Source organism: Schistocerca serialis, chromosome 4, assembly GCF_023864345.2.
Source record: "Schistocerca serialis cubense isolate TAMUIC-IGC-003099 chromosome 4, iqSchSeri2.2, whole genome shotgun sequence".
NCBI lineage: Eukaryota > Metazoa > Arthropoda > Insecta > Orthoptera > Acrididae > Schistocerca > Schistocerca serialis.
In genome coordinates, this window is record NC_064641.1 from 910,326,172 (window position 1) to 910,398,260 (window position 72,089).

Here is a 72,089-nt window from a genome sequence, read left to right on the forward strand (position 1 = left end):
GCAGTAGTTGCCCATGGGCGGCCTGAGCGATGCATGCCATTGACAGTTCCTGTCTCTCTGTTTCTCCTCCAAGTCCGAACAAAATCGCTTTAGTTCACTCCGAAACAACTGGACACTTCCGTTGTTGAGAGCCCTTCCTGGCACAAAGTAACAATGAGGACGGGATTGAACCGTCTAAGCATGGTTGAATTACAGACAACACGAGCCGTGTATCTCTTTTCTTGTGAAATGACTGGAACTGATCGGCTATCGCATCCCCTCCGTCTAATAGGCGTCGTTCACACATGGTTGTTTAAATCTTTGGGCGGGTTTAGTGACATCTTTGAACAGTCAAAGGGACTGTACCTGTGATACAATATCCACAGTCAACATCTGTCTGTAGGAGTTTTGGGAACCGGGATGATGCAAAACGTCTTTGATGTGTGTGTACTAAGACAAGGAGTTCGTCAAAATGCTTACTCATTAGTAAAAGAGCTTTCGAGGAGAAGCAGAGTAGCACGGCCAGCAGTTTGACCGATGAATCAAAAAATGAATAGGAAAAAAAGAAATAAGTCGCTAGTGAAAACTGACGAGCTTACTACAAAGGCTTTAAGAAGACTGCCAACAGACGATAACTTAAAATTATTTCTGGCTTGTGTGACCTATGCACAGAAATTGCAGATAGACAACGTCACAACCTTTCGAAATTGTATGATTACTGAAAAGACCTTTAATGCGAGTCATACTCATCGGCAATTTTGTAAATAATTTTAATGGGGACGAAATGACACTACCTCCTCGTGGTTTTCTTTGAACACAACTCAAAGTCAGCAAAATGTCTCTTGCTATTTGAGGAATATTCGCTAATGAAGACCAACGAAACTATTCCGAAGGCCTCGCCTGTTCTGGGGAATCATCGCGGAATTCCCCTTGAGAGCTTCTATGAATAAAAATCTGAATGGGTGGGTATCGAACGCAATACCATTGTAGCGGAAACGCAGGAAAATGACACGGAACGACAGCCATCCATTCTTCGGCAATCTGTGCTACGCTGCTAGGCTTCTTAATTGCCTCTACCTGTGAATAGCTGCAGCCCTAGATTCCGTACAAATGTAACTGCACTGTAGAAGTGTCACACCGTACAAGTGTTCAACTCCGTCGACTGTGGCGTCAGTGGGTGTACAGCTATGGTTGCGGGTGGGTCATTGATCAAGAAACTGCTAATACGTGCCTAAACGAAATGTACTGTGCATTCTACAAGAGGTAGCTCAAACCTCACAAAGAAAAAACCTTATTGTAGTTCGGTGACATGCAGACACATCAAAGCAATCAAACAGCAAGCGTATCACATGTGATAAGGTAATTCTGGTTTTGGTCGTCAAGTGTAAATGAAAATGTCGATGGCAGTCCACAAGTTTTCAAATCGTGGTGGAACGGTTGGAGAGTGAGGGGGGGGGGGGAGATATTGACTTGGTTACCTCATCCGACTCCTTCTCTACTACAGTTTAGTCACTAGGAAACGGCGAAGAGTAGCTTGCCCGTAATTATCGCCCTTAGAATGTGATCTACGGTACCTTTACGATCTCTCTCGCCTATCTTAATTTTCCCAGTCTGCAACATTTAAAGGACGTAAAATCGTTGCTTTAATTACGCTGCATTTTTCACGCTCACGTTACACGATACGATGCTCATAGTACTTAATCGTGGAGGTATTTATCTGAATTCTCGGCAATGACATGCCACTACCTCTTTTTTCTGTTGTTTAAATTGTAGTGTTCAGAACCTGGATGCTTATTGAATGACCAAGTTTCTTAACTATTACTATTTCACATACTGCCCTTGTTCTTCTCTCATCCGGACGCCAGGATAGGTGACTTCCGATATCCTGATCAGAGATATACTTGCTGTCAATACTTCGGTATATAGCTTGTCTCTAAGCTCTTTACGTAGCTTTCCTCTATGAATCCGGTTCCACATCCTTAATTACAAGTCACCTGTGCCACTGAAATATTTTCCAGGGTAAACATGAAATCCACCGTCAAAATTTCAGAGTTCGTTGAGGCATATTTTAGTAATATTTTGCTATACTCTCTAGTATATCCTCTGGTCATATATAACACACGCCTACAAATTATATTTGTTCACAAAGTGGACCGTGTTTCGTATGAATGTCGGCTGTACATTGTTCAATACAGTCTGCGCCGGCCGCTGTGGCCGAGCGCTTCTAGGCGCTTCAGTCTGGAACCGCGCAACCGCTACGGCCGCAGGTTCGAATCCTGCCTCGGGCATGGGAATGTGTGATGTCCTTAGGTTAGTTAGGTTTAAGTAGTTCCTTGTTCCAGGGGACTGATGACCTCAGATGTTAAGTCCCATAGTGCTCAGAGCCATTTGAACAGTCTGCAGTACGACCATGTCAGATGCCTGAAATTCCCAGAATAATTGCTGTGCGTCCGGAGAAACCATTAACAATGTCCTCAAGCAGTTCAGATGGTTTCACGAATGAAATGTTAATATCATTGAGCTAGCTTTACTGATTTGTACAGCAGTGCTAAAATAATTCTCTGGTTTAGATTCTAAAAAAATTCAAAGAAGTGATTGTGACTTTAGTTTTTGTAAACTGTGTATTATACAGAGCGGGCACACACCAAGGATCAAACAGTGCATCTGTTTCCCTCCTCCTCACTTTCGCACCCACGAGATGGACCATAGCCGACGAAATAGCTTCTTGGCCGCCGCCATCGCACACTGCTCCACCTGCTCCGCCCTCCTCAGCATCCGACGCTAAAGGAAGGCCACAAGTATCGCTTAGCGCCGCGTGACATTGTCTTTTACAGCGTGTGGCGTGGCGGCGGTATACCAGGTCGATTCTCGATCGTTGGGCCTCCAAGTGGTGTTTCCATCTCCGTTGCGGGGCGCCTCCTGTCGGCGGGTGGCGCCGTCTCTGCCCGGTAAGTTTGGGCGTGTGCGACGCGAGGATTGCCTTTTGCGTCGGATGGTGGTTCCCTCCACGCTGTCGCTGGCCGGTGCTGGTGTTGCTTGCTGCTGCCCGGGTCGGTGGTTGGAGTCGTCGCCTGCTTACCAGCTTTCCTGCCCTGTCTGGCTGCGCCTTACTGAGGCCCGCGTGACGATACTCGTGCTGGATCATCTTTCTCGCGGTGATTTCCCTGGACCGCGCCTTGCCAGGAGCTTGCGGCTGTGCTGCTCCCGGATACAGTTTACAGGGGAGTACTTCTCCGTCCTCGGAAGTTTGGTGGTGTTTGTGTGTTTGAGCGTGCTATGGCCGGATGAAGAAGATTATCTTCGTTGTTGTGATTGTGTCGGAAACTTGGGCAAACCCCAGAGTTCGTGTTTCTCGGCTTTCTGTCAGGTGATGTACCTTACTTAGTGTGTTTTTCTTGGCGTTCTATTGGGTCGTTGTAGTACTTTGTTTAATCTTTTCCCTCCTTACTCTTCTACAGAGTGCCTTTGGATCCTGTGGCCTGTAATTCCGCTTGTGCCAAGATCCGGAGTTTTGGGGGATAATTGATTAAATTATGTTTTGGAACTTATGGAATTCTGTGTGTTTGTCTGGGGTTTTTGCTGGCCTGTGCCCATACGATTTCCCGTTTCCTCGCCCGGGCGTCGTACGTAAAGTATAAGATGAGTGAAATTTGGCAGTTCCCGTCCAGTGGTTTGGTGTCCCGCGTGACGAATTTTTTTTTTTTTTTTTTTCTTTTTTGTACCCTGCCTGTCCTATCTCTCTGTCTTACGGTTGACTCCTCTGCGCCCGTGCGTGAGTGTGCATGTGGGCAACGGTGGTCGTTTCCCGACCTGTTTACCGTTTCTTGCCGACTTCTCTGCATAGACTGCCGAATCTGTAATTTGGTCTATGCCATGTTATAGTTGCTTCAAGTTGGTTCCCATACTCCCCTTGGTAATGACATCTGCGCACCTATGAGATTAGATACTGTTTTGAACTATTGTAAGCTAGCGGTTGTCGCCGTGTGTGTTAAATTTTAACTTGTATTTGAGTTTTGGTGTAATTGTGTTTCGTTAGCTGAGCTAATTTTATCTTGCCTACTGCTGCGATGTCAGGAAAAAAAAAATTTAACAATCATAAATTTAATCTCACTTGTGAGCCATATTTGTGGAGACTTGTTATTTAAATTTCATTGTCTTCCCAGTTTGCCCTTTGCTACTGTATTAAAAGTGTTTGTTATTTTGACTAATCGCAGCTGCTTGTCTTAAAGAACTGAAGCTGATCTGAAAGATTGAGAATTAATGTAACTGTTCACTCCAATAAAGCCACCCTGTTAAAAGACAAATTTTGGTGCTACCATGTTTCCCCCTTGTTCCCCTACCACGGCTCACAGTAGACGGTCGGCGCTTGCATCTATCGTATTTCAAATCCAGATGGCTTCCAGCGTCGACATCAAAATCAACTTCGCCTCTGTAATGTGCACGATGACCTTTCAGTGTCTCTTCCCCCAGATTCACAGATACAAAGGACAGCGCGGCCACAGCATCCGCCAAAGAATGTCATTATAACACTGCGGGGCGACCCAATGGAGACGGAGCCTTCGCCTCCTCCGCCTGCTCGCGCCCTACCAATGGAGATGGACCCGCCCACACAGCAACAATCGCCACCTTCTTCATCTGGTTCATGGTAGCAGGAGGTGGACGCGAAACCTTCTGGTTGTGTTCCGGGGAACGTTTCCGCCAGAGCGAAAGCCGGATGGCGGGGTTCGGCCGGAAGCTTGACGTCCCTGCAGCCACGGCTTCCGATCTCGCGAGGCGCCCACACTCCTTCCTCCCCCGCCGTGGTCACACTGCCTACACGACGACGGTCCGTCACTTTGGAGAGGAAGAAAGTTCCGAGGTAACGAAAGGGCTGGCACGAAGATGAAGAACGCAGGAGCAGAGAAGGCTGTGAGACGACGTGAGCCAATAGTTGGCTGACTGGGACCTCACCACGGCAGGAGAGGCCTCTAGCCGGAGAGAATATAAGCGCCGCCCCTGCCAGCTTCGGTGGATAGTAGCAGACCGGCACTAGCAGGCAGGGACAGCAGAGGACGCACACTACAACATTCGGACTAGAAGAGTGCACTACGGCAGCCGTTATTACCGATCCATATGAACTGTGTGACAAATTTTCATGGACATTGTATGTAGTGAAGGACACTGATGTCGCCCATCACTTGCGACACCATTCTACACCGAAGATACGACTGTCAATTTACTTTATTGTAATAAAAACCATTAATGTGATTTGCTTGAATTGTTGTATAGCTATCCGAGAAAGCAACATCCCTCTGGCACCCCATTAAGAGATGAGTGGGCAAGACCCCACAGTAGCATCTTCCATTTATTACTACAGACTTTTAGTAATTTATCTTTTGTCCTCTTCATTTTTCATCACTTTCCATTTAATTCTATGTTATATTCATGTGCTTTCTTTCAAATATGTTGTCCATTTTTTGTTGTCCTCTCCCTCTCCCTCTCCCTCTCCCTCTCCTTCTCCCTCTCCCTCTCCCTCTCCCTCTCCCCCTCCACCTCCTCTTCTCTTAACATTTTAATTTTTTTATTTTTTATTGTTCAATTTTTTCTGTATAAGTAAAAATGTGTCCATGAATAGTACTACTGAATATCTGTTAAGTGAACTTAACAATCATAGTAATGGTTGTTCAGAAGTGTTCAGTAAATTACCAGAACTTTAAAACCATATATCATATGTAATTTCAAAAGCTGAACTTTTACCTACTAAATTTGGAGATAGAATTTTATTACTATGAGATGAAAGAAATCAAATTACTCTTTCCGATCATTATGCCAAAATCTTTAAAAATTACGATGATAAGTTAGATAAACTTGTAAATTTACATTTTTATCGAGGTAAAATGGTAAGTAAAGATCGACCTATTCGTATTGTAGATTTTGAATAAATTTTAAAAATTTTGTATTTTTCTTTTATTTAAATTAAGATTTCCTTTGCTATAATTTTCTAAGTTTTTTAAATAACTCAGCTGCGTTCATCAGTTTAGTTTCCATTGTATTTTTGAAAGATTTGTTTTTTTTAATTGCGAAATGAGATTTTTTGATTGGGCAAAACTGCGAAATTGGATTCTTGGCCGGCATCCTGGAAATTTGACTCAGAATTGCACTTTGCGTCAGAATCGGTGTGACATAACTACTTGTATAGTTCTAATTGTCATTCTTCGTTTAATGGCCGATAACTCACGTCGTGGGGAATCACTTGAGTACAAATGACAGCTCCACCAATCCAGTGCCCTTTATACCTCCTGGATGCAAGGCTATAGTCATCTGTATACGTGCATATCGCTACTCCATGACTCGTCACCTCAGTATAATGGGCGGAGACAAACATGAAACAAAAGAAAAAATCTTAAAAATTTACTTGCAGAATCACTGGAGTGAAATAAATTGGACTTGACTGGTTCTGGCGATGTACGACTAATCAGTGTTGTTCGAAATTATTTTGAACGTTCTGGAAAATTCCAATGAATGACTTTGCCACCCTGGTCGCCCGATATGAATCCCATCAAACATTCATGGGACGATATCGCGAGGTTACACAAAATCCTGCAATTATTATGGATGGCTACAGAGGCAGTATTTCTCAATATTTCTGCAGTGGACTTCCAGTGCCTTTTTGAATCCGTGCAACGTCGAGTTCCTGCACTATGCGGGGCAAAATGATGCCTGACGCGATATTAGGAGGTATCCGATGGCCTCAGCTATCCCAGTGTATAGCTGCAGTGTAATGATTAATTTCTTCTTCTTCCGTTCTAGATGTATGCGGACTTAGGATTGCGCCTACAACAACTGCTCGACTACTGGAGAATGATGTACTTTCACTCCTGCCTTGTTCCTCAATGATGTATTTGATGTGCTTGTAAACATCACCACAATTCATTATGTCATCGTCGCCGCGGTATATGCTGTTAACACCAACTATTTCTCTAAGGCAGCAATGCCTCGAACCATTTTGCAATCGTCATGGACCTTCACGGCATCGGAAATCGCTTCGACATCACTATGGGCCACGTAGCAGCGGTGTGCTCTGTTGTGAATCACCAAGTAAGCTCTGCAGCCGCATTGGACTACTCTGTGGTTGCAGGGCTTCTTGGGACAGGAACTTACAAACCCAAATTCACAGTACAAATGCGGGCAACCGAAATCCTGCTGCTTTCTCGGTGCCTGTCAAGGTGTTTTGATGGAAGTGCTCCTCAAAACTTTCAATGAACATAGGTATCGGGCCATTAATTCTAAACACCTCTATACTGTGAGGTGACACGCCATGCGAAAGAAGGCAGTGATGATTGTGAGGTAAAAACCATCGCTCAGATTTGGGGAAGAACTGCCGTGATATCACAGGGCGATTTAATCGAAGACTGTTACGGAACTTGTGTTGAGAGTGTCATACTCACCCATTTTCCTGACATGCAGGAATGAGGGTCGGGTAAGGCACTCATATGTGTACTCCATCTTGATGTACACTAGCATTCCTACGATCCTCATAATAGTGGGTCCAGTTTCGTGCCTTTCCTTAACGTCATTGCTGCTAGAAAGGTATGATGTCCAGAATGAAGGTGAATTTTACTTTGAATGATCACTTCTGGCTAGCGGTAGGAATTGCTCCACAAATGCAGTGTTTCCGAGTTCTTACATAATATATAATGTCCACGAGCGTTAGAATTTCAATGCTACTCATTCCCAGTTATACTACAGGTCCTACCAGAATCTGAGAGGCAGAACCCTGATTATTCGATTCATTTATACACCTCGGATGTTGGTGATGGATTGCCAGAAGATAAAGAGGATGACCGTGAGCACACTGTGCAGAACAAATAAGTCAAGCGTGAGGTAGTTGGACCCATATACGTTTCAAAATTAGCCAGGCAGCGCCCCAGACGTGTAGGTTCGTTACTGTTCTCCAAGAGCAAAAGGCAACACTTTCCACCGAAATCAGTACTGAATAATATGCAAGGTATTTTTGCCATAGATGCCTCAACTCTTTTACAAAGATGAAACAGTATGCAGGGTGAACATTAATAAAATCGACAAACAGCAGGGACGGATTCCTGACTGGAAAGGGAGGAAAAAGGGTCATCTGAACATGAGTTTGGAAAAGCACGGTTGCCACAGTAGAAGGCATTGACAAATGGAACTTCCTCTCATCACGTGCCATATCTGTCAGGTGTGTTGTAGGCTGTGATCGATATATCATACTGAAAGCAGCAGAATTGTCATACATTCATGTCTGGAACAAGCCACGATGGTGATTATGTACGGTCAAGCTGATAAAAGCGGTCGAGAGGCAGCATGGCTACACCAAAACAAGTATCCTCACTGACACCAACCACGTCTCACAACATTTCAGGCTCTTTTTGGGCGTTTGTGTGATCAAGGGTCCTTTCAGACAAACTAAAGTGCAGGGAGGTGCAGGACTATTAGTACTCCAGATTTGCACGACTGGGTTCTCCAGAATATTGAGACAAATGCTAGTACGAGCTCCAGACAAGTGGCCCGACAACATAGTGTCACCCAACGTACGATTATGTGTATCCTGCACGACAACCGCAACTATCCTTATCATTTGCAACTATTGCGACGCTTAACATCAGCGGATTTCTCTCTTTGGGAAAGATTTTGTCGATAGTTTTAGCAGAACTCCATCATAGTTACGGGATTTCTGTCACCAGTCCCCTTTACCAACAAAGCAATCTTTACCAGAACTGCCGGCTGTTGTGGGCGAGCGGTTCTAGGCGCTTCAGTCAGGAACCGCGCTGCTGCTGCGGTCGCAGGTTCGAATCCTGCCTCGGACATGGACGTGTGTGATGCCCTTGGGTTAGTTAGGTTTCAGTAGTTCTAAGTTCGAGGGGAGTGATGACCTCAGATGTTAAGCCCCGTAGTGCTTAGAGCCACTTTTTTTTACCAAAACTGTCATCATCTATCTGCCTAATCGTCATCTGTGGGCTACAGGCAATCTTCGGGGAATGGTTGAGGCGTCTCATGGGCACAGGTTCTGCATCAATGTGAGGGAGGACAGGGTTTCTGGGTGACCATATATGTGGGCCTATTATAGTCCACAATGCCTTGACGGAGGAACGTACCTCGACTGCCTGCAGAACAGTGTGCCGTGGCCATTTGAAGATGTGCCTTTGACAATACACCCTCCGTCCCCCGGTTACGTGGTTTCAGCATGACAGAGCACCGTCCCACTTTCTCATTACAGTTCGCTAACACGTCAATGTCACCATCCCCGTGCGGTTGATAGGACACAGAGGCCCTGTAACAAAGTGTGCTAGTTCAGTGGATTTAAACCACCAGGATTTTTACCTCAGGGTGCATCTGAAAAGCGTTGTTTGTGCTAGTTCCTAAGGTACAGACCCTTCAACAATGTGTTCACGACGACTGTGATGCTATTCCGGCAGTGGCCGGAAAGTGAAAAAAGGTTGCGGCAGTTGTGACGTGTATGCAATGCAACTCTGTGCTGTGCTCTGGAACGATTTGTTGTCGTTGCATGTACGCCATTCATTTCCAGACACGTGGTCATAGGACCCTTTTTTCATCGATTTTCAGTGAGGAATTCATTCATGCTGTTTGTCGACATTATTATGTTCACCCTTTACCTTGAAATGCCAACCCAGGATAAATTAGTCTCAAAATTTAAGAAAGCCCAGTAGGGCAGCAATGTCTTTTCATCATGTACGCAGACTTCAAGTGCCTTTTAGCTGCTGTGGCACGTTGTGAGGTCGATTCCACTGCTTCTCACACTACCCTCACAGAATGGCATGTACCGTATGTGGTGCTGTATCAAGTTGTATTCTCGTATGACTGCACTCACAAAGAATTCGGATCATATGTTGGGGACGATCCTGTGAAATGGGTGCTCGTTGATGTCGAAATTGCTGGGAACCATCGCAACAACGTTCACATGGCTGATTCACATGAGAATGGTGATTGTAGGCAATCGACTGTCATATATACAGAATGCCATCGGATAGCGTTGTGTAAACTCCACGTAGAGACCATTGTCATCAAGTGTAAACTCCATGTAGAGACCATTGTTCAAAGAAAGGCTGCACGTTTTGTATTATCGCGAAATATGGGAGAGAGTGTAATAGAAATGATACAGGATTTGGAATCGACATCATTAAAAGAAAGGCGTTTTTCGTTCCGACGGGATCTTCTCACGAAATTCCAATCACCAACTTTCTCCTACGAATGCGAAAATATTTTGTTGACAGCGACTTACATAGGGAGCAACGATGACAAAGATGAAATTAAGGGAAATCAAACCTCGTACGGAAAGATATAGATGTTCATTCTTCCCGCGCGCAATACGGGATTGGAATAATAGAGAATTGCGGAGATGGTTCGATGAACAATGTGCCAGGCACTTCAATGTGATTTGCAGAGTATCCATATAGATGTAGACGTACATTGTCATCTAATGGAAAAGTTCTGCGTTGCAACTCACAATGCATTCAACGCGAAGTACCAGTTGCCATGACACTTACCTGCTATCTTTCACAATCTGAGATGCCAACGTTCTTGTTCAGCAATTGGGTAATACCAGTTTGAAGCGTCACAATGTCATTGTCATTGCTTTTACCATGGAAAAGTACATTTCTTTTTCCAACTAAATCACACCAAAAGTAGCTCCTTGCTTCCAGGATTCCCTTTACTTCACGCACATGCCCCTTCAGACACTTGTTAAGACGATGCCAGTGGAGGACATGCATTTCACCAAAGCTGCTTATCCCAATGCCGTAAAATTTCAGCTTCTGACGAATGAGGCAGTCTTTCCATATGAATTCCTGGACTTGGTGGAGAGACTCCATGAAATGACATTGCCGAACATAACCATATTCTTCATTAAACTAACAGGCAGTAACATAACAGATGTTGAGCATTAACCCACGCTGAATGTTAGCCATCTGTTCGACGTCTCTGATGTAGGAGAATTTATTATACACTAACAATGATGTGTACCTGTTCTTGGACGTTTTGGAAAAATTATGGAGTGTATGCATGGGCACACACTCTTTGGATCCTACCTTCTATTACACCTTGCCAGGGGTTTCGTGGGACACCGTGTTATGTGAAACTTCTGTTGTCATTGAGCTGCTGAGCGATGCTGACATTTAGCTCTTCTTCGAACTCGAGATTAGTGAGGAAGTTTGCCAGTGCATGTACGGGTACGCCTATTCAAATGATCCTTGAATGAGTGACAGGGTATGCAGACCGTACGACGACTTAAGTTAGTTCCTTTACCTAAATGTAAGTAACCTATATCGGTACCCCACGCAACAATGTCTATCGTTTCGAGAGTCCAAAGTGGCAATCCTCAAGGAAAATATCTACGATCCGGCTTTGCATTCTGGTCAGGGATATGTTCTGGATGTAGAACTGGCAAATCCCACTAAGACAGGCACAGTGCCACGCTGTTTTGTCCAAAGCGCCTAATGCCACGAAATAGTACCATTCCGAAGCTGCTGATAATGCTGGGCAATAAGCAGCGAAATATTCGGCAATAGCATTGTCTCAGGCTAGGATCGGAACTTGTTAGAAGCACCCGTGCCACCTCCATCAAGCAGCGTTGCTGGTTGAAGAGTACAATGATGCTAATACTGAACAGGAGGATCTCATGACAAGTAGCTTTGAAAAGTAATTTTAGAAATTAATGAACAATTAAGTTTCCGAATAGACAACAGAAAGTTTTAGAGAATGTCTTGAAATTTATTTAGGTTACCGGTGGGACTTCGTTTTGACTCAGGAGATTACACTGCCAGACCAAATTTCAAATGAGTCACTATTTCCAATGAGGGACTAGTCACTGTGGAGATAGCCAAGGTTTCAGTACAGTTAACGAAACATGTGTATATTTCTATGTGTGTTCTGGACCTTGTAACAACAGCGACGTTATACTATTGTACATATAAGTAATTTTTTCTTCTGATTTTCGACAAATTAGTGAAATCGATGTTCTGATTTCATTTCTTCTATGTTACATGCCATTATGTTAAAGAAACTGTAAACAATTTTCGATGTGAATATTAATGTATATGTCAAATTTCAAGCAATATTTTAATAGAATTGAAGTGTAACAAATGTCGAGACTGACGTAAGATGTTAAAGTTGTAATTGTGCGTCTGGTCCATACGTAGGCAATGTATTAGGATATGTAGGATGCAAAACCTCTGGTGAATGCCCTGTCTGTAAGGGAGCGGTAAAAGGTGGATGGCAGGCGAGGCGGGAAAATGCACACGGGCGCTGCACGGCATAACGGGCTCAGCAGTAGTAGTCGGAGTTGGGCACTGGTCTGAACAACACGTTTTGGGTCGAGGAGGCTCTCCTGGATGACGTAGTTTCATTGAGCCTCGGATATGCCATTCCGACGCCTATACAGCATGGCAAAATTCCATAGGCACTAAATGGAAAATATTGCGACGCTAAGAAGAAGTAAAGTGCCGATACATCAAGAGTCATAGCTATGATTGTATGTGTGCTCTGTGCCTCGCCATCTCGCCACTCGCCAACCGCCACATCGATACAAACAGGTTGAAACTTTTAGTACTGTATTCGTGTGGACCAGTGTTACTTTTGTTCCATACTGTTCAATAACAACTTAAATTTTACTAGAACTGTCCTATCATTTAATTATCCTCACTACTAACCTAGACAGGGTCCTTTCCACATGTTGTGCAATCCGAGTGTCCCGAGATGAAAAATTAAAGTTTGTGTTAATAATAATTACCTGCAGACCTAGCTATGTTAGAATGATGTTTAAAGAACTTTTTTTGTTAATGAACTAATAGACGAATAACAAAGGTCTGACAAAGTTGGAAGATAATTTTGATGTCGATTTAGAAATGAAGTTTAATTATTTTGAGGCAGATATAATGGTATTTAAATGACCAGGAAATAAGATAAAAAGAGTAGTAACTCATATATTGGAAATCTTGAGTGCATAATGTTTTCAGTAATTAATTGTTTTAATACAGTGATCATAACAGTTTCAAGGTTCCCCCCCCCCCTCTTCTTTATTCATTTGAATTCTGAAGTGTTCTAAACTGATTTGACTAGCAAAGTCAAAGCCAAAATAGAAACCAAAATTTATCAGTGTTTTACCTTTATCAAAATTGACATTGTGTGTGTGTTTCGAAAGTGCTATTTCTAGGGTAACCTATGCCCGGTTTTAATCAGATCAATAGACAGTACGAAGTTTTGTAGTAAACATTATAGTGTAATGTTGTGTATTTATGGTTTATCAATATTAGTACAGAAAGTGAAATTATCAGTTCAGTAGGTTTTCTGGTTCTAAAATTTACCATATTATGCAGTGTTATTACGTGTTATTTTGCATGCATGTACACCAAATTGTAAAGGAAAGAAACTCAGTTAATGCCTAATTAGGCTGGCGACCGTATTATTAACAAATTGGTAGCATCTTCTGTGTTGTTTCTTGTCCGTCCTGACGTGTAGTTGCATTTCGGACTTGCTCGACGTATCATTGTTATTACAGAGTGGGTGTAAGTCTAATTTGCCTCCATTCAGGTACACGCGGTCGATATCTATACAAAAATCCTTTCTCATAAAGTGAAGCCCGTCAACTTACCATAGTACAGGCTTTATAGAGTATCGTGTGCACAAGCACAGCATTACAACCTCTCCGAACTCCACTTGCACCAATTCCACTTTGAGCCTGCAAAGCCATACTTCGCCAATCCCAAGTTTCTTCACTTGGATATAGACAGTTTTATTTAATGGGTGAAAGACTATGATCCCTATCAAGTAGTGAGATTCAAGTACGTAGAATTCGACAGGTCTGAATATATGTGGACGATAATCCTTGTGGAATAATACCACCAAGCGATATGGCTATTGGTCTGATAAAAGACAATGTGAATGGTTCACAGACTGTGAAGTTTATGGGGTACAGATCGAAAATGTATGCATATTGCAATGATGCAGGTGAAACTCAGATATGGGCTAACGGCGTTCACTGTGCGTCCTGAGATGATCTAGCTGTCAATTACTGCAAGAGGTGCCTGCTCGAGCGCGTTGGCGATGCTCCATATATGGTGCACAAGGGAATTTTTGGATCGCCAGACAATCGAGTACGTACTTGAAAGTAAGCTGAAAGTAAGGCTGTCGCCTAATGATGACAAACGATTCACCCATAGTGATGGGATTGGTACCCCCCTGTGTGTGTATTGTGTGTATTTAATCGGGGACCTGGAAACGATGAAGAGGCTTCGTACCGCCGTAGCCCTCAGTGGTTCACAACCTCACAACAGGCCACAACAGCTGACCCATCCCACCGCCCCCCCCCCTCCCCCCACGAATATAACCCCAAATATTTGCGTGGTAATTATGGTGTACACGCACGTGGAGACAGTGTTTGCGCAGCAATCGCCGACATAGCGTAACTGAGGCGGAATAAAGGCAACTAGCCCACTCTCGACGAGGCAGATGGAAAACCACCTTAAAAACCATCCACAGTCTGGCCGGCAAACCGTACCTCGACACTAATCCACCGGGCAGGATTCCTGCCGTGGACCGGCACTCCTTCCCGCTAGGGAAGCAGCGCGTAGACCGCGCGCCTAGCCGGACCGGCTGGTACCTTCCTGTACTCACTACGCACTGGAGGAATGAGGGTATGGCTGCATGTTTATTTATTTGTGTGTGTACGTGCGTGTGCCCGCATAAGTGTGTGGTTTTTCTTCACTTGATGCTGCTAGGCCTCGTTTCCCATCTATTGAATAATTCAAAGACGTGATTAAAATGTAAATACTTTATGTAGAATGAGTATAATTTAAATACTGATACCGGACAATTAAAATGTAAATACAGTGTGTAGAATGACGATAAAAGAAGTACAAATATAGTATAAAGAAACAAGAATGATAAACGTAGTATTTAAGTTCTGCTTTACACTGCCCTTAGTTTCAAGAAAGATACAAGATAGTATCAGTACTACAGGTCTTCTGAAAAAAAATAAGAACAATGTATACACACTGACGCAAAAGAACTAAACATCAAAAAATAATTATTGTAGACTAAGGAACGTCTAGGTAACGTATTTAAATGGTTAACATTTCAAGATCATAGGGTAATGTATGCACAGGATAAGCCATAGCAAATGGGAAATGATGGTATATTAATAACAGGTGTAAACGCCACAATGTTGAATGCAAGCATGCTAACTTGTGTGCTCTACAGGTGGCAGTTGCCATTGTGTGAAATGGCGTTCCATTATTGTTGCACTTTCTCAGTCAACAGAGTAACAATCCTGTTTGTGGACGCTGTAATTGTCATCCAATGAAGAGCCATACGTGCTCGACTGGAGATAGATCTGGTGGTGGAGCAGACCAAGACAACATGTCTACATTCTGTAGAGCATGTAGGATTACAACTACAGCGGTATATGGGAGAGCGTTATGCTGTTGGGAAACATCCTGTAACACCATAGCTCTAATGCTCTACTGATTTATTTTGCTTTTGTTTCATTTAATGTTACAACGTTGAGCTTCTGTAAATGTGTTTGATTGAATGGATATTGTATACTGCTTTCTTTGTACAAACTTTGATGTCATGCTTTGGTTCCATGCTAAGTAGTGTATCTGTCATTTAAATTCTTTGTCCCATTTGGAGAGAACAAAACTTACTGTATATAAGTGTAATTTCTGTGTGAATAATTTTTTGTAGAAATGTCAATATGTGCAAACGTTCTGTTTTATTGAATGAATTTGGTTGCTGTTATGTAAACTGCTGATCCTCACTTAGGATTCTTAATTAGTTCGTATGTAAAAGGTGTAGTGGTTCCCCTCGGGAACGGAACTGTGTAGCGCGCGGAAATTGTGGTTGGCCTACGTAGAAAAGGTGCAGCAACAGTTAGTCGGGGACAAGCTACGAGTCGGGAACGAGCTACCAAACTGTGCACTGCCATGTAAAAGATGCATATTGTGCTGGTTCCGAGAGAGGGTTTTTCGGCTACTTTCCAATGCCTCGAATGGATGGATAAATAGCTGGAACTATTCTGTAATTTGTATCTATCATCGCCACCAAGAAATGACAGAGTCCAGCAATTCTACCTGCAATTCCACCTACCAACATGCAGTTGCCACCACATTGCGCAATCATTGCATCGGAATACTACAATGATGTTCAGTGAAGGATCAGCTTAATGGATGTGTTAGTGTGATCAAATATAAGGTAATTTATATCTGAATTTATGTACCTACCTTGATTTTTCTCCTCATCATAACACCTCTCAGGTTCCTCTCCGTTTGAGCTAAAGTGATATCCGAGTGTCCTTACTGAATGAACGTTAAAGCCCAGTGTTTTGGTAATTGATACCTCTTGAACATAGTAAAAAGAAAATTAAAGTTAATGTGGCTTGATGAAAATAATTTTCCCAGTAAAAATGTTTATTAATGTGTTGTTGCCAACTTCAAAATTGAAAGTTCTTAAGATTGAGGAATATAAAGTTTTGCTTAGTGAATGATCACATTACTGCCTGTTGTAAATCGCAGAAGGTGAGTCAGTATCTTACATATAGGTTAATTCTGTGTCTCACTGTAGTAAAAGTGGAAAACTGCAGTTGTTAAACGTTATATACTCATGTTTACTAAGTGTTTGTCTCTCTTGTGTATTAGAAATACATATAAACAGTATAACAGGATCCACAGTTTGTCTAGTGTGTCAGTGTTCGGTAACAAGTAACGGAGAGACCACTAATTATGAAAACCATAATTTCTTTATTCAAATGATAGTGAGAAGCAACCTGTTAGTGGATTCCAATTAACTTTCACTTTTAAATAGTAAAGTATTTAACTGAGAGAGACTTAACCTATGTCCAATTTATGATCCTGCAGTGAATGTTAATAGTAATGTTATAAAGACCGTTCAGTTTGAACAAGCCCTGAAGGTAATAGTGTGTTTCGGTATCTGTCATATTTTGCAAATAGTTTGTGCTGCTCCAGTTGTTAGCTTCAATCTTAACGTAAACATATGTATGTGTCAGAGTTCACTGCACTCGCGTGTGGCCTAGTATAGGTTGTGTTTATCCATTAAAGTTACTAATAACTATTTTCTTTAACGAGAATGTTAATCATTCTCTTGCCTAGTTAGGCTGGCGACCGTTTTCTTTATCAGTTAAATAGTGCAGATAGGCAAAATTTTGTTTGTTACTGTTCAAATATTTACGTAATTCTGACTTTCATTTACGATAAACAACCTCCGTTAGGTACAACACGATCAACATAACAAAATCCCTCTCAGAGGGTAACACTGCTCTGTTGCTTTATACCATAGTTGCTTTAACAAGATAGTTTTATTTCACGACCTGCTTCCCACTTTAAGGTTATGGTATAGCAGTAGCAGACAGAAGTGTTATAATCTTGCTTTCATGATTGCTAGCACAAAAGGGTGAATCACCAGACTGACGCACAAATTTGCAGTCATGGTGCATGAAAGTTCTCTTGCCATCATACGAAATTACATCCTAGTTTTTAACTTCAGATGTAGGTCCACTGTGCAGCACATGGACAGGTTGGTTACAGGTCCTCAAGCGCTCTTCTAACCAACGTATGACGATCACGAGCACTGAGACAGAACCAGATTTCATCAGAAAACACGTGACGTCCGCCCTGCCTTCCACTGAGCTGTCAGCTGACAGCACTGAAGTCAAAAATGGAGGTGGTTTGGCTCGGGACTGTCCTTGAAGTAACCCATGTGAAACAATTCGTTATGACAGATCTAGGTGTTCTTGCGAAAGTACATTCTCCCGACCACAGCAAACAGCAGTCATGTACAGTGACTATATCACTGACAAGTCTTTCCACAAGCTTGCAGAAGGAATACGCAACTTCTGGTAGTCGAATTACACGACCTCCATCAAGTTGTGTAAGATGTTAATAATTGCGTCTTTGTCGCTCAATCTCAACGGTAACTATCCCAGACGACCATTACAGTGTGTATTTAAAGCAAACCTTATTTGCATCCTCATAGTGGTGATAAGAAAAAGACTGCTGTGTGAATACACCAAAAAAGTACAAAAAAAGATTTCCAAATTATTGTATGTGGGCAAAAAATAGGTTTGCAAATGAAAAAAAAGAACTGTTCATAAACATCAACAAAAATATTTTCAAAAATTTATCGCACAAGAATAAACTATTAGTAAGAAACTGTCAGGTAATTTGTTGTATGACCGTTATTACTTACAAAACCTTCCGTTATAGAATTATTGTTTACAAGAAACCTGAACATCTCCACGTCATGGACAGATATCGAATGAAGAGTTCCACACAGCTGAACTTATTATAGAGGTGTTAAGAAGGAAGGGTTCTAGAATATTGTTGGTAAATGATGGAGGAGGGGGGGGGGGGGAGGGTTCCATCATTCTATGTGGTATCTTTGGTAAAGGAATTCCCAGCCAATTTTATATCATGTGATTGATATCGAGTTACGTTATGACTTGCCTAAGGTGCGTGGAGGGTATTACGTGACCAGCATTGAGTTAACTCCAGAACAAGAATATAACTCGCACAACCGTATGAGTACTCTTTATCGGTTGCCAGTTGTTCCCTGGGGAGTGGGGGAGGGAGTGTGAGCAGGACCTTGAATATAATTTATCTAGGTTTCTAACCAGACACCAGAAGTCCTTATTAGTGACCGTAAGATAAGATCGTTATCAGCCCTTCATTACCTACTGGTAACTATTACAGTGACGTAATGCTGAACTGTATGGCACAGTGAAGACAGGTGGACCTGTCATCAAGGTTCTGCTCACCCATATCTGTCCACCACAGGAGACGATCGCTCTACTGTGCATCAAGCACAACGTATTAATTCAGATCTATGTCCGCTTTCTGAGAGCAAATAGTGGACTTCTTGGGACATTCTGTGTCGTCCAGTCCCACTGGTCATAGACTTGCAGCAGTCAGATAACAGAATAACCGTCACATGCGTCGTCTTCTGCTAACACCAGAACACGAACGGCTGTGTTTTGAGTTTGAAGATCACTTCGTGTGTTTTCCTTCAATTATTCGAAAACTATGGCCTCTAGTGAAAGGTATCCTTGTATAAGATTTGACGTCTTTAAATTCTCTACAAAAAACTCTGTTCTTTTCTTGTCTTTTTTTTGTGCGGCAAACGATTCGCATGCAGCGGGAGAGGGAATATGGAAATCTTGTACGTGCTATTTGCAGGTGTCGCTGGTTGCATAAAACCTTTTTGTAGGGGCAGCTTAATTACCGTGTACATTGTGTCAAGGCATGAGAAGTGTTCCTTTTCTCAAGCCGTGAGCAGCAGCCTGCTTTGGGTTGAACAGTGATTTAATTTCTATATATGACTTTATGTACTAATATAGACGAATAGGTAGCTAAGACAGGTCACCTCAGATATATTCAGCACGAATAAATACATCGAGGTACTTTTTCGCCAAGCAACAGCGGATAGTATGGCAAAGTGCCTGACGTTAACGAGTATTTTTTATCGCTTATAGTCGCCGAATTACGACAATGAGATTTTGTAGTTATTGTATATGCTTTTTTCTTGAGCATTTGAAAGAAGCTCCTACGAGAACTTCAAGAAATGAACATGTATGGGGCTTGATCAAGTACTATCAAGATAACAGCATAGCAAACCGATGTTCGTCATGATAAAGGGTTTAATAAATTTCTGGACTATTGTAGCAAACAGAAGCAAACTCGTAACTTAGATATGGTTCGTTTCTTTGTAACCACAGTTGTCATACCATGCTCTCAAACTGTTTACTTGGGGCATTCCTACACGCTATAAAGTGATACTGGAGAAACAATAGTACTCGTGGAATAGTCACCTGGAGCTAACAGCAGTACAGGCCCGTCTTATAAGGCACTCATGCCTTCGGGAGTCTTCGGTGTTTCTTAACAGACTTCTTGCTTCGATTTCGCCATGTAGGCGTGTTAAGTTTGGTGAGTGTACAGACCGTTTTTCTCTCCCTGAACGACCATTCCAGTGCTCTCCAAATATTCTGTTAAGAGGGTCTGCTATTACATGCGCAAAATGGAAGGGCCACTCGTCACGATCTCACACACGCTCGAAAACCAGACCGTTGTCGTTTTATAGCTGATAAAATATGATTAGACATCTTGCTTAAAGGAAAACGTCTACCTCTTTTAATAATGTCATCAGATAATCGTATTCGATGTATTCCTTGAGCACACAATCGCAGTAACGGGAAGCCGCAGCAATACCTTGCGTCTCTCCCTACACTTCGACATTGTTCAGCGACGGCACATTTTTTTTTTTTTTATTTTTTTTTGGTCTGGAGCAAACCTGTATGATGGTGATGTCCAGCACATCGGTCACGAACTGTAGGAATAATCTGTCCAGTATAAGCCTTTCTCAGTGACGGGGAATTTTATATACTCTAGGTTTCCTAAAACCCAAATAATCTTTAACAGACCCAAGAAAGCTTCAGCCAAAGGCAAAATAACACTATTAATATAGTATTTCAGTATTTTAAACATAGCTGCACAACAGCAACGGTTCCACGTAATAAAATTATAAACAGCCGACCAGTTGCAATGGATAAAGAATTCTTTACCTAGGTTTCAACAAATTTAAATTTGTCTTCTTCAGAAGGTGGCAATGTTACATTAGTATGGACTGATGTATCATCGCCGTTTTTACAAATGTCTGCATAGATAGCCCTAAAAATAGGGTTTGTCAGGTAAATATAAATTAGTACATGGATGTTGCAGAGCTCACAACCGACTGAAGTCGCTTATCCAGGTGGTGTGAAGAAACAAATAAGAAAATAAAAATGTATTTTGTCTGGATCATTCATGGTGACAACACCAGAAATGTCAATAGTCGTTGTATGAACATGATCAAGAGATAAAAGAACTTGGCTGGTTCCTACCGTTACTCTTATCTCGATTTACTGTTATTTTCCTAGCACCATCATCACTTCTGCATGTAAACTATGTACGACACATAAACTGCTACAAGACTTTCGGGGAGCGTTGAGACCAGAACAACTCCAGACTGGCCGGTGATAAAATTAATCTGAAAGCTTTCGCAGATACTGTCACGCATCACAGACACACTCCATTCAGCGTAGTACAATATCCACTGGGTTGGGAAAGCACGTTCAGAACCGGAGAGCGACAGTTAAGGCATTGAGAGCTCCCAGAGACTGATGTTATCGGGATTCACATGCTTACCAAACGGCGCTCGTCAAGACCTAAAAGTTACTTCAATATGTAAAAGACACCCAACTACCGTAGCGAAATAAGACAGGTACTCCAGTTTCACCGATGAATGATTTCAAGCGAGACAGAGATCTCGTCTGCACTCTAAAAGCTAAGCACATTACAAGATTAAAACAAAATTTGATACTATTTTAAATATTTGTATTTATGTAGTGTAACTAAACATGGTATGAACATCAGAAATAACTCAGAAGACAGCTAGGAATGTTACCCACAATATGAACCCAACACTGCCTCGTAACAACTGTAGCAAGGCTGCAGCAGCACTCTTCAATTGACGCGCGAATCGGTCTTTGTTAAGCCGTTTGCGAGTGGAAGCTGGACACCAGAAGCACAATGTTACACGTGTTACACACGGATGGAAAAAATCGCAACACCAAAAAATAATTAACGTAGAATAATGAAATTTCGGGTATACATCTGTCCAGGTAATATATTTAAGAAATAAACATTGCGATATAACAGGTTAATGTAACAACGAGATAAGTCATTGCAAATGTGAAATGTTGGTACATTAACAATCGGCGTCAAGACCAGAATGTTGAATGTAAGCATGCAACTGTGCATGCGTTGTGTTGTACAGATGCTGTATGTCGGTTTTTGTGACGGAGTTCCATTTCTGTTGCACTTGATCAATAGAGGGCCCGTTAATATTGATTGTGGGTGAAGCTGGAGCTCCCGTCCGATGATATTCCATATGTGCTCCATTGGAGCCGTGTTGCCAAAGCAATCTTTCTACACATCTTGGGTTACAATAGCGGTATGTGGGCTAGCGTTATACCGCTGGGAAACAACCCCTGGCAGCCACAGCAGGTCGAATCAAAAGACTGGCATACAGGTTTGCAGTGAGGGTACTTGGGATAGCCACGAGAGCGCTCCTGCTGTCATATAAAATCCCACCCCACAACCATTACCCCAGGTGCAGATCCGGTGTACAAAGCATGCAGACAGACAGGTTGCACGCCATCAGCTGGCCTCCTTTCAACCACCACACGGCCACTGAGGCGGAGCAGCTACAGCAATAAAACACAACAGATGTCCACACTATCCTCCAGTGAACATCCCCTTGCTAACACTGAAGTCGTAAATGGTGGTGGTTAGGGATCAGTGGAATGCACGCTTCAGGGCGTCTGGTACTCAGCTCTCCTAGAAGTACTCGTAACACATCTGTGACGGTTCGTTGTGTCACTGTGGTGCCACCTGCTGCTCAAATTGCTGCTGCAGATGCAGACCGCAGCGACAGAGGCATACGCCGAACAAGATGGTCTTGCCCCTCTAAAGTTCCACGTGGTCGTCCGGATCCTGGTCTTCTGGCGACCGTACATTCATCACCGCTGCCACTAAAAATGTACAAAGGACAGTGGCTACATTCCTGCCAAGTATTTTCTGCAGTGTCGCAGAAGGAATATCCAGCTTCTCATAGCCCTAATACACGACCTCGTTCAAACTCACCAGGAAAGTACTAGGGCTCGAACAAACTGATCTGTATGATCGTTTGGTTACAGGACTATTATGTACCTCTGAATGTGCTGCTGGGTATCGTTTTTCTGCAAATCTCTGCAGTCTTGCTCTAGATATCACTGTAGATATTACTGTAGATGCCATACGCTATGCAGCAACCGTAACTGTAAATGTAAATGTGGAATGTCAATAAAATTCTCCGGGCAATACGAATGACTGCAAAACGCACAGCGAAGAAATGCAAGTTGATCGGATGGCATATTTTCACATTCTATAATATCAGTGTTGAACGCCACGTCAATGGCACTTTTGGAGTTGTTCACTGTTTCACCAATATCGTAGCCAGCGTTCTGCCACGCGTAACGAAGCATTGGTCTGTATACTCCCGCAGATAACTGATTGTAAATGACAGAATGCATATTCATGGTAAAGAATCTCTCGTGCAATTTCGAGTGCATGTTACTGGAACGCAGTTTAATGAAGTTATTCTCTTGGCATATATTTTATATTGCCTGAAGAAACACACATCCTGAGGTTGTGCATATTTTTTAGTTTTAGGCGGAATGAATTTTAGATCTACATGTTTTCCGCCAGATGCTCCTAGTAGTACTCGTTCATCCTTATGTCCAGACCAGGAGTCAAAAAGTACTAATGACTTTCTCGACAAATGTGGATTCAAAATAGACAGAAAAAACGTCTTCAGATGTTATTTCGTCATCTTCCCACTCACACTTGCATCGACTGCGACATTTGGACGGCACCGCGTTTCTATTTCCCTTGACACGCGGGGTCCAAACTTTCCACTGGATTCTTGGAAGCAAATATAGAGTTTGTCTGCCAATCGTCCGTCCATTGATATAGCAACATCGATCGTGTAACTATGTGTTGCACAGTTAACTGACTCCAACATCGCGACAGTGTTTCTCTCCCCTTTCATGGATAGTGTCCTGTCACAAGAAAGTTCATAGTTGAACTGACTCTGATCACAGTTCTATACAGAACTAATATCGATGTTTTCTCTCGTGATATGCTCATTGACGTCAGCAACAAATGTTTGAGCTCTATCAATCAGCTCTTCTTCGTCATCCTTATCTTTTCGTGCTTGGAGCATAGTGATACGGCGTGATGTTATCCTAAACTCCTTTTTGAAATTAGTAATAAATCCTAGTGAAGCTGTAAAGTTTGTACACCCGAGATTTCTGGCAACTCCGAATGCCCAATGTTGTAAATGCCAATAATGAACGGCGGAACCGCATTCTCGCGCTTCATCGAATTTCGCCATTACCCGCTTGTTGATGTTCTTGAACAGAAGTGTACGATTTCCTTTGAAAACTGTATTTCCTCCTCTTTCCTTTGCCACGTAATCCAGTACGTTTTTAATATTGCTTTTAGACTTCAGTTTAGGGTATCCTTTCAGAAGCTTGTCGTATGTATCGAAACATCTTACGTAATAATCATCGTACATGTTCTCCAGTGTGTTGTCATCAAACGCCGTGAAGATACTTGCAACTTTAACCTTATTCTTGAGAGACGCTTGGTATTCACTGTCACTGCTTCCATCGCCTCTTCCCGCACTTGCCGTAGCACTACCGTCTGCAATGAGTTGTTCGTCATTATCATCCCCATCATCATCATTATGTGTTAGTGTTACGACAGTATCTGTTTCTAACTTATTCTCATATTTCTGTACTATAATAGATACCAGAAAACATGCGAATGACTCGTCTTCTACACCAATACCATCTTCACGAAGAAGGGTTCTTCGTAACTTCATCTCAACCAATCGCAATACATTAGCAGGATTAATTACCAATCGCCGAGCCATCTGACGCTTCAATACACAAATAATGTCACAAAACGCAACTTCAGAGGCACACTGCACCGTCCCAACCGGTCCCGACTGGCGTACCGGCAGGTCAGTGTGCAATGCGGCATGGCATACGCAGAGGCCTCTAACGGACGACTGCAGAGTTTTGCAGATGCGGGAGTATCACTAGTGCAGTAAGAGACCTTTACATTATTTCTCACACGAATTTGGTGTATTTGTGTTTGTTCGAGCCCAAGTACTTTATTGGTCAGTGAGGTGCTGATATTGGAGTCCTTGCCCCCTTAAACACACTCTTGATTAACATCAACTGACTGCGTTGAGTCCCAAAAATAACCAACGCTCACAGCCATTGGAGTAGGTATTTAAAGCAAACCTGATCTGCATCTTCACAGTCGCGCTGCCAGTGCCAGTATTACGCGACTGGCGTGAAATTTAAATAGACAGCATCCGTCAGATGTATAAACACACCTACCAACTTCCATTACGTCGTACAACTCCTTCTTGGTGTTGCAACATTTTTCCGTCGATGTATGTACCACGTAGGGGGAAACATTCTTGAGTAAATATATGACTTTTTTTTTTACAAGTATGACCGTTACGCTGCACACACACACAAAGGAAAGCAGGAGTGCAACGTTAGGGCAAGTAGACATGGAGTGTTGCTGGAATTATTAGTATTTGAATTTAGCCATATCTAGCACACGTACCTTTGTAATAAACGATTTAGGCCTTAGTGACAAAGTGGCGAGATCATTTACAAATGATGTCACCCTGACATTAAGTACTATTTGTAGTGCTTCTTTAGATGTGAAGATAGTAATCGTACAATATTCGAAGGTGGAGTAACGGAAAATTTAGAGTGTATTTTGCATCACTTAGTTTATCTATTATTCTCATTCTGTTTATTCCTCACCGAAAGATTTGTAGTGTGAGCTACCAATATAATCATCGCATTAAGACACTTATTTTGAATACTGAACTGAACACATCTGATGTAGAAACAAAAGTACACTTATAAGTATGTAGCTTTGCAGCTGCACCACGACCAACCACTGGAAGGGATTGGGTAACATGGACAAACAACGGCTAGAACTGTTGGGGGGGGGGGGGGGGGACGACCTCTCTTGCAGTGAGAAGTTTTCGGCGGCATGTTGGGGTTTTTCTGAGTGAATACTTGTTCAGTGGTGCCGTGGTGCACTCTCGCCATGCTATCTGAGGCTGATACACCTTGCACCCGGGCTGTGGCAGTTGGAGTTTTCGTAGAATTCTCAACCGTGATTGAGAGTAACTGGTTGTCATAGTATTTTCAGTGGTCTTTACCGCTGTCTTAACTGCAGCTGTAACTGGGATATGCGTAGTATAAGAATAAACGCAAGTTTAAATATGACTACTTCAGTGTAGACAACATCACTGATTTGTAAATTGTAGAATATTCTGGTGTCCGCCAGGGTCACATCCTAAGTTCTCGCCCTGCAGGGTGGTCGTGCGGTCTCAGGCGCCTTGTCGCGGTCCGAGCGACTCCCCCCGTCGGAGGTTCGAGTCCTCCGTCGAGCATGGGTGTGTGTGTTGTCCTTAGCGTAAGTTAGTTTAAGTTAGATTAAGTAGCGTGTAAGCCTGGCGACCGATGACCTCTGCAGTTTGGTCCCGTAAGACCTTACCACAAATTACCAAATTTCCCTAAGTTCTCCGCGATGCATCGGCAGACCGAATCGTTCACATTATCAGGTGTTCCCTGGTGACGAAATGAAATGAAATGTGTGTGAAATCTTATGGGACTTAAGCTTACACGCTACTTAACTTAAATTATCCTAAGGACAAACACACACAGCCATGCCCGAGGGAGGACTCGAACCTCCGCCGGGGCCAGCCGCACATTCCGTGACTGCAGCGCCTCAGGCAGCTCGGCTAATCCCACGCGCCTCCCTGATGACATTGGCTCCTCCCGTATCGGCCTCCTATACAGGTTGTTGCGAAATACACATTACAAACTTCGAGGCCTTGTAGGGGGGCGGGGGAGTGAGTACATAATATTTTGAATAGGAACCCACGTCCAGAGACATACCATTTCCGTTCGACGAAGGTTTCAGTTAATATGTGTAAAGAGGAAAGTCTCAGACTTGCTTGTCCTAGTATGTAATACGCTAGACAGGATGACGTGTGTTCACTCAGACTGTCACCTTATGTCAACGTCTGCCTTGCTACGAGACCTGTTCAATACCTGTGTGTCTCCGGTACAGTAATCGTGGTTCGGTGCACGTTTCCGTAATACACAGGCATGCTCCATGTGTATGGTGAATTTAGAGGTAACGCAACTGGCTGTATCACGAACGTTTCCCGCAACGTAGCACGCCATCGCACAGACTTTCCGCCCAAGTTACGCAGCGGCTTTGAGAAACAGGTACCTTCACAATAAGCAGGCAGGACTATGGTGCTCCACGGCAACGCCGGACGCCCGAACGTGAAGAAGATGTACGACGTTTGTGTTGTCACAGTATCATCTGGGATGTTCGGCGTGAGCAACAACTACACCTGTACCACTTAACAAAGCGACCCGCCATGGGTCCAGCCGATTTTCCATAACGCTTTACCTACTGCAGGTGGTTCTTGCACCCCTGTTTCAACGTCGAGCTTTCACAGTTCACTAGTGTGTGTGTTCTGAATTCGCGAAGCAGCCATGTCTCAGCAGACGAAAACCGTTGTCTCACGCATGTTCAGGGACTTCAGCACCAGTTTGGTATTAACGTTTGGGCAGGTATTCTGGACGGTGATCTGATTGGGCCATACCTCGTTCCTCTGAAACTAAATGGTCCTGCATACTAGATATTCGTACAAAACGTATTGGACTAGTTTTTGGAAGTCGTGCCACTGAATGTCCGTCACGGAATGTGGTTTCAGCATTATGGTGCACCACCTCACTTCTCACGTGCGGTTCGGAGACATCTCGACAAACGATATGGTGCAGGTTTATAGGCCGAGGTCGTCCAGCCGCGTAGCTGCCGCCATCGCCGGATTTAACTCTTATTGGCTACTTTTTGTGTGGTCGTATGTACAGAGGGCATGAGTATACAAGAAGATCTTCTAGATACAGTACGTGCAACGACGTTGATGGTCACCGCTTCGTGGCGTTGTCGTATTGCATCAGTAATGTACTGTACATACAGTATACTCCGTCCAAACAGGCCACGGAAAGCCCAACGCTACCGACCGACCGCCGCGTCATCCTCAGCTCATACAAGTCTCTGGGTGCGGATATGGAGAGGCATGTGGTCAGAAAACTGCTCTCCCTGCTGTTATCAGTTTTCGTTACCGGAGACGCCACTACTGAATAAAACAGCTCTTCAGGCTGCCTCACAGGGCCTTTACCAACAGCGCTCGGTAGTCATCCAGGTCCTAGGCAAACGTGAAGCGCTTAACTTCGGTGATCTGGAGTGAACCGGTATACACACAGTATTCTGGGTTGTTTTTTCTTTTGGAGTAATGTAAACAACGTATGTTAATATAGACAAACGTACTTGTGTAATAAATTGATGTTTCGTTATGTTTCCTTTCGAATTGTTATCTGTTAATTGTCTTGAGTCACGTCTAATTCAAATCCTCGAGCAGAATTGCATGAGTTAAGCATCTGAATGGAATAGAAGCGGTACGTTCCCGGACATGGGTTCCTATAAAAATATTACGTGCTCACACCCTCCTACAAGTCCCAGACATATGTAACGGGAATTTCCGAACACTCTGTATATGTTGGCCGTTACCACTCAACAATTTTCCTGCTGTCTCTATCTTTTGTTACTATAATGGACACACGGATGGCGTCACCAACGGGTGTCCTCATGGATGATTTCTAGGAGAAGGCTCTGGAGCTAGCCCAACTAAAACAATCTTGTTTCTTCGGTCACGTGAATTACACGTTCGGCGTTCGGCCACATGGACGGGTCAAGTTAGGTAAACTTCTCCATCATCTCAACTCCACCATAACATACATGTCATGTTGGTGGAACAGGCGTCCTATAGTTTCTTCACGTCCTGGTGAAACCAAAACCAGATGGCAGGAAGGGAAGCAGTGTGTCGAAAAAGCCTACTCGCACAGATCTTTATTTACACGTGTCCAGTTGCTATCATAACTCCCAGCGTGACGGAGTTGTTCAGAGGGCGTGATCCGTCTGCAACCACGACTGCCATCCACTTACATTGGGTTCAGTACAAACTTAATTATGTGTAGTACAGATAGTTTTTCTAAAGCTTTTGATGAATGACTTTGAGAGTATCAAAGTATGTCACACAGATGGCGGCGTTTTTTTATCGCAGGGACTTAGAAGTTTAAATTCTTCACATCATCAAGGGGCTGTTTTCCTTAGAATTTGCCATAAATTTCGACTTAATACCGCTATCTGCTGCTGAGAAATAGGGGTCTTAACAGACTGAAAGACGGTCAGACAACAAAGTGATCCTGTAGATGTTTCGTTTTTACCAACTGTGGTACGGAAATATAAAAGCTGGCCATACTATAGACTACAGCAAAACGAAAATACTCAGGCAACCTTTCTGCTTCTGGGATTGCATAAGCAAACATTTAAATTGTGGTCTAACAGGATCTGATTAACAAGGAAACCAGCCTAGTCAGGTCTGGAACATGGACTGAGCCCAGAAAAAACAAAACGTTCCCATACAGTGAGGTCCACACTCAATGACACTAGAGACCATAGTTTGCAACCGAGCGCCGCTACCTCCACCGCTGGCACCACCCAACGCTGTGGTTGCACTGACAGGGTCAGAAGTTGGGTAGCGGAGGAGGTAATGGCCATGTAAACTGATCGTAGAGGGGGAGAAAGCAAAGGAATTGTGATATCAGCTGCATTGCGACTTCATGCAGATCAGCGACGATGTGTCAAAATGTGTTCTGGATGCCTACGTGTCAGTTGCGTTATGTGTCACATGAACACGGTATTTATCTCAAAAGTGCGGACTATCTCAGGAGTCTCCCGGGCTGACTCACATTAACAACTAGTGCCATCTATCGGCAGTCCTCATCCATATCCGCCATGATCGCTAATTTTAGATTCCCGCTGGGGGTCGACCGTAAATGTGCTTCTCCTCTGAACGTCGTGGATTCATTGATCATTGCGACGAATGAGTTACATGAGTGGGTGACGTCTGTTCTTTGCCTCGATGGGCAATGAATCCACAGCGTTCAGTGCAGATACTCGTTTATGTTCGGCCTCCAGCGGAAATCTAAAACTAGTGATCGTGAAGCGTGGACAGGGCCTGTGGATAGGGAGTGCTAGATGGGAGTGTGATTTACCCGGGTTGAGTGCCGACATAGTTGACTCGTTTATGATAAACCCTGTGACTGGGTGGCGCTCCGATTAACGTAACTGCCTAGCAAGCAGGAGATCATAGGTTCGAAATCCAGGCCGGCACACACTTTTCCTCATCGCTGCTGATTTCGCGTGAAGTCCCAATGTAGCTGATATCACAGTTTCCTTTCCTTTCCTTCCCCCCCCCCCCCCCAAATCACTCATCAGTTTACATATCACAGCTTCAGATTCCCCATGATGTCTGGTCTCTGTCATGTCCAAACGAACAGGCACCACGGATTCATAAAACGCGTGTAGAACGCTGACATGGGCAGCGAAGCTGTCATCATGAACCACCTGAAGATGGCAACGAGTCTGTCTGTGGCTGTATCATGGGCAGCTTACGACGTGACCCGTGCATCACCCGAAAATTCTGTGAAGTTAGAAATACACCGAGAAAATAACAAATCATAGATCATTTACAGCTAGATCGACCTCTCCATGTACAAGTTGTTCCAGCAGGAACGGTGAATATTCACGGATGTGAGATGAATGCTCTTTTGAAGTTGGGTATGGACATGTGCCCTATTCAAAATGCTTTCAGAAATAGAACCCAATTAACGTATATTTGTTTTAGGACTACGGATGCACAAGTACGTGTCTTTCCCACGTAACCTCTTTGACGTCTTATTGTAGCCAAATCCACCTCGTTGCTTTCAACCTCTTTGTTCAACTAACCCGTTGAACGTGTACTTGTCACTGGCATATTGACAAAGAGTATATCAGAGAGAAGCATCGATTAATTGTGGTTCTGCATGAGCTAGCTGAAATGCGAATTCCACACACATTCACCTACGAAGAATATACAAATATGCTGTATGTTTAGGATTTCTGCGATAGTAGAGGAACACTGTCGGCGGTTTGCGCCTCATCGAATTCCAAATCATTCAGTCTCTTATCGCACTTTCTCAACTCATAATTTGTAAAACACATGTTGTAATGTTCGACCGCTGTTTTACACTTGTAAGCCTGACGATGTATTGAATGATAATAAAAATAAATAACGACCGAGTGTACGTATACATGAAGTTTTGTGTTTCAAATGACCCATCTTATCAAGTCCCTGAATGCTGAGCATTGCTCCTGGAAGATTCCGTATAGACTGTTTTCAGTGAAGCATTTGGAAAAAGCTGCTCACCACGATACGTTCCACGGCGACGGATGTACGGACTATCCATAGACGGGATCAAGTCGTACTATATGTTTTTGGAAACTACCTGGGGTGAGCAGTCGCTTGGGGGCTTGCGAACAATATGAACAGAAAGAAAACCAGGACCATCGTAACACACTGTTGAAAAATCATGCTTAGATAAATGAGTCAGGTCCTATCACTTTGCTACTGTCTGGCCTGTAAACATGGGTTGTATGGCTTCATGTTATTTGAACTGACAGTAGCAGAAGTAACTCCAGAAAATGTACAGTATGGGACGTTATACAGTAGAATCACGTCACTACTGGGACCAGGGGGTGATCGGAAAGCTAAAAGGTCGGATAGTCAGAGGAGAACGAAACAAGTCATTCACAGTGCTCAAAACGATGTAATAAATAAAAACGAACTGAAAAATTGCATTTATAATAATGAAAAAAGGAAAATACAATAATTTAGAATCAGAAAATATAATTAAAACATGTAAAAAAAATTCTGTTTCAGTTTCTTACAGTACCTTGACTTTGCTACTGCATCACGTCACTTCCTTGTCCACAATATGCCCATAGTCGTAGCGGCTACCTGTAGTTCCACATATTTGGGGGCACTCTCGAACGCATTCTTTGCTACAGAGTGGGTGACCTTTTAGTCTTCTTCCTTTTCTTCACCATTTAACTCTTCCTGCTTAACACTATACTGCTGCCAAACAAGATCGGTGAACTGGTCACCTTCAAGTTAATCACTGTAGCATCAGCAAAGCCACCTTCTGCTAGGCATTCCTCTACAATCTTCACCAACTGGCTGGGTACCATTCTGAACGGTTTGATTTTTTGTGGAGTGCTTTTCCTAAGTTCTTCTCAAACTTGAGCAACTGTCTAGATTGTATCTGAGCCGTGGTAAAAATTGCTGTTTTGAACAGCTCGCCGCAGCGCGGAGTGTGAAGCTGTTGCCCTCCGTTTCTGGCGGTGGCACCGCTGTGGCAATCGCAGATTTGATGTCTCTCTCTGGTGCGAAAGGGAAAAGGAAGCCTGTTCACGCGCATTTAAGGGGCGCTATGAGCTCACTAGGTGGCGAGTCTGGTCAGTTGGTTAGCCGGGTCAGGGTGTGGCAGTCAGTGTCTGTCTGTCGTCCGCAGTGCAAGTATGTGTTAGGCAGCCAGTCTGCTCGAGACTGTTCAGGTAACGGTCATTGGCGGATGGATCGATCGGTTGGTCGGTCGCACACTGGGACACAAGATGACTCGTCCATCTTGAGCGTCGGCGCATGTGAGGTCGCCACATCAGTCCAGTGGGCCGCTCCGTATAGCGAGGGATAGTGGCTTCGCGGCCGACACGAGAGAAACAGGAGTCAACCCACGACGGCGGTCTTGCCGGTGCGAAATGCGACGCCGTGAGACGGGAGATCGACGCGCCTTCCTGCGTCCTATGAAGGGACGGTTCGGGAGAGCGTTTTGGGGGTGCTGCGACAGGTCTTCGCCAGACATCGCAGTTTATTAGAAGTTAAGTGTTTCGTGACATGTTGTTCCATTTACTTGTTAAATTCTACTTGTTTTCTTGGTCAGTCTCTCGTCCCCATCTTGCTCGTCTGTCTCTCCTCCGCATTTTTTAGGCAGTTAGTGTCTGTCTGTCTCTCGGTCTGTCGGTCTGCCGTACGTTAATAGCTGCGTCTGTCATGTACGTCGGATTCGGTGTTAACGACTTTATTGAAGTGTAACCGCCGAATTCCTGTTTTTATCTTGCCTATCATCTTGAGAGGTGGGATATGTGTAATGTAGAGCATGTTTGTATATTTTATGTAGGACTGCATTTCATTGGTTTTTATTTAAATGGTCATTTTAGTATGTAAAGTTGCCACCCGTCCACTGTAAGAGATTTTTTTTAAAAATCAAGTTGCACCTTCGGTGGAAAGTTAATTTTTCTACTGTTAGTGTTATGTACCATTTCCATCCCTCCTACGGTGTGCATAGTTTATGTGCCTGTGTGTGTTGTAAAAATTTTTAGTTTAAAGTAGTCTGGTGTCTTGCAGATTTGCACCATTGTCGTCTTTCAGAGGTTGTTGGGAGCGGTCGTGACTACGGCCGTGTCAAAAGGGAGCGGCAAGCTTCTCAGCCCGAAAGCTCATATTGTCAAAATTTGTTCTTTCAGCCTCTAAATAAGTTGTAACTTGATATTTAGAGGGTGCTTTCTGATTATAATTTTAAATCTGCATAAAAATGGGCTTTTAGGAATAAAATTTCCGTTTGTTGAAAGAAATTTAATTTGTTTTCAATAGTTACCCACTGGCAACTACTTCCACGATCACATAGTGTGATTAAATGTGTTATGTTTTTGGTGAATCGCTAGTAAATATAGTAAATTCTCAAAAAAAGGTTTTGGAAGTAAAAATCATGATTCAGTACGTTTTATGTGGAAGGTTTACATTGAGATCAAAGTTCTCTTCTGTTTACTCTAACAAAGTGCTAACGTATTTCCTCCAACAATGTCGTTTTAAGCTGACAATAACAGGATAACGCACTGATCCATTGGTTGGATTACTGAATTCGAATTCAAGTAGCGGGGGGTGTTGGGTGGGGGGGGGGTAGGGGGAAGGAGGAGAGGAGAGGGGCCAAAAGGAGGGGACATAACTTTTATGAAACTTTGTTGAAGTTCATTCGCAAAATGGTAGCTACCGTTCATTGTCTAGCGACACAATTGTGCGGAATGATAGTGTTTAGATTTCTATTATTTTTTAAACGCCTAAACAAATGCATCAAAAATCATTCTCTAAAGAAATTAGCGTTCATCTAAGCACTTTATTGGGCTTTGTGATAAACAGTATGTGCTGACATGTTTGTTTGGTTTCTTAGACTTGGCGATTACAAACATAAATTCATGGCCACCATCTGTAGTGGTGCATGTTGCAATGTCGTGCCTGTGGTTCTTTCGTTCTTTGAGGGAGCACTTTATAGCTTAGCTCAGTGTCTTTAATGTTGTGTAACTGACAAGCTACCAGTTTGTTTTCTGACATTTACTTTTTGTTTTCAAATTTTTCAATGAAGTCGCTACCTGCCTTGATATCGGCATGAAGCTTTTCACCTGAAATAGTAACTTGCCTGATGCTTCCACCTGTCACGCCCGTCTTCACTTTCTTGCAGTTCGCGGCATCAGTAAAATCGATCGATACCGCTGGCCGCTGTTCGTCTCGGAGCGTAGACGAATGGTCGGGCACATGGCTGGATAATCCGAGGAGTAGATTAATCGAAATTGGCGTAAATCGAGGTTCCACTGTGCCCACTTGAGAAGAAACGGGCTCCAGCTAATTGTGATGTGGAATCCAATGTTTTCTTTCTACGTCCTGACGCTGCAGCTGAGCCTGCGGCACGCCGTGCAACGACATGGCGTGTCTTCTGGTTGTAATGACGTCAGCATGGCACGTCGCCGTCCCCACCTCGTCACGTGGGGGTGGCGGCGTTAATAGCGTCAGGCAGCTGTTCCCAGGGGCGTCGCCTGCAATTAGGTTACGGCAGCCAAAGCGGCGCCCACCAGGCGTCGCGGCGCGGCTCACCTGCTGCTCTGCAGCCAGGCGTCTAATGAGGCCTTCAAGAGGTGCACCACGCTTCACCTGCCCTCACCAGACCGGATACACTTCACACGTCGCTTAATTCGCTAGTCTAAAGGTTTCCAAAACTAAACTCATCTTCCATATTATATTACTGTTTTAATCAACTGAAGTGTGTTACTTTTTGAAGCGAGACAAGGTCGGATAGTATCTAACAAGTAGTTTTTCAAAAATTATATTTGGTTCTGTAGGTTATCTTGGAAAGTTTTTCGCATAACACGGTGATACATACTGAGGTGACAGAAGTCGTGGGGTACCTCCGAATATCGTGCTGGGCCTCCTTTTGCCCGGTGTAGTGCACCATCACCTCTTTTCATGGGCTCAACAAGGCGTTAGAAGTCCCCTGCAGAAATATCGAGCGATGCTGCCTCTATAGTTGTCCATTATTGCGAGAATATTGCCGGTGCAGGATTTTGTGCACAAACTGAGTTCCCATAATTGTCCGACGGGATTCATGTCAGGCGATCTCGGTGCCAAATTGTTTGCTCGAATTGTCCAAAATTTTTCTTTAAACCAATTGCGAACAATTGTGGGTTGTTTGGAGGGGGAGACCAAACAGGGAGGTCATCGGTCTCATCTGATTAGCGAAGGACGGGGAAGGAAGTCGGCTGTGCCCTTTCAAAGGAAGCATCCAGGCATTTGCCTGGAGCGATGCAGGAATATCACGGAAAACTTAAATCAGGACGCGGGATTGAACCGTCGTCTGCCCAAACAATTATGGCTCGGTGACACGATGCACTGTTATCCATAAAAATGAAGTCCATGAAATGTTGTAAATACTCACATTGTAGCCTAACATAACAATTTCCAGTCAATGATCTATGCAATTGGACCAGACGACCCAGACCCAATCATATAAACACACGCCAAAACATTGTTGAGCCACTACCAGCATCAACAGTGCCTTGTTAACAGCTTGGGTCCACGGTTTCGCTGGGTCTGCGCCACAGCTCCGCAGGTGTTGTCGTGCTGCGAGCAAAGTCGCTCACGTCTGCCGTCTGCTGCCACAGCCCATTTAGCCCATGGACACCACATTTCGCCGCGCTGTCCTCACGGCTACATTCGTCATACGTCCCACATTGATTTCTGAGATAATTTCACGCCGCCTCTATCGGTCGATAAGTGAAGGCCGTCGGGCACTGCGTTGTCCATGGTGGGAGGTAATGGCAGATATCAGGTAAAATTGTGAACAGTTAGGGGTGGTCTGCTGCAGAACTCCGTGTACCATGTACGATGAATCATGTGCTCCGGAACACTTGTGCGAGCACCAGAATTGTGCTCTTTCGGCAGACAAACCACAGATCACCATCTAACCTACTTTACAGATCAGACAACCCTCCGAACCAAACGTTCTGTGAAGAGTCGCGGACGTCCAACGACTTAACGCCTAGTGGTAGTTTCAATGTCCTTCTACCTCTTCCTGTAGATGCTCAAGAAATCAGCACGTGAACTTACTACCAGCTTCGTCGTTTTCGAGATACTCGTTCACAGGCTCTGCGTAACAATAATATGCCGTTTGTCAAATTCGCTAATCTCAATGGATTTCTCCATTTGTAGCCGACATCTTCGCTGGGCTGTTCTCCCGTCTGTGTCTGCTCCGGTTAAATACGTCTGTTACCGCGTCACGTGCATGCATCGCTACCAGGCGGCAACCAACGTCACGGTGGGCAGGAATCATAATGTTTTGGCTGATAAGTCTAGAACTCGCACAATCTTTACAGAGAGCAACAAGCTGGATGTGTGACCCACGCGATTTCTGAACAGCGATGGCGCATATGAGGGTGTCTCATCTTACCAAACACGTGGAACGTGAACACGCTAGCTGGCTGCTGTAGCAGCTATTGAAATTAACTTCTGCCCTCTCGTTATACTTAGTATTTATGTACAGACATCCTTCCAGCGGCTGTAAGGTTCATCTCATCAGTCGCCTCTCCTGCCCCAACCGGAACTGTTTATTCTCCACGAAATCCCTAGAAGAAGCGTTTACTCTTCAAAATTCTAAAATGAAGTCATTGCTGTACGAAAGCCTAAGACGAGATGATTTCTGTAAAAGCCGGCAGAAAGTCGACAAGTCTTACTTGCAGAAACTACAAACGTCACCCAGCGCGCCCAGAGATACCGACTTTCGACAAATGAAAAATACGTAATAGCACTAACCAATCTCCTACTCCTTTACAAGCTCATCATACTTCGACCAGTCGCTCGGCGGCAGGCAGCAAGAGCCAGGAGACTTCTTCCCCTCCACGACCTGTTTCTGAAATTGGCGAATGAAAAACTCTGCACGTAGGCACAGCGTGAAAGAATGGACTCTAAAATGATAGCATGACCTAGTCAGATGCCTGCGTTCTAAAAGTTTAGGCCGAATGTTACTCCAAAGCATCGTAACTGGCATTCACACGCCCCGGTGGAAGACATACCTGCGTGGAAGTCTCTTATCTGGCTAACAAGCTTTTGTGAAACATTCCATGTTTCCTTCAACAGAGGAATGCGGGTTCCGTAACTCTCCTGGATAGTGAGCTGGGTGAAAAAGGAGAGCCGCTCTACCTGCGAACCGGACGCCTGTCCGGAGTACAACTGCTTTACCGGGACAAATTCCTCTTAAAGAACCCTTATCTGACATATCCCTCTTCTAGGCTTTGAGGTCTTCGAAACCTCCACCAACTGCATAACAGAGGCAGAAGGACAAACAGTGCAACGGAAATAAGCAGCTGGTATTACTGATGCAGTTCTGCAGTTAGAGAACAGTGCAACTGTACGGCTCCTTGATCAAGGCAATTTGCGTATGACCTTCTGAAATGTGTTAGTAGAGAGTTCCAGAGAAAATGACCACGTTAGAAAGGGAACACCACACAATGGACATTTGAAGCGAGACACCTCTCAGAAGTGATTACTCATAATCGTACACAAATCTACACCTCTTCAGTGAGCCAAGAGACACAGAAACTGAAATGGAGGTCACTAGTACCGTGTAGTGTGGTCTGATGGATCGCGAGTTTGCACCTTTGCGATGATGATGTAGACTGAGAGTTTAACCACAGTATATGGAGGGTGTATTTCATCCTGGTGGTGGTACTGTGATGATCTTCGGGTGACTTTCATACCATAGCTAAGGATCACATTTTCAGTGATCAAGTGTTGGCCTTTCTTCTAAAACATCATGACATACATTCTGTGTGTATTCCGTTACCTAAGATGAGGATAAGCAGTTTCGCAGGGCTGCAGCCATACGTTCCTGTCCTAACATACACTCATGCACATACGCCTCGAGTGGCCCGCGAACTCAACCGGACGACGCCCCTAGAAAACGTTTGGGGCTATATGAATGCATAGTGTCTGTTCTTTCGGACTTGTCCAATATCACGCGTTCACTTAAAAACCCAGTGGTGGCACTACCTAATTTTAAGAGGAACGTTTAGGAATAACTAAAAACGCTGAACTGTAGGGGTGCTTTAGCTACAACGGGCTGGTAAGTGCAATGTTGCGACGTATTGATCATAATAACACATGCGCAAAAGGCTTATTAGATGGGCTACCGCTGCTCGGCAAAACCCGAACCACGCAGCGATAATAGGCAGAGCAGGGAGGACAGTGTCATCATATCAGGGCAAGACCCATGTTGTGAGCTACGTGGCCAGCGGCCGCATACTAGTTCTTCTGGCTATGAATGGACACAAATGATCACTATAACAATTACATTTATTATCATTGGACATACGAACAACCCCCTCATACTTATTAGAAGTCATTAGCAAGCGGGAAAGGCAATATAACGCTTAAGTATAGCAATGACATAGATGGGTATGGAGGATAAAACAGAGTTACGTTAGTAATTCACAGCACAGCCATTGACTACGTAAGTAGTTATGTACATGTAGAAAGCACAAGAACGATTGGGAGCGAACACTGTAACATTTCCAAGAAGTAAGAGCGACAAGATGGATGTGTGAGTTTAAGATTGCGTACTCGGCTCCTGAAGGGAGCGGGTTAACTTCGAGTCACAGCGACACTCTTGGGTGCGATGATGGCTCGTCTTACCAAAGCACGAGGAGCGTGAATAATTTACAGAATGACAACTATTGAACTATATGAAACAAAAAACATAAATTAGTTACGAACTACGGAGTGCACACAGTTTATTCAACATGTAAACGTCACTACAGATATTTGGATTTAGGATAGGACAAGTTCGGTATGCCTGCCATCATTGGCGATGACGTGGCGCCGACGAGTAGCGAAATTCTGCATGACCCACTGAACTGTCAGAACATAGATGCTGTCGATGACCTCCTAATGGCTCTTTTCAGCTCAACTATTGTTTTGGGGGTTATTGTTGTACACCCGGTTTTTAACATAGCACCACGATAAGGAGTCGCATGTGTTCAGATCCGGAGAATATGGCGGCCAATCGAGGCCCATGCCAGTAATCTGTGGATACCCAAGAGCCAGAATGCTGTCCCCAAAGTGCTCCTCCGGGACATCAAACACTCTCCTGCTTCGATGGGGTAGAGTCCCGTTTTGGATGAAGCACATCTTGTCGAAATCAGGGTCACTTTGGATAATGGGGATTGAATCATCTTCCAAGACCTTCACGAACCGTTCGGTAGTCACCGTGCCATTGAGGAATATCTCACCGATTATTCTGTGACTGGGCATTGCACACCGCACATTCACCCGTTGAGGGTGAAGAGCCTTTTCGATCGTGAAATGCGGATTCTCTGTTCCCCAAATGCTCCAATTTCGCTTATTGACGAACTCATCCAAATGAAAGGGTACGCTCAAGTGGCTCTGAGCACTATGGGACTTAACATCTTAGGTCATCAGTCCCCTAGAACTTAGAACTACTTAAACCCAACTAACCTAAGGACATCACACACATCCATGCCCGAGGCAGGATTCGAACCTGCGACCGTAGCAGCCCCGCGGTTCCGGACTTCAGCGCTAGAACCGCACGGCCACCTCGGCCGGCAAATGAAACTGGGTCTCGTCGCTAAGCCAAACCATATTAATTCCCATCGTGCTCCACAGGCAACACGGGGAATTGGAACGTCCTCACGCAAACCGTTCAGGACTTATGACGATTTTGGTTCATATAGTTCAATAATTGTCACCCTCTAAGGGGAGGACATGATTTACGACCTCTCTTTATACTTGATGCTTGATTACGGTCATCCTTCCAGTTCCAGCAAGATTTGTCTCCTCAGTCACCTCTCCAGAAATGTGTACTTTATGTGGGTGTAAAACGAAGTGTGTTCTCCAACAGCCATCTTGAAACTCGGCTGCCTTGCTGTCAGAAGTGGAAAACGCTGATCAGTAAGGACGAAAATTTAGAATTCTGACGAATGATACATACTTAACAGCGTTGGACACTCTGCTACTACTTTCTGTCTCATTTTACAGTGTCCAGTTGTACAGAAGCTAGCAGCCTAACCCAGGAGGATTCTCCTACTCCATGATATGAATCTGAAATTGGCAAATAAAAAGCTGAGCGTGTAGTGCAGAGGTGCAAGGTCTCCCTAAAATTACAGTATGACCCAATAAGAGAGCAGTATTTTGAAAGTATAAGGTGAAAGTTACTGTAGACATTTCAACGAACATCCACTCGCCCTGAGGGAATCCATACCTGCCTAGACATCTCGTATCTAGCTAAAAGGCTTCTTTGTGTACTCCATGTTTCCCTCTCAGAATATTGCTTGTAAAGCTAACCTCCTGGCGAGCGATATGCGGGACGAGAAGGTCAGCCTCGCTGTCTGCTGCCCAGCTCCTGCCCAGAACTCAACAGTTTTGCCGCAGCTGGTTCCTCTTGAACGGACACTTGCCTCGCACATCCAACTTGTAAACTTTCAGGTTTATGAAACCTGCACTGACTGCACATGAGAAGCAGGAAAACATGCAGTGAAATGTGAAACAATCACTGACGTCGCTAAACCAGGTCTGCTATTATAGAACAGTGTAACCGAATGACTGCTTAATCAAGGGAATCATCTTCTGATATACACTGATAGAAAAAAAAAATCTGAACACCAAGAAGAAATTAACACAAACGAAATTTCTGGAATACATTCGTCTAGGTAAAATATTTAAGTGATTGACATTGCAAGATCACAGATTTATCTAAATGCGAGATAATCCATTTTAAACATACTTAAACACACCGTCTTCAGGCCACGAGCGGCCTACCGGGACCATCCGACCGCCGCGTCATCCTCAGTGGAGGATGCGGATAGGAGGGCCGTGGGGTCAGCACACCTCTCTCCCGACCGTCATGATTCTACTCTTGACCGAAGCCGCTAGTAATCGGTCGAGTAGCTCCTCAATTGGCATCACGAGGCTAAGTGCACCCCGAAAAATGGCAACAGCGCATGCCAACGTGGATGGTCACCAATCCTAGTGCCGACCACGCCCGACAGCGTTTAACTTCGGTGATCGCACGGAAACCGGTGTATCCACTGCGGCAAGGCCGTTGCCTACGAGATAAGCCACTATAAATGTGAAATGCATCTACATTAATAACCGGTGTATCCTCCAGAATGTTGAATGCAAGCATGCAGATTTGCAAGCATTGTGCTGTACAGGTGTCGATTGCCAACTTTTGGGATGGAGTTTCATGCCTGTTGAACTTGGTCGGTCAATACAGGCACGGTTAATGTTGATTGTGGATGACGCTGGGATTGTCGTTCAATTATGTCCCATTGGAGAAGTATCTGGTTATCAAGCAGGCCAAGGCAACATCTGCACACTCTGCACAGCTCGTTAAATTAGTACAGCGGTATTTGAGCGACGGTTATCCTGTTGGAAAACACATCCTGGTATGCTGTTCATAAACGGTAGCACAAAAGGTCGAATCATCGGATTAACGTACAAATCTGCAGTCAGTGTGAGATAACCACGAGAGTATTCCTGCTCTTATACGAAATCGCTCCCAATACCATAATTCCAGAGGAAGGTCCAGTGTACCTAGCACGCAGATAGGTTGGTTGCAGGACCTCAACTGGCCCCCTGCTAACCAACACACAGCCATTCTAACCACACATCAGGCGGAACCAGCTTTCAGCAGAAAACGGGAAACACCTCCATTCTGCCCTCCAATGAGCTCTCGCTTCCTGAAGTCGCAAACGGTGGTGCCTCGGGGTCAGTGAGATGTACCCTACAGGACGTCTCGCTAGGAGCTAATCTTGAGGTAACCGACTTTTAACAGTTCTTTGCGTCACTGTAGTGACATCTGCTGCTCAAACTGCTGCTACAGATGCAGAACGATGCGCCAGAGCCATACACCGAACACGATGGTATTTCCAATCGCCAGTGCCATGTGCACGACAGGAGACCGGTCTTGGTAGCGATCATACATTCTCGTAACCACCACTGCCAACAGTCACGTACAGTGGCTGCATTCCTTCGAAGCGTTTCTGCAGTATTACAGAAAGAACATCCAGCTTCTCGTAGCCGAATTACACCACCTCGTTTAAGCTCAGTGAGGTGTCGATAAAGGCGTCTTTGTCGTCTTAAAAGTGTTCTTGAGTAACATCAATTCACCACATCCAATCTCAAATGTAAGAAACGCTCTCGAATGTTACACCGCGCATCTTAAGCGAAATTGATTAGTATCCTCATAAAGGTGTTACTAGCGCCACTATTTTGTGACTGACGCCAAATTTGAGTAGACATCATGTTTCGGATGTAGAAACATGCATATAAACTTTCGTTTATGTTCCAAAACTCCTTGGTACTGCGAGTTCTTTTCGTCAGTTTATGCCACTGGACAGTTCGAGGGAAGAAAGGCCGCTCTACATAAGGGACACTTCAGACAGACTGTAGAGACCTCCGGAGGAAGGAGGATAGGAGATACACCAAACTATAGCAGCCAACAAAAACTGCGGTTTCGGAACATTACATAGTTACAGGGGAGTCAACGAAATACGAACAAAAGGAACAACTAAGAAAGATGTCATCGTTTTGGGGCAGGAGTTCTTGAAGTACGAGTTGCTGAGCGCCTGATCATTAGAGACACTCTCGGTAAAGTGCTGGACCCAGGCTGAAGCAACCGGAGTCACAAAGCCGGCACACAAAGATTTCATCGCCGCTCCCACTGGGGCGGTGAAGCACTGAGAATTCGCACCCACAATTCGGCGATCGCGTACCTCCACCCAATGCAGCACGTAGCCAAGTATCGGGGAAAGGACTGGGGAGCAGTGCGAGTATAAGGAAAGTGCGATGTAGCAAAGACGCTTATTTTTCAGGTATCACCTGAAGATGTCGGCTAGGTACATTGTCGAATATCGTGTTTCGAAAGCGGCTACACCCGACTCGACACATTAGAGCGATGCAATGAGCTGCTTCGGCGGGAAAGCTTAAAATGTGGAATTACACCGGTAGTAATTGCGTTGGGTTACAATGTGCAAATAACCGCTTCATGAAAGTACACTGAGGTGTCAAAAGTCATATGATCCATGCTATACTATCGTGTCGAACCTTATTTGCCTGGCGTAGAGCATTAAGTCGTCGAGGCATGGACTCAACAAGTCGCTGGAAATCCCATGTAGAAATATTGAGCCATGCTGACTCTATATACATCATAACTGCGAAAGTGTTATCGCCGCAGGATATTGTGCACGAACTGACCTCGATTGTCCCATAAATGTTAGATGGGACTCATGTCGGGTGATCTGGGTGATAAAATCATTCGCTCGACATGTCCAGAATGTTCTTGAAATCAGTCGCGAGCAATTTGGCCCTGTGATATGATGCATTGTCATCGACAAAAATTCCATCGCTTATTGCGAACATGAATGGCAGCAAACTGTCTCCAAGGAGGCGTACATAACCATTTTCAGTCAATGATCGGTTCACTTGGGCCAGTAGACCAGCCTATTCCACTAAACACAGCCCATGCGATTATAGAGCTTGCATAGTGCTTTGTTGAGTACTTGGGTCCGTGACTTCGTAAAGTCTGCGCCACACTCGAACCCTGCCGTCAGCTCTTACCAACTGAAATCGGAGCCCGTCTGACCAGGCCACGGTTTTCCTGTTGTCTACGGTGCGACCGATATGGTCACGAGCCCAGGAGACGCGCCGCAGGTGACGTCATACTGTTGGCAAATGCAGTCGCGTATATTGTCTGCTGCCATAGCCCATCAATGACTATCCTAACAAGCACGTCATTCTTGCGTCCCACATCGATTTATTTGTTTATTTCTCGCAGTATTGCTTGTCTGTTAGCACTCACAACGGTACGCAAACGCCGCTGTTCTCGGTTGTTAAGTGAAGGTAATCAGTCACTGCTCTTTCTGTGGTGAGAGGTAATGCAAGAAATTTGGTTTCTCGGCACTCTATTGACACTGTGGACCTCGGAATACAGAATTCTCTAGCCAGTTTCGAAACGTAATGTCCCATGCTTCTGCCCCAAAATTCCATTTCGCTTTCAAATTCCGTTAATTCCCGTCGTACGGCCATAGGTACACCGGAAACCTTGGAAGGAAAATCACCTAAGTGCAGATGACAACTCACCAGTGCACTGCCCTTTTATACATTGTGTATGCGACACTACACATCTTCACATAGCTCTCCCACCTCAGTGTATATTGCGATCGCTTCTCAAGGTTTGAGTTCTATTACCTATGCAGAGGCCAAATTATTTTCTTAATACTAGAACTGAGCTATTTTAACATGCGAGTATTATGTCACTATAGCGCTCCCAGTCTTAGTTATCTGCAACTGTGGAACCGAACAACGAGATCATCAGTAGGGGACATCATGTTATTAGTGACCATACGACGACTGCTGAAAGCCGAAATCTTGGTTACGCTGAGACTCCGTGTGTCGTCACAAGGGACGCCTTCTACAGGCCACACCGCTGTTGCGACCTGAATGTACCACAGAAGGAACCTGCCGTAAAGGGGGCGGATCAAATGGAATACTGACATAGGCCAAGAATACAGGGCAGCATACTGATTAGCTATGAAAAATTTGTGAAGCTTATCTTATACTTTTAATTGACCAGCTTCTTACTATTTGTTGAATCACTGGTTTTTCGTGATAGTGATAATGACGACTGTTAAAACGTTAAGTCCGAGAAATCTACGAATTGCTGTTCAGCAGAAGTGATACAAGCAGACTGGAGGATGCAGTTTTAGGTTAAATACACACATCAAAATGAGTTCTGCATTACCTCGGTTCCGAGGGTTCCGGTACCTGTACAGAACATTGTAATTGAGAACAATATAAAATCATTTCCGCCCTTTTTTATTGCTCATGAAAACCACATATTGCATGTTGTACCACCATACAGCGAGACCTTCAGAGGTGTTGGTCCAGATTGGTGTACACAACGGTACCTCTAATACTCAGTAGCACGCCCTCTTTCATTGATGCATTCCTGTATTCGTCTTGGCATACTAGCCACAAGTTCATCAAGGACTTATTGGTCCGGATTGTCCCACTCCTCAACGGTGATTCGGCGCAGATTCCTCAGAGTGGTTGTTGGATCACGTCGTCCATAAACACCACATTTCAACATATCCCAGGCACGTTTGACAGGGTGCATGGTTGGAGAACATACTGGCCACTCTAGTCGAGCGATGTCGTTATCCTGAAGGAAGTCATTCACAAGAAATGCACGATGGGGACGCGAATTGTCCATGAAGACGAATGCCTCGCCAATACGCTGCCGATATGGTTGCACTATCGGTCGGACGATGGCATTCACATATCGTACAGCCCAGTTATGGCGCCTTCCACGACCACCGGCGGCATATTTCGGGCCCACATAGTGCCACCCCAAAACAGCAGGGAACCTCCACAGTGCTGCACTCGCTGGACATTGTGTCTAAGGCATTGAGACTGACTGGGTTACCTCCAGACATGTCTCCGACGAATGTCTGGTGGAAGGCATATGCGACACTCATCGGTGAAGAGAACGTGATGCCAATTCTGAACGGTCCACTCGGCATGTTGTTGGACCCATCTCTACCCCGCTGCATGGTGTCGTGGTTGCAAAGATGGACCTCGCCATGGACGTCGGGATTGAAGTTGCGCATTATGCAGACTATTGCGCACAGTTTGTGTCGTAACACGACCTCCTGTGGGTACACGAAAAGCATTATTCAACATGGCAACATGGTAGCGTTGCTGTTAGGGTTCCTCCGATCCATAATCCGTAGGTAGGAGTCATCCACTGCTGTACTAGCCCTTGGGCGGCCTGATAGAGGGATGTCATGGACAGTTCCTGTCTCTCTGTACCTCCTCCATGTCGGAATAACATCGCTTTGGTTCACTCCGAGACGCCTGGAGCCCTTGTTGAGAGCGCGACCTGGAACAAAGTAACAATGTAGACGTGATGGATCCGCGGTATTGACCGTCTAGGAACGGACGAACTACAGACAACTCGAGCCGTATACCTCCTTCCTGGTAGAATGACTTGAACTGTTCGGGTGTCAGACACTCCGTCTAATGTTCGATGCTCCTGCTTGGTTGTTTACATCTTTGGGCGGGTTTAGTGACATCTCTGAACAGTCAAAGAGACTATGTCTGTGATACAACATCCACAGTCAAAGCCTAACTTCAGGACTTCTGGGAACCGTGGTGATGAAAAACTTTTTTTGATGTGTGTAGAATTTTCGTTATTTTTCTTGGAGTCTCGGCGGTTTCTGATATCATCACAGAAACGATGTGTGTAGACTTTTGTTTCCACACGGCCTTATTCCAACCACCAGATCCCTCTGTCTGACCGGTGTCTCATTGCAGGTGGTTTGCAAGTTACGTGTGTAATGTGCAACCATGTTTACCACGAAGTTGATTTGCTTCGCTTTGTTGATCATTGTTATATCAAGTCGATTGCGTATGGTCGCTTAAGCAATTATATTGCAGCGATTCCATGACATTTTGCGTTTGTCAATTTCCGCAACAGCGGAAACATCGAGTCATATACACTGACCCTTACTGTTTATTATAGTTTCCCTGACAGACGTTTACAACGAATTAGTGGTCCTCAAGAAGAGTCATTTGGCTTGCCTACCAACGTATCTCAATGCAAGGCCAACGGTATGAGGAAAACTCTAAGCAGTAGAGAGACGTTGTTTATGAATAAATTTTGATAGCATAGAAGCATGTTTTACAGACTACTAATCTAACTTTTGTTGTCTTAATAACCGTAGGTGGAGCAACTGCAGTTACAAAAATTGTGGTAGTGTGCTAATTAATAGGGAGTTAACCGTCGGAATTTGGATGACGATTAGTACAGATTTCTACTGGAACTGTCAACACAGTTTTAATTTAGTCGACTCAATAATAATTAACTTTGAGGAAAAAGCAAATTAGTGTGTTGTGCGCTGTACTCCAATTGAATAGTTACCCTCACCGACATGCAATGTGAATTCATACGTTAACTAGTTTAATACCGAAACTCCTGGCCAAATGCCCGACAGTAATCGTAACCATAAGCAAGCAAGGAACCAACAGTTTCTTGCTGTGCCGTAGTGCATCGTGGACTTCCAACATTGGCAGTACAAGAAATAATTCTAAATATTACCAGCGATTATTGGTTTTGCTGGTGCGATACTGTTATGGAATATTCTACCTGTGCAACATAAACATCGGTCAAGCTATACGTAAATAGTCGGAATACTCTAAATGATAAATAAGCTAAGTAAGCATAGTCTCTGTACCAATCGTTAACTACCATTAGCGACACTCTACCGCCACAAATATACCCTATAAATGTTTCAGCATCTACGGAGCTAAATTGATCAAAGTAGAAGAAAAAAATGGTTCAGTGCGTACTTATATAACGCATCCGTCTCAGTGGGGACCTGACTAAACTTATCTGCAAAGATGAAATTCTCTTAGTACTGTTAATCTTTATGGCACATGCGTTCGTTCTTTGCGCGGTTTCCTGTCTCTGTTCAGTTGCAGAGATGTTTCTTACTTTTCCATTTATTTCTTATTTTTACGCCATAGCAATTTCTGTATATAAACCTAGAGATATAAAATTTCTAAGCATTCGATTACAATGGGCTTGCGAACACCAGTAGGTGAAATATTACTGTAGAGAGAAATGCTATATATGTCTTCCAGGTGAGAAGCATGATAGTTTCTTCTCTGGATATTCAGTCGAGAAAAGCACAAATTTAATCAAGAATGTGGTACTCCGGCAGAGTGAGTATTCCATTTATTACTGATTTTAAATGTGGAACGATATGGAAAAACTGCTTATCGTTAGAGGAGGTTTCACTCCCTGCTCAGGCTTCGTACAGCAGCTGTAAGCAAAATAAATTTTTCCCTTTCTGGTTTCATGGTAGCGTACAACTTGTTAAAAGTAACTGCATTCTCTTCTTGATCAGGAGCATGTGTGCTAAAAGTCAATAGTAGCTTGAACCCCGGGTTTGCCTACATGTAAGGCACAGTTGTATGGTGTGTCACATTCATTTAATGCCTTTTGTACAGGACTGCAGTGGACATACACGGTGTTTGAAAAGGAATAATAAAACAGTTAGGAGGCGGTAGTAAATAACAGTTCGAATAGAAATGGCATAGGTTCAGTTATTACTGGTTGCAGAGATACACCTGGTTATAGAAGTAACTTCTTATTTTGCGTGTCAGTAATCCAGTTGCTATCAGTTTATCTATAAATTACCACTTTCGTTTTGATATTCAGGTTTTAGGTGGGGCATTCAATAAGAGATGCAACATATTGTTTTCTCGGGCAATTTTGGTTAAAAATGTGAAATTTTGTGTGGAACATCGTGGAATTTTCCTGCTTCAGCCCCCATAGCTTGACAAGTTCCGATAGGTGGTGGCGTTATACACAACGTTACAAATGGCATCTTAAACGGAGGTACGTTCCAGGCAGAGAGCTGCCATTGAGATTCTTTTGACGGAGATCAGAGCATTGCAGATATTCATAGACGCTTGCAGAATGTCTACGGAGAACTGGCAGTGAACAAAAGCACAGTGAGTCGTTAGGAATGGCGTGTGTCGTCATCACAGCAAGGTTGTTCAAACCTTTCCGATCTTCCGGGTGCCAGCCGGCTTCACACAGCTGTGACTCCTGCAATGTTGGAACGTGCGGACACTCTCATTCGAGGTGATCGATGGATCACAGTCAAACACCTCGCTGCACAACTGGACGTCTCTGTCGGTAGTGCTGTCGCACTTGTCCCAGCAGTTGGGGTACTCAGAGGTGTGTGCCCACCGGTTCTCTGCCGCCTACCAGAAGACAATAAAGAGCAACGTAGGACCATCCGTGCGGAACTGCTTGAGCGTTACGAGGCTGACCGTGGCAACTTTTTGTCGAATATCGTCACGCGGGGTGAAATATGATTTCACCACTTCGAACATAAACGAAACAGCAATTCATTGAGTCGTGTCACACCACCACTCTTCCGAAGAAAAAGTTCAAAGCCGCTCCCTCAGCCGGTATAGACATGTGACGGTTTTCTGGGACTCTGAGGGACTTATTCTGTTTGATGCCCTCCGTCTTGGCGGAGCGATCAACTCTGAGGCGTATTGTGCAACCCTCAGGAAACTGAAGAAACAACTTAAGGGTATCCAACGCCACAAAGTTGCAAACTGACTTCATGACAACGAAGGCTTCTCACAAGTGTGCGCACCCGAGAGGAGCTCAGCAAACCCCGTTGGGGCGTTCTTCCCCATCTGCCCTACAGTGCGAATCTTCCACCTTCCGACTTCCATCTGTTTGGCCTAATGAAGTACTCAACGTCAAGCAGTGCGTTGGCGATGTGTAGGCTATCGATGCAACAAGCCGTTGGCTCCGACGTCGATCAATAGACTGGTACCATGCGGGCATACGGGCTCTCCCAGTTAGGTGGCACAAGACCATCACACTGAATGGAGATTACGTTGTAACCAGAAGAGTGGAGAATAATATGTTGTATTGGAAGCCTGAATGCATAAGTCAAAAAAGTGTAATATTACTTATTGAACATCCCTAGTACGGTCACTCGTCCGTGACTGTGAAAACGCAAGTAAGTATCACCGGTGTTATGAAAAAGAAGCTCATTGCCTCTGTACAAACACATTTTCAATAACGCTTCTCTGTAAATGTGTGACGTGGCACAGACAATCAGTTGAAGGTGTGTTGTGATGCCGCATCGATTTGCAGGGACACGTAGTTAAGACTTTCTTTGAAACGATCTTCCAGCACTATGGGAAGAGGTTCATTTGCGTAGAAGGATGCGTATGTTATGTCAGCATTACAAGGTCCTTGCACGCTCTGGTCTTCAGCTGACACCCCATCTGAATGTAATATTCTCTGGGAAGATGGATCGTCGTAGATGGTCCATTCTCTTTATCAAGTTCTCAACATTTTGTCCCTTTAGATTTTGGTCCATCGAGGTGGCTTAAAAACAATGTCGGCGAACTAATATTAACACTAAGACGATCTCAGATCTGGTGTTCACAAAAGAATTCGTAAGTCCGTTAAGTCGGAATTGGAATTTAGAAAGTAATGTTTTAATTTTGCCATTATACTTTTCCTTAACACCTGCGAATAACTAATAACCATTAGGCATATATATCGAATGTTTTATTCGAATATGTATTTACTGCCACCTGGTAAAATCCTTTCTTGGACGGTTGTGGATTCAAATGAAATGCTCGTGTGACTCAGTTGGTAGGGAGGCTCCGCCTGGGGAGGTTCACCCGCTGGGTACAATCCTTATTTGAGGTGACGCCATATTGGGCGACTTGCACGTCGGTGATGATCAGACGATGATGAGGACAACACAACAGCCAGTTCAAGAGTGAGGGAAAAATCTCCGTCCTGGCCGGGAATCGAACCTTGGCCCACTGTATGGTCGGCAAGCACGTTACCACGCAGCTAGGCAGGCGGACGGTTATCTATTTATTCCAGTCTTCTGTTAGTCCAGCTCCTCCTCTCCCCACACTCTGTCCATCTCATTCAGCCATTCTCCGTCTACTTCTCCCTTTTCTCTCTGTCCATCCGCTGCCAACTCTCCATGCCACCAACTGCTCATCGTCTCTCTCCGCCCGCTCTTCCCCCTCTCTCTGTCAATCATCTGATCCCCCTCTCTATGTCCAACTCGTTTTCACCCCATTTCTGTTCATATCCTCCTTCTTCTTTCGCTGTCCATTTCTTGTTTTTTCCTTTCCCGGCCCATTTCCTCCTCCATCCCTATCCCTTTCCACTTACCTCATTTCTGTCCATAGCCCTCTCTGTCCGTCTCCTCCTCCTCATCTTCTCTCACCAAGTTATCACCGCCACAACAATTGCACACTGGTGTTTCTTACCCCGACAGTATTTCTTTCCAGATGGTAAGTAACATGTGCACTAAGTTTTGTTGAAATCACTCTATGGATTTAGGATCAGCTTTCTTCCCGCGACATTCCCAAAGTGCGCGTATGTCACGTATATTTCCGTTTATTTAACGTATATCACACATATACCTCATAAATTGGTAAGAGATGGAACTGATCCCCCATGATACACAAAACAGGTCCGAACGCTGTTGTAGAGGCAACGGAAAAAGCATGCGAAGTTCAGAAGGACGCGAAATCCCGAAGATAGGCTAAAATTTACAGACGCGCGAAATTTGGCACGGACTTCAATGCGAGATGCCTTTAATAGGTTCCACAACGAAACATTGTCTCGAAATTTGGTAGAAAATCCGAAGAAATTCTGGTCGTATGTAAAGTACACAAGCGGCAAAACGCAGTCAATACCTTCGGGGCGCAGTGTTGATGGTACTGTTACCGACGACTGTGCCGCTAAAGAGGAGTTATTGAACGCAGTTTTCCGAAATTCCTTCACCAGGGAAGTCGAATGGAATATTCCAGAATTTGAAACACGAACAGCTGCTAGCATGAGTTTCTTAGAAGTACATACCTTAGGGGTTGCGAAGCAACTCAAATCGCTTGATACGGGCAAGTCTTCAGGTCCAGATTCTGTACCGATTAGGTTCCTTTCAGATTACGCTGATACAATAACTCCCTACTTAACAATCATATACAACCGCTCGCTCACCGAAATCCTGGGCCTAATCTCAATGAGGAACCGCCTCAGGAGACACTGGCAGCGTACCAGGCGCCAGCACTTCAAACGGCACATTAACAGGCTCCAGGGTATAATCCGGGAAAAAATACAAACATTCAAGACACAACAGTGGGACCAGAAACTCGAAGGGCTAGACACCACGCGGCCTGGCGTGTGGCAGCTAGCCCGACACTTCACCAGGGAGAAACTGTACACCCCCACGTTACAAGGGCCAGACGGACCAGCATATTCGGCGGAAGAAAAAGCGGAACTGATGGCCCTTACACTCGCAGCGTCATTCACACCGAACCTGGATCCCTCAGACCCAGCATTCACACTTGATACGGACCAGGAGGTCACACGCATCTTGGCCCAACCAGCGCGCAACAACATCCGACAAGCTAGTACAGCAGAAATCAAATGGGCCATCATGCACACCACAGCTAGGAAGGCCCCTGGTCACGATGGCATTCAAAACCGTGTCCTCCAGGAGTTCACGGACAAAGCTGTAGACTACCTAGCACACATTACGAATGCCATACTCAAATACCAACACTTCCCCGCCTTTTGGAAGACGGCCAAGGTCCTGATGTTCAGGAAGCCGGGGAAAGACCACTCCCTCCCACAAAATTACCGACCCATCAGTCTGCTGAGTGCGCTCAGCAAGATCGTTGAGAAGGTAATATTAAAACGACTCACCAGGCACTGCATCACAAACGACACCCTGAGACCGGAGCAATTCGGTTTCAGGAATCACCACTCAACAACACAACAACTCCTCCGCGTCGTTGAATACATAACACACGGATACAACACAAGCAAGGCAACTGGGGCGGTGTTCCTGGACATCGAAAAGGCTTTCGATCGTCTATGGCACAACGGCCTAATACGCAAACTCAGTGACGCAGGGTTCCCCGACGGGCTCGTACGTCTCATACACTCATATCTCACGGACAGGAGTTTCAACACTGACATGCAGGGCAAACAATCGACACGACATGGTATACAGGCAGGAGTACCCCAAGGAAGTATCCTAGGGCCCTTACTGTTTAACCTCTACATCAACGACCTCCCAGCTACACACGGTAGCAATCTACGCGGATGACACTGCCATCCTTGCGCAAGATTGGAAGCCGTCTAACATTAACTCACGACTACAGACCGCACTCAGAACGGCGGAGCCTTGGCTGGTGAAATGGCGTGTTAGAGTAAACGTCGACAAGTGCGAGGCCGTTCTGTTCACTAGAAGACCGAAGCAACTGCGCAAACATCAGCACTGCAACCCAATAACACTACACACACGCCCAATACGTTTCCGCGAGAAGGTCAAATGCCTCGGTGTCTGGCTGGACAGGAAACTACTCTGGGGGGACCACATTCAACACGTGACCAACAAAGCTAACGCGAGGCTCAAACAACTCTACCCTATGCTTAACAGGCGTAGCACACTAAACAGGAGGGTGTCTAGGTCCATGTACATGACACTTATTAGACCCCTGATGACGTACGCAGCCCCTGTCTGGGGATACGCTGCGCCAACTCGCCTGCGCCGTCTGCAGCTCATACAGAACAAAGTACTCAAAATCATAAGCAACGCTCCGCGCTACACACGCATCGCGGATCTTCACCGGGAATACCGGCTAGATACTATCTTGCAGGTATTCCAAAAACTCTCCACACGACTGTACAATAACACGAGACACTCGCGCAACCCGTTTATCCTTTCTCTGGGTAACTACGACCACAACCATAGATGGAAGCATAACAGACCAAAGACATTACTGGCTAGGAACTGAACATCTATGGTCTTCAGCCAAAGATAGTAGAATGATAAAACAGAGAAGACACATGAGTTGGAACAAACCGGCGGGGAAAAAACAGTAGACACATGAACATAAAAAACAGGAAGCCGTTCACACTCGATGACAATCCACACTACAAACTGTTGACACGAAGCACAAACACTGAACATATCGATGACACTGGTGATCGATGGAGTGTGACGGTGAACACTGAACACTAAACACGACGACACACACGAGACACTAATGGCGACGATATCCAGCACGCGAATAACCACGTAGTATGTGCGAGTCCGGGGACCTGCCAAGGGTGAGGGGGGGCGGGGAGAGGGGAGAACAAAGATGCCAATGGCTGAGGAGATGGAAGGCAGTGTAGAGGGACAGGGGAGGGGAAGCCCAGGGGAGGAGTGGGGAGAAATGGAGGAGAGAGGGAAGGGGGGGGGGGGAGAGAAGGGAGGGAGGGTGCCCAGAGGAGCAAACACAGGAAGAGGGAGGGAGGATCAAAGTTGGTAGGAGGGGTAGATCGAGGGGAAGAGGGCATCATCAGGAAGAGGGAGCTGGCGGAAGCCACCTTGGGAGAGGGTAAGGAGGGTGGAGAGATGGAGATCGGGTGGGACATGTGCAGCTGGCGGGGGTGGGAGAGGATGGGGGAGACAATCAGGTGAGGAGGATCAAGTTTTTGGGAGGTATACAGGATCCGTATCCGTTCAAGGAAAAGGAGGAGGTGGGGGAACGGAATGAGGTCGTACAGGATCTATGTGGGGGAGGGGAGAGGGATGCAATAGGCGAGGTGGAGAGCATGGCGTTCAAAGATCTGAAGGGATTGGTAAAAGGTAGGGGGGGGGCGGAGATCCAGGCAGAATGGGCGTAACAGAGGATAGGGCGGATGAGGGATTTATAGGTGTGGAGTACGGTGGAGGGGTCCAGACCCCACGTACGGCATTTAAGGAGCTTGAGGAGACGGAGTCGGGAGCGTGCCTTGGCGTGTATTGTCCAGAGATGGGGGGGGTCCAGGAGAGGCGACGGTCAAGGGTGACGCGAAGGTATTTAAGGGTGGGGGTGAGGGCGATAGGACGGCCATAGATGGTGAGATAGAAATCAAGTAGGCGGAAGGAAGGGGTGGTTTTGCCTACAATGATCGCCTGGGTTTTGGAGGGATTGACCTTGAGCAACCACTGGTTGCACCAAGTGGTGAATCAGTCAAGATGGGATTGGAGAAGGTGTTGGGAACACTGCACGGTGGGGGCGAGGGCAAGGAAGGCGGTGTCATCGGCAAACTGGAGAAGATGGACAGGTGGTGACGGCGGCGACATGTCCGCCATATACAAAAGGTACAGAAGGGGGGAGAGGATGGAGCCTTGGGGCACACCGGCAGAGGGAAAAAAGGTGTAGGAATCCGTGTTATGGATGGTGACGTAGGAAGGGCGGTGGGAGAGAAAGGAGCCAATCAGACGGTTCATGGGAAGTAGTTAATGGGAAGAGCGAAAGTTTGGAGCTTTAAGAGGAGACCAGAATGCCACACGCTATCATAGGCACGTTCGAGGTCCAGGGAGAGGAAGATTGCGAAGCGACGGGAATTTAGCTGTTTGGAAAGGAGATGAGTGAGGTGGAGGAGAAGGTCATCGGAAGAGCAGGACGGTCGAAAGCCTTACTGGAAAACGGGAAGGAGGCGGTGCTGGCGGAGATGCTGGTGGATGCATCAGGTGACGATGGAATCCAGGACCTTGCTGAAGACCGAGGTAAGGCTGATGGGACTATAGGAGGAGATGGCGGACGGCGGTTTACCGGGATTAAGGAACATCAGCCTACTGCAGGTTTTCCACAGGTCGGGGTAGTAGCCGGTGGACAGGACTACATTGTAGAGCCTGGCCAGGGTGGAGAGGAAAGAGACAGGAGCTTCACGAAGATGGCGGTAGGTGACCCGATCATAACCAGGAGCGATGTTGCGTTTCATGCGGAGTGTAGCAATGAGATCCTGTGTAGTGATAGGGGCATTGAGTCCTGTGTGTGCAATGTTGTCCAAGTACTGGAAACCAGGTGCGAGGGGGGGGACAAAGGTATCAGTTCGATCGCGGACATCTTGGAAGACACAGTAATCGAACTGGGGATCGTCGGGGATGGAGAAGACATTGGAAAGGTAGGAGGCAAAATGATTGGCCTTACTAAGAGTGTCAGGAAAGGGGTGATCATCATGGAGAAGAGGATAGTAGGGGGAGGGTTTAGTTTCGGTAAGGCGTCAGAAGGCTGATCAGTACTTGGACGAGTTTATAGGTAGGGTAGCATTTAAACGGCTGCATGTCTGTCACTAGTCCTGGCGTTTCTTAGCTGCGAGCAAGTTTTGGATGTGTCGCTGGAGTTGCCGGTAGCATCGTAGTGTGTTCGGGTCACGCGTCTGGTGGGAGGCACGGTAGAGATGGCGGGATTCATGGAGGAGGAGGACGGCCTGTGGGGGTAAGGTAGGACGGTGGGTATGGATGGCGACAGTTGGGACGTGGGCCTCCACGGCCTCAGGCAAGGTCTCCTGGAGAAAGGAGGTGGCATGGGTAACATCGTCAGGGTGGTGGTAGGTGAAGAGGTGGCCTTTGACCGGGGTGGAGAGGGTATCCCAGTAGGCATTCCAGTCGGCACAGGAATAGTCATGGACGTACTTTGGGGGAGGGTCATTAGGAGGGTTTGGGAGGGGGCGACGACCGTCTGAAACGGTGAGGAGGACAGGGAGATGGTCGCTACCAATGGGGTTCACGACATCCACCGCTATGCGGCCAAGGTTGGGGGAGGAGAGAATGACATCAGGAGTGGAGTTGCATTCAGGGCGGGTGTGCTGGGAAATGGGGACGAGGTCGCCTTGGAGGATGGAGAGGAACCAATGCCATCGCTGTAACTGGATGGCGGCGCGACTTTGGATGTTGAGGTCGGTGGCGATCACATGGGAGGAGAAGGTACGATCAATGTGGGAGAGGAAATCAGAAGGAATAGGGGTGTTAGGGCGAACATAAATGGTGGCGCAGGTGACAGTAAGACTGCGTAAAAGAGACAAAGGATCAGTTGTTCCGTGGGGTCGGGAAGGAGAGGTTGGAGCCGAACCGGGATCTGGCGGTGGTGGCCAATGGCAACTCCACCACGCGCGATCGGGAGGGGATTATCGGAGCGGTGGAGAAGGTAAGGCGAAGTGTGGACAGTATGGTTGGGTTGGAGGAAGGTTTCATTGAGGAGGAAGGCATCCACACAATGGGTGGCAAGGGTGTGCATGAAGAGGTTCTTGTTGGCGGGGAGGGAATGGATGATGTTGAACAGGGTACGGTGCTGTTGCGCCATGACAGGGATTCAGACAAGGGTGTTGAGACGGGAGAAGGTGTATGTGGCATACATTTTTAGGTGGAAGACGGAACGGGCGGCGAGGGAGACCTGTTGGAGGGTGTGAGGGCGCTGGAAAGGGTGGACGTTATTCAGGACAATGGTGAGGAACCTGATGATGTCCTCAGCGGTGGTGGGGGGACGAAGGGAAGTGCCAGCAGGGGTGGGGGCGTCCAGAGGACGGACAGGTACAAGGAGTTCAGGATTGGTCGGAGGGGGCCGGGCTTTACACTTTTGGGAGTAGGTGGGATGGGGGAGATTGCAGGTATTGCAGGAGGGAGGGGATTGAAGGTTAGGGCACTGCTGGAGGAAGTGCACTTGCCTACAATGCAGGCAGGTGGGGGCCTTGCAGCACTTGGCTGTTGGGTGCACGTTATAGTGCAGACACCTCTGGCAGCACAGGGGTTGAGGAGGGGAACGGGAGGGGTCGACCTTATAGCGCTGTTTGAAGAAGAGGGCACCCTCCTTCAGGAGACGGCCTATGGAGGGGGCATTCTCGGAGAAAACCTGCATAAGGCGGGTGGGGCTGACCGAGTTGAAAATGTGGCGGACCGACTGCACCTCCAGCGAGGGATGCGCCTTGAGCTCCGCCAACACCTCCGAGATCGTCAGACTAAGCCAAGTGATCACGGCGGTGAGGGTCGGTGGGTGACGCCAGGGGTTGGGGTTGGCGGGTAGGAGATGGAGAACTAGCAGGGGCGAGGGAAGCATTGGGGCCAAACCGGGTGATGGGGAGGTGGGAGAGGATGCCAGTATGGAGGGTGGGGCTGGGGGAGGAGATGAGAACTGAATCCTGTCTGGGAGTGAGGAGTGAGATGGGGGCACCAGGGAAGTGTTGGCTGAGGAGGAGGTAGAGTTTCCAGGCCTCGAGAAGGGAAGGGTCAGGATGGCAGAGGAGGTATTTGTAGAAAGAGGGGGGAAAAGGAAGACAGAGTGAGCAGGGCCAGGTGGGGAGACATCCATGGCATCCTGGGGGGGGGGGGAAGGAGGACGGGGTGGGGCCTTTTTGGAAGCAGAAGAGGTGGTGGTGCCACTTGGGCATGTAACGGCGGCAGAAGGGTGGGTGGTGACATGAGGGACGGGATCGGGAGGTGGCGGGAAGTGGCTGGTCCCGGCATGGACGCAGTAGTCGGCGACGGCGATGGCGACGGCGATGGCGACGGCGACGGCGACGGCGACAGTGACGGCGACGGCGATGGCGACGGCGATGGCGATAGGGAGAGCTGGGCATGGGCAGTGGCCCGACAGGCCACCACCCTAGCTGGAGCTGCAGTAACAGGCTGGGGGAGTGTGGGAAAGGGTCAGAGGGAAAGGAGTGGGAGGAAGAAGCTGGTGAGGGGGCGACAAAGAGCGAGGGCGAAGGGAGAGTGAGAAGAGGAGGGATGGAAAGAGGGGGGGGTGACTGGGCACACCATGTTATTGTGGTGGTGGCAGCGGAGGGCGAAGTGTAGACAATGGCAGTCGTGGTAGTAGTGGCAGTGGTGGTGAGGGCTGACATGACGGCAGGGATGAACGAAATAGCACAGGACGAAAAGGAGAGGCAAAAACGGGGGACAGACGAAAACCAGAATCCCACGCTGCTGGCGCTGGCGATGGCGACGACGGGTGGCAGGAACGCCGCAGCTGCTGCTGCTGCCGTGGACGGGGCCGAGGCGTTTGCTGGAGGGCTGGCTGGGTGGGCCGTTGGTGCTGGTGCTGGTGCTGGTGCTGGAGGGCTGGCTGGCTGGCACCTGAAACCGTAATCACTGCACGCCTCTGTTATATATAGTGTGTTCGCAAGTTCACGTAGTATTGAGTGCCTCACAGATTTACTTCGTTTTCCTACGTTTTACGCATGACTCTAGTAGATTCTTGTTCCTTCTTTATTCATTTCATAGACTGCATTAATCAGATAATGTGGATCACCCACTGTTACGGAATTTTATCATTCTTTTCTTGCATCGGAGTATCGCAGGAGCCGGCCGCGGTGGTCTAGCAGTTCTAGGCGCTCAGTCCGGAACCGCGCGACTGCTACGGTCGCAGGTTCGAATCCTGCCTCGGGCATTGATGTGTGTGATGTCCTTAGGTTAGTTAGGTTTAAGTAGTTCTAAGTTCTAGGGGACTGATAACCACAGATGTTAAGTCCCATAGTGCTCAGAGCCATTAGTACCGCAGGGTACGAGGGCCCTCTGCCGGTCACGTTCCTCCAACCACTTCCCGCCTGTGCGGAATGCTCGTGTTAGCGCTAACAGACGGCGCTGATTATGTGCAGAACTATATTTTCTTTCATTTGTGGCTTCTTTAGCGATTTGTTTTACGTTGTTTAATATTACCCGGTGCAATATCAACGGTGTTTAACATTTACGTCTTTGAAACTTCCTGGCAGATTAAAACTGTGTGCCCGACCGAGACTCGAACTCGGGACCTTTGCCTTTCGTGGGCAAGTGCTCTACCAGAAGTAAAGCTGTGAGTACCGGGCGCGAGTCGTGCTTCGGTAGCTCAGTTGGTAGAGCACTTGCCCGCGAAAGGCAAAGGTCCCGAGTTCGAGTCTCGGCACACAGTTTTAATCTGCCAGGAAGTTTCATATCAGCGCACACTCCGCTGCAGAGTGAAAATCTCATTCTGGATATATGTCTTTGTCTAGAACATGGGCACTAGAGCATATGTCAACCACTGTTTCTTAACTCTTCATCTATTTAACAATACTACTTTCATCCTACTTTTCTTTTTATTGCATTTTATTACTGTAACACCTTTTACACTTTATAAGCTTATTACAGACTTTAACTATTGTATCCCCCTTTTATTTTCGCTGTTTCAATTAATTACTGAAAACTAGTGTATGCCGACATTAGCGACATCTGGTCAAATTACAACACAAATACCCTGTGGCTACTGTACGGCTGCTTGTTTTAAACAATAGGTTCACTGACAACATGACTCGTGCATGTGATGTGAGTTATATGTACTTGACGATGCTGGTACTGATTCCGCATTTAACATTTGACGATGCCACTATTGCTGCAGTAAATTAGGACTTTGTTTTTATGAAACAGGTATGCCTCTTCATATTTAAAGCGCACAAACGTAAATTTTGTCAGTACTACTTTTCAATATGCTCTATGTATTGTTCTTAAGCTGTATGTATACAGTTTGCGAGTGTATTTATATTTTTCCCATTTTTGCTGCAGATCTGATGATGGTTATTAAAGATCGGAACCGGTAATCTGATAAAGAAAAAAGATTGTGACCACAGACGTAAATTAAAGGAAACTTATTACATACGCGGGTCGCTGTGTTTTTTCGCGACCATATCGCAGCTTGTGAAACTAATCGTCTCTCCCGTCCGAGGTCCACACACGGTGGCCGGAAGGCCCCAGAGAGCTTAAGCGCTTTCTACCTGTACCAACCTGACGACAGGTGCTGCCCAGTGGTCACTAATGCCTCTCTGAGCCAAAGTAGTTGTATTCGAAACACTACACAACGGTTGGTTACACCGATCTTAACATTCGTGGAATCATGTAGCGGATCACATAAAGCCATTCCACTGTGTCCCTATCTGCCAAACTGGCGTGTGCATACCACCTTTTGAAGTACACGCGGCAGTTCTATTGCATAGGTCCTCTGCTCGTTGTGCTGTTGTCCACTGCATATGTATGTATACAGTTTACGAGTGTATTTATATTTTTCCCATTTTTGCTGCAGATCTGATGATGGTTATTAAAGACCGGAACCGGTAATCTGATAAAGAAGTGGACCCAGTATGCTGTCCCCAAAATTCTCGGACAGATATTACCTCAATACAAGACAAAAGACGAGTCAAGATTTCGCACTAGCCAGGAAGCGCTTCATTGCGTGTCAGACTCCACAGAGAGCTAAATAATTGTCACTCGAGTAAACAGAATATCAACTCTGTCTCAGAGAAACGGCTCTCGCGTTCCCTTTGTCGAAAGCAACGCTTCTCCAAATTTGACCACCAGCTCCTCAGCTATGGCTACAGCCACCGAAAACCCTTCTAGTGATCTTCAAAGGTAAGTGCTCCAGATCTCTGCCGACAGAGAAATTTCTTTTCTCACCCAGTACGGCACTCGCAGCTGAGTAACCAGGGTCTAAGTTTTCGCTCCAGTCAACGATGCCAGTGGCCATTACACAAAAAATACATCCAATTACATTCTGCCACCAAATCTCCTGAAGCTCATGCTCCCATCAGATGAATTTTGGAACTATACATTTTCTCTCTGAAATGTACCTGTGCTATTTTCAGCTGGAGGCGTCTCCCAGCACGGCCCACGACAAGATTCCACAGTGATCAACTCCAGATTATCGTTTGTGACGCTCTGTAATCTGATTTTGCATCCCAAATATGATCTTATGTACGCTACTGGCCAGTAAATTGCTACACCAAGAAGAAATGCAGATGATAAACGGGTATTCATTGGACAAATATATTACACTACAACTGACATGTGATTACATTTTCACGCAATTTGGGTGCATAGATCCTGAGAAATCAGTACCCAGAACAACCACCTCTGGCCGTAATACGCCTCGGCATTGAGTGAAACAGAGCTTGGATGGCGTGTACAGGTACAGCTGCCCATGCAGCTTCAACATTATACCACGGTTCATCAAGAGTAGTGACTGGCGTATTGTGACGAGCCAGTTGCTCAGCCACCACTGAACAAACTTTTTCAATTGATGAGAGATCTGGAGAATGTGCTAGCCAGGGCAGCAGTCAAACATTTTCTGTATCCAGAAAGGCCCGTACAGGACCTGCAACATGCGGTCGTGCATTACCCTGCTGAAATGTAGGGTTTCGGAGGAGTCGAATGAAGGGTAGAGCCACGGGTCGTAACACACCTGAAATACAACGTCTACTGACAATGTACCGTCATTGCGAACAAGAGGTGACCGAGACGTGTAACTACACTCCTGGAAATTGAAATAAGAACACCGTGAATTCATTGTCCCAGGAAGGGGAAACTTTATTGACACATTCCTGGGGTCAGATACATCACATGATCACACTGACAGAACCACAGGCACATAGACACAGGCAACAGAGCATGCACAATGTCGGCACTAGTACAGTGTATATCCACCTTTCGCAGCAATGCAGGCTGCTATTCTCCCATGAAGACGGTCGTAGAGATGCTGGATGTAGTCCTGTGGAACGGCTTGCCATGCCATTTCCACCTGGCGCCTCAGTTGGACCAGCGTTCGTGCTGGACGTGCAGACCGCGTGAGACGACGCTTCATCCAGTCCCAAACATGCTCAATGGGGGACAGATCCGGAGATCTTGCTGGCCAGGGTAGTTGACTTACACCTTCTAGAGCACGTTGGGTGGCACGGGATACATGCGGATGTGCATTGTCCCGTTGGAACAGCAAGTTCCCTTGCCGGTCTAGGAATGGTAGAACGATGGGTTCGATGACGGTCTGGATGTACCGTGCACTATTTAGTGTCCCCTCGACGATCACCAGTGGTGCACGGCCAGTGTAGGAGATCGCTCCCCACACCATGATGCCGGGTGTTGGCCCTGCGTGCCTCGGTCGTATGCAGTCCTGATTGTTGCGCTCACCTGCACGGCGCCAAACACGCATACGACCATCATTGGCACCAAGGCAAAAGCGACTCTCATCGCTGAAGACGACACGTCTCCATTCGTCCCTCCATTCACGCCTGTCGCGACACCACTGGAGGCGGGCTGCACGATGTTGGGGCGTGAGCGGAAGACGGCCTAACGGTGTGCGGGACCGTAGCCCAGCTTCATGGAGACGGTTGCGAATGGTCCTCGCCGATACCCCAGGAGCAACAGTGTCCCTAATTTGCTGGGAAGTGGCGGAGCGGTCCCCTACGGCGCTGCGTAGGATCCTACGGTCTTGGCGTCCATCCGTGCGTCGCTGCGGTCCGGTCCCAGGTCGACGGGCACGTGCACCTTCCGCCGACCACTGGCGACAACATCGATGCACTGTGGAGACCTCACGCCCCACGTGTTGAGCAATTCGGCGGTACGTCCACCCGGCCTCCCGCATGCCCACTATACGCCCTCGCTCAAAGTCCGTCAACTGCACATACGGTTGACGTCCACGCTGTCGCGGCATGCTACCAGTGTTAAAGACTGCGATGGAGCTCCGTATGCCACGGCAAACTGGCTGACACTGACGGCGGCGGTGCACAAATGCTGCGCAGCTAGCGCCATTCGACGGCCAACACCGCGGTTCCTGGTGTGTCCGCTGTGCCGTGCGTGTGATCATTGCTTGTACAGCCCTCTCGCAGTGTCCGGAGCAAGTATGGTGGGTCTGACACACCGGTGCCAATGTGTTCTTTTTTCCATTTCCAGGAGTGTAATACGACCCCATACCATCACGCCTGGTGATACGACAGTATGGCGATGACGAATACACGCTTCTAGTGTGCGTTCACCGCGATGTCACCAAGCCTGGATACAACCATAATAATGATGTAAACAGAACCTGGATTCATCCGAAAAAATTACGTTTTGCCATTCGTGCACCCAGGTTCGTCGTTGAGTACACCATCGCAGGCGCTCCGGTCTGTAATGCAGTGCCAAGGGTAACCGCAGCCATGATCTCCGAGTTGATAGTCCATGCTGCGGCAAACATCGTCGAACTGTTCGTGCAGAGGGTTGATGTCTTGGAAACGTCCCCATTTGTTGACTCAGGGATCGGGACGTGGCTGCATGATCCATTACAGCCATGCGGATAAGATGCCTGTCACCCCGACTGCTAGTGATATGAGGTCGTTGGGATCTAGCACGACGTTCCATATTACCCTCGTGACACCACCTATTCCATATTGCCGGCCGGAGTGGCCGTGCGGTTCTAGGCGCTACAGTCTGGAGCCGAGTGACAGCTACGGTCGCAGGTTCGAATCCCGCCACGGGCATGGATGTGTGTGATGTCCTTAGGTAAGTCAGGTTTAATTAGTTCTAAGTTCTAGGCGACTGATGACCTCAGAACTTAAGTCGCATAGTGCTCAGAGCCATATGAACCATTTGATTCCATATTCTGCTAACTGTCATTGGATCTCGACCAACGCGAGCAGCAACGTCGCGATAGGCTACAACCGGACGTTTGTCAGAGTCGGAAATGTGATGGTACACATTTATCCTCCTTACACAAGGTATCACAATTATGTTTCACCAGGCAACGCCGGTGGACTGTTGTTTGTGTATGAGAAATCGGTTGGAAACTTCCCTCATGACAGCACGTTGTAGGTGTCGCCACCGGCGCCAGCCTTGTGTGAATGCTCTGAAAAGCTAATCATTTGCATATCACAACATCTTCTTCCTGTCGGTCTGTAGCACGTCATCTTCGAGGTGTAGCAATTTTAATGGCAAGTAGTGTAAATATAAATCTACAGCAAAATTTAATACATGTTGGGCATAACTTGCCTCCTCATAAGTGCTGTTTCTGCACAATGTGACATTTAAAGCACAGTGTGTGGAGGTTTTTTTTGAGGGCGCTGGTTGTTCTGCGATGATTTAGGGATGTTTTTCGTACAATAACTAGAGCTCACTTATTAAAAGTAGCTTGGACAATATACAGAAGGTGTGTTTCAACATTTTCGATGGTCAAGAATTGCCCTGTCTGCTAAAACATCATGATCAATATGCTGTGGACACTCCGACGTCTAAGATAAGAAGTAACTTCAGAGGAGTGCAGCCATACATTCCTGTTGTAACAAACACTCGTGAACCCTGTCACGCCTCAAGTGTCCTATGAAATCAATCAATCTGACGTCCATCGAAAATGTCAAAGACTATTTGCAATAGTGTGTGAGACGCAGCAATAGATATTCCCACAGTTTGGTAGATTTGCAGGAACTAGTCATTAATGCGTGACCTAGCTGTATACGGCATACCTAAAGAAATGGAGGAGTCTGTTGAAGGCCTGAACAAGACCATCATTTAGGCTAGAGGCAATGTTACGCTTGTAGCGTGATGTCTCCTGGGGATGGTTAAATTTTTGTCAGATGAGATTTAATGCGAGGGAATGGAGTTCTAATTCTCAACTACCGAAGAGGTTTCAGTGTCCTAATAGCTCGAATATGCGTTATGCCATTTTTTATTTTATCTTTTCGGTTTCTTGCTTCTCTGATGGTTTTAACGCTATTTCTGGCACGTCTTTGGCTAACATTAACGGACTGCTTTTCACTCGACTAGCGGGCAAGTTGTGACGTCACAATGCAGTAGAGTACGGGGGGAGGTAGTGTCACTTTGCGAAACTGATACGGTTCGCTGTGGATTTGTAATACAACATTTACTGACATACCAAGTGAATTTTATCCAATCTTTATGGTGGATAAATGCCAGTGTGAAATTTTTCCTTTAACATTGACCATGAATTTAGAAATAAATCTCACTCAAAAATGATGATAAATCAGATAGGTGACAATAATCAATGGTAAATTGAATCATCTCCCCAAGGTTGAAAATACCACTACAGTTGTAAAGTTCTTTTATTACCATTGGATCGGTTTCGGGCTCTTATAAGACCATCTTGAGGTGTTGTAGTGAAAATAGCACGACACGGGAGATAACTTTTACGAGCAGTAATACAAATAAACAACAAAAAGTTCCATAAAAGAATGTAATAGTACACTCCTGGAAATGGAAAAAAGAACACATTGACACCGGTGTGTCAGACCCACCATACTTGCTCCGGACACTGTGAGAGGGCTGTACAAGCAATGATCACACGCACGGCACAGCGGACACACCAGGAACCGCGGTGTTGGCCGTCGAATGGCGCTAGCTGCGCAGCATTTGTGCACCGCCGCCGTCAGTGTCAGCCAGCTTGCCGTGGCATACGGAGCTCCATCGCAGTCTTTAACACTGGTAGCATGCCGCGACAGCGTGGACGTCAACCGTATGTGCAGTTAACGGACTTTGAGCGAGGGCGTATAGTGGGCATGCGGGAGGCCGGGTGGACGTACCGCCGAATTGCTCAACACGTGGGGCGTGAGGTCTCCACAGTACATCGATGTTGTCGCCAGCGGTCGGCGGAAGGTGCACGTGCCCGTCGACCTGGGACCGGACCGCAGCGACGCACGGATGCACGCCAAGACCGTAGGATCCTACGCAGTGCCGTAGGGGACCGCACCGCCACTTCCCAGCAAATTAGGGACACTGTTGCTCCTGGGGTATCGGCGAGGACCATTCGCAACCGTCTCCATGAAGCTGGGCTACGGTCCCGCACACCGTTAGGCCGTCTTCCGCTCACGCCCCAACATCGTGCAGCCCGCCTCCAGTGGTGTCGCGACAGGCGTGAATGGAGGGACGAATGGAGACGTGTCGTCTTCAGCGATGAGAGTCGCTTCTGCCTTGGTGCCAATGATGGTCGTATGCGTGTTTGGCGCCGTGCAGGTGAGCGCCACAATCAGGACTGCATACTACCGAGGCACACAGGGCCAACACCCGGCATCATGGTGTGGGGAGCGATCTCCTACACTGGCCGTACACCACTGGTGATCGTCGAGGGGACACTGAATAGTGCACGGTACATCCAAACCGTCATCGAACCCATCGTTCTACCATTCCTAGACCGGCAAGGGAACTTGCTGTTCCAACAGGACAATGCACGTCCGCATGTATCCCGTGCCACCCAACGTGCTCTAGAAGGTGTAAGTCAACTACCCTGGCCAGCAAGAACTCCTGATCTGTCCCCCATTGAGCATGTTTGGGACTGGACGAAGCGTCGTCTCACGCGGTCTGCACGTCCAACACTAACGCTGGTCCAACTGAGGCGCTAGGTGGAAATGGCATGGCAAGCCGTTCCACAGGACTACATCCAGCATCTCTACGATCGTCTCCATGGGAGAATAGCAGCCTGCATTGCTGCGAAAGGTGGATATACACTGTACTAGTGCCGACATTGTGCATGCTCTGTTGCCTGTGTCTATGTGCCTGTGGTTCTGTCAGTGTGATCATGTGATGTATCTGACCCCAGGAATGTGTCAATAAAGTTTCCCCTTCCTGGGACAATGAATTCACGGTGTTCTTATTTCAATTTCCAGGAGTGTATTTCAAAACCGCCGGTCAGGCTAGGTGCTGTGAAACCTATGTCAACAGTGACACCAGACAGTACTATGGACGACTGCCTGGATAAAGAAATACGCAAAGAACATCAGGACACTTACACTTGGTGCTGTGGTGACCCCTGAGTGCCGCGGTGGACGTGTACAAGGCGCGATGCGCTACCTGTGAGCGCAGAGCAGGGAGTAGCGGATGCGGAGGAGGAAGCAAACTGGTAAACCAGCGTGGCAAAAGTGCTGCCATCTATTGACGGGGAGAAGAACTCGGGGCCACTAGCCCGGTAGTTCAAAATTTGAATTAGTGATTTATATTTAAAACGAAGGAAAAACAAAAAAGTTAGATAGACTATACATGAAATAACTTAAAAGTGCGTTATGCATAGTAAAGGAGCATGTTGAACAGGGCAGTACAGAACTGTAGAAAACTGTGTGGAAGCTGAGATATAAAATTTATGTATAAACCGTAAAACGCAATGAAACTTTCTATTCACATGAGTGGCAATCAAGTTTTTATTTTAGTGGGTACATATAAGTGCTTCCTCCTTCGCATCCACTACTCTCTGTTCTTTGCTCGTAGATAGCTCACCGCGCCTTGTACACGTCTACCGCGGCGCTCCGGGGTATCAATTGTAAGTGTCTTGGTGCTCTTAGCATATTTCGTTACACAGGCAGTCGTCCGTAGTAATGTCTGGTATCACTTTCACATTGACATAGTTTCACAGCACCTAGCCCGACCGGCGGTTTTAAAATACTTTTAAAATTATTTTATGGAACTATTTGTTGTTCATTTGTATTACTGCGTATAAAAATTAACTCCCGTGCAGTGCTATTTTCAGTACAACACCTCATGATAGGCTTATAAGAACTCGAAACCGGTCGTAGGGTAAATATAGAACTTTACAACTGTGGCGGTATTTTCCATCTCTGGTATAATGCTCAGTTGGGGATGTTCCTCTAACAGGATTGTTTGAATCACAGCTATCAGCTTTATAAAAGAACAATTAATTTGTCTCAACTCAGCTTGTAATAGCGCCGGGTGGCGTAATATTCCCTGTCGTGTCACCACCTAGTGTTAATTGAAAATTGTAGGAATTTGTAAGAAAGCTGCAGCTAAGCATTGCATTACCTACCACAGGATCTTAAGCGCAATGTGATGACATTCGAGTCATAAGAACACGTAAGCTTCAGTCTGGGACCGCGCGACCGCTATGGTCACAGGTTCGAATCCTGCCTCGGGCATGGACGTGTGTGATGTCATTAGGTTAGTTAGGTTTAAGTAGTTGTGAGTTCTAGGGGACTGATGATGTCCCATAGTGCTCAGAGCCATTTGAACCATCTGAACACGTAAGCAGAAGGAATGTGAGAAGGGCTCTGCTCGCTCCACAAAACCTACACTGCACACCGATAATAGCAGGGGTTGGGTTGGGTTGTTTCGGGGAAGAGACCAAACTTAGAGGTCATCGGTCTCATGGGATTAGGGAAGGACGGGGAAGGAAGTCGGCCGTGCCCTTTCAAAGGAACCATCCCGGTATTTACCTGGAGCGATTTAGGGAAATCACAGAAAACCTAAATCAAGATGGTCGGACGCGGGATTGAACCGTCGTCCTCCCGAATGCGAGTCTAATAGCTGGGGCAGGCAGGATGACGTCATCACAGCGGGGCAAGACCCATTTTGTTTACTGCATGATCAGGGGCTGTGTAACAGTGCAGAAAATGCGCCCTCAGAGCCGTATAAATAGCTGTGAATTTTGAGGGAGATTCGTTTGTTTTTCGGCAGCACCACCACGATGCCAGGACCTCGCTAGATGTGGAGGCGACTGGGCACTGCCAGCTGCAGCCATCGGTTCCAGCCTGGGCCAGGCCAGCCGCCTCCTGCACTGAGTCTCCTTGTTGGACTAGAAGCCACAACGTGGCCGACCTGCCGCCCAGGTATGCCACCAGCATACCCTTTCCTGGAGAAAGTGGTTTGTATCCTCTGCACAGCAGTCTTCGCTTGCCTCCGTGGTGGGTGTCGAGAGTGCTGCAGACATCAGGCCCTTGGCCCACCTCCAGACCGGTCCAGCAATGCACAGTGGCTATACGTGCATCTCTTCGCCAGGAGAAACGCCGGCCGTCTTCTAGACATCACCGACCTGAGTTGCCAGAGTAGGGCTTGTCTGCCTCTCGTTGATAACAATGTGATTTGTATTTGAAATCTAGTTAGTACCCATAGTCTATGGTAGCGTCTTGAATATACTCACTCCTGGGTTTGAACCCGCCACTGCTTAATCAGCAGTAACGACCAAAGACTTTCAGTATAAGAAGTACCCTCATTCTAACAACGGCTTTGTCAAGGAGAGCAGAGGAGAGGGCAGAGATTTTGAGCAATCTCTTGCCCTTCGGGTGGAAAGCTGCCCGCAGAAGGCAGTAGAACTAGAACTGTTCAATGGCATTAATATGCAGAAGACAATGGAAACAACTGCATTAAACAACAATATATCCGCTACACATGCCGTCGCGAGCAGAGGATGAAGAAACAGAGAAAGTATATGATGATATTGAAAAGGTAATTGAGTACATAAAAGGATATCCAAATCTAATAGCCATTGATAACTGGAATGCAGTCGCAGGGGAGGGAGTTGAAATAAGGACGCCTGGTTAGTACGGGCTTGGTACTAGGAATGAGAGAAGAGAAAGACTACTTGACTTCTGAAGTGAGTATCAGTTAGTAATATCGAATACTCTGTTCAGGTATCACAGAATGAAAACATGTACTAGGAAAAGACCAGGAGACGCGGGAAGATTTCAGTTAGATTACGTCATGGTCAGGCAGAGATTCCGAAATCAGATATTTGATTTTCAGGCGTACCCAGGAGTAGATATAAACTTAGATAACAATTTGATAATTAGGAGCAAGTTTAAGTTTAAGAGGCTAGTCAGGAACAATCATTGAGCAAAGAAGTGAGATACAGATGTATTAAGGTATGAAGAGACACGATTGAAGTTATCTGAGGCTATAGATATTGCGATAATAAATAGCTCAGAAGACAGTTCAGCTGAAGAGGAAAATTCAGGGATACGGAAATACAAATGACTAAGTAACCAAATAAATTGGAAGTGCAGGCAAGCTAAGGTGAAATGGCTATATGAAAAATGTGAAGAAACTGGTGGAGCAATGATCTCCAGAAGGACAAACTCAGCATAATGAAAGGGATAAACCATCTCCGGTGAAAGTAAAAACAGGGACGGTAACTGTGGTGTCACCGCCAGACACCACACTTGCTAGGTGGTAGCCTCTAAATCGGCCGCGGTCCATTAGTATACGCCGGACCCGCGTGTCGCACTGTCAGTGATTGCAGACCGAGCGCCGCCACACGGCAGGTCTAGAGAGACGTACTAGCACTCACCCCAGTTGTACAGCCGACGTTAATAGCAATGGATCACTGACAAATACGCTCTCATTTGCCGAGACGATAGTTAGCACAGCCTTCAGCTACGTCATTTGCTACGACCTAGCAAGGCGCCATTCAATTGATATTTATTATGTGATGCCTGTACCGTCAAACCATGTACACCAATTATGGATTAAAGTTAAGTATTACATCAACTACGTACTTTATTTGCTACTATTAATTCCCTTAACTGTTCCAGACCTCACGCCAGCCTGCGTGAGCTTAAGCGCGTACCTTTCGGCTTCCTCTCATAGTGACTTGGCTGTCTTGCCAAGTCACAACAGTAACAGTAAGAGTGCAATGAGAAACCGTTAAATACAGAGGTGTGAGCTGATGGGTGGAATAGTACATTGAAGGTTACTATGTAGTGAAAGACTTGTACAACGTTGTGAGAGAAGAAGAAACAGGAGTCGACAGGGAAGAGACAGAGGACAGAGTATTAGAAACAGAATTTCAAAGAGACTTGAAAGATCAAATAAGGAAGAAGGGATAGATAACATTTCATCGTAAATTTTAAAATCATAGGAGTAGATGGTAACAAAACGGCTATTCACACTGGTGTACAGAATGTACGAAACCGGTGATATACCATCTGACTATAGGAAAAACATCATCCACACAATTTCGAAGACAGCAAGAACCGACAGGTGTGAGATATACTGTACAATAAGCTTAACAGGTCATGCGCCCAAGTCATTGAGAAGAATATACGGTAGAAGAATGGAACCGAAAATTGACGATATGTTAATGATCATCTTGACTTTAAGAGAGGTAAAGGCACCACAAAAGATGTTCGAATTTCTGAGAAACGGAGGAGTGAGCTATAGGGAGATATGCGTAATATACAATTTGTACAAGGGCCAAGAACTGGAAGACCAAGAACAAGGTACTCAGATTGAAAATTATGTAACGCAGAGATGTAGCCTTTCGCCTCTACTGTTCAGTTGATACAAGGAAGAGGCAATTAGGGAAATAAAAGGAAGTTGCAATAGTGAGTTTAAAATTTAGAATTGGAAATTTGTGGTAAGTTCCTATGGGATGAAACTGCTGAGGCCATCGGTCGCTAGGCTTACACACTACTTAATCTATCTTACACTAAGGACAACGCACACATCCATGCCCAAGGGAGAACTTGAACCACAAAGGGGGGAAGCCGCGCGAATTGTGGCGAGGCGTCTCAGACTGCACAGTTACCCCATGCTGCAAATTTAGAATGAAAGGATATTAGTGATAAAATTTGCTGATGACATTGCTATCCCTAATGAAAGTGAAGAAGAGTTATAGGATCTGCTAAATGGAATGAACAGTCTGATGAGTACAGTGAACGGATTGAGAATAAATTGAGGAAAGACAAAAATAATGAAAAGTAGCAGAAATAAGAACAGTGTGAAACTTAACATCAGAATTGGGCATAATGAAGCAAACGAAGTTAAGGAATTCCCCTACACAGGCAGCTAGGTGGGGGAAAGATTAACGTTCTACAGAATGCAGTAAAGTTGCTACTGTGATTTCTGTCAAGATCAGAGTAGGGAATTAGCGTATCAGATGCAGCACAGAGGCAACACCATTACAGATACTGCTTGGTAAAGTACCATCACGCATTAGGCCACAGTAAATGTTGAGTCTAGATTTTGCTCACTCCAACTTGTGTGTGCTTTGAACATTGAATATCAAAAGCTAGGTTACTAACTTATTCTCATATTGAGTACATGAGTTTTTTCATTGGTTCAAAAAGTGAATTTATTCTCCACCATCTCAGTGCATTGACCAGCTACAACAACATAGATTTAAATGAGCTGGTGAGGAATTTTAATAATCACTCA